This window comes from Tenrec ecaudatus, chromosome 11, assembly GCF_050624435.1.
Source record: "Tenrec ecaudatus isolate mTenEca1 chromosome 11, mTenEca1.hap1, whole genome shotgun sequence".
NCBI lineage: Eukaryota > Metazoa > Chordata > Mammalia > Afrosoricida > Tenrecidae > Tenrec > Tenrec ecaudatus.
The window spans coordinates 12,632,844-12,693,791 of NC_134540.1; the positions used below are offsets into that span (position 1 = coordinate 12,632,844).

The 60,948-nt window shown below is 44.1% G+C and overlaps 1 protein-coding gene across 1 annotated transcript; it reads left to right on the forward strand.

Moving 5' to 3' along the window:
* The first annotated feature begins 21,666 nt into the window (after nucleotides 1–21,666).
* On the forward strand, nucleotides 21,667–54,667 carry LOC142461591 (potassium-transporting ATPase alpha chain 2). Its single transcript, XM_075563562.1, has 21 exons — nucleotides 21,667–21,831; nucleotides 23,895–23,954; nucleotides 27,679–27,882; nucleotides 28,877–28,990; nucleotides 30,224–30,358; nucleotides 30,483–30,600; nucleotides 30,838–31,106; nucleotides 32,970–33,168; nucleotides 33,352–33,461; nucleotides 35,578–35,712; nucleotides 41,232–41,424; nucleotides 43,720–43,895; nucleotides 44,556–44,692; nucleotides 49,708–49,858; nucleotides 50,437–50,605; nucleotides 50,697–50,851; nucleotides 52,789–52,912; nucleotides 53,115–53,260; nucleotides 53,721–53,854; nucleotides 54,051–54,152; nucleotides 54,571–54,667. Exons 2-21 carry the CDS (start codon nucleotides 23,949–23,951, stop codon nucleotides 54,665–54,667), a joined length of 2,874 nt encoding a protein of 957 aa, XP_075419677.1. The 5' UTR covers nucleotides 21,667–21,831; nucleotides 23,895–23,948.
* Nucleotides 54,668–60,948: the final 6,281 nt, after the last annotated feature.

Sequence of the window (60,948 nt, forward strand, 5' to 3'; positions counted from 1 at the left end):
GCAAAAAAGATCTGTTTTGTGGCAGACTGGGGACTGGTTTTGCCACCATGACAATGTGCCTGCTCACACAGCCATCTGAGTGTGCCAGTTTTTTGGCAAAACACAGCATGCCTGTCTTGCCCCCCACACCTTACTCACTGGACCTCACTCCATGTGACTTCTTTTTGTTTCTTCAGATGAAGAGGGACATGAAAGGACAGCAATTTGACGACATAGAGAGGTGAAGAAAATAGCAAGGGAGGTGCTGTCAGCCATCCAGACAGATGAGTTTGAAAAATGTTTCCAAGATGGAATCTGTTTTTACAAATGTGTGAAGTGTAATAGAGAGTACTTTGAAGGTGATAAAGTTGGGGGTATTTTTGTTTTTGATAAGGTGGTTTAGTAAAATAATTTAAATACATAGATTTGGGGGGGGGATCCATTTTTCAGGGAGGTGGGATACCCCCCTCATATTCATCTCACATAGTACTCTGTCCTTGTTGGTTCTTGGCTCAAAAGTCTACCTTTTTTTCCCAATAATTTTATTGGGGTCTCATCCAACTCTCATCACAATCCATACATACATCAATTGTATAAAGCACATTTGCACATTTGTTACCCTCATCATTCTCAAAACATTTGCTCTCCACTTAAGCCCCTGGCATCAGCTCCTCATTCCCCCCTCCCTCCCTCCCAGCTCTCCCCTCCCTCATGAACCCTTGATAATTTATAAATTATTATTTTGTCCTCCCTTCACCCACTTTTCTGTTGTCCATCTCCCAGTGAGGAGGTTACATATGGATCCTTATAATTGGTTCCCCCTCTCTACCCCACCCTCCCTCCACCCTCCAGGTATAGCCACTCTCACCACTGGTCCTGAAGGGATCATCTGCCCTGGATTCCCTGTGTTTCCGGTTCCTATCTGTACCAGTGTACGTCCTCTGGTCTAGCCAGATTTGTAAGGTAGAATTGGGATCATGATAGTGGGGTAGGGGGTGGGGATGAAGCATTTAGGAACTAGAGGAAAGTTGTATGTTTCATCGTTGCTACATCACACCCTGACTGGCTGGTCTCCTCCTTGTGTAACCGTTTATGCTCTTTAACTCTCTTTATCCCAAAAGAAAAATAAACTTTTCATCTCGTTCAGACAGGAGGCAGATTGTGTCACTTGGATCAGAGTACCCTGGCTTCCTTCTTCCCACCGACAACGGGACAGAGAAGTGCTGACCGTGCAGTTCACAGGGATGGCATCCTAGGCACTTGGCCCCTGTTGCTGAGTAAGCTCTGACTATGTGTCAGAGTAGGCCCCTGTGTGTCAGAGCAGATCTGTGGTCCCTGGAGTTTTCAGAAACTGTGGAATAATGGTTACTCGTTCAGCTGTGATCCACAAGGTCAGCAGTTCGAAGCCACCACTTGCTCCACAGAAGACAGATGGGGCTTTCTACTCCCATAAACAGTTACAGTTTCAGAAAGTCACAGGAACAGTCCTACCCTGCCCTATCAGGGGGGCTATGAGTCAGCATTGACTCAATGGCAGTGAGTTTGGTTTGGTGACATTTAAGTAGATCACCAGGGCTTTATTCCGAGGTACTTCTGAGCGGCTTCTAATCATCAGTCCCTTGGTTAATAGTCATGTTCCTGACCATTTGCACCACTCAAGGACATCAATAAAACTGACCAAAAACTTATATAATTTTCAAGGAATTTATATATATATATATATATATTTCAAAAGAAGCAGAGCAGGAGTTTAAAATGAAAAACTTTAGGAGAAAAAAAAACCTCTCTCCCTCTGTGCATTATAGAAAGTCATTTTAAATTTTTTCTGGAAAGTCATTTTTTTAATATCCTTCCAGATAAAAGAATTTGTATTTTTAAAGTTCCCTAGGAGATTATAATGCCCAATCAGGCTTTGGAATCATTGATCTAGTCCAGACAACAGAAAGCTTAACTATATTCCCAAGCAGATGCAGTCAGCAAACAAGAGAGCCAAACAAACTCAGCAAACAAAAAGGGCATGGCTAGAAAGTAGCATTAAATAATATAATAAATAAATAAATAATAGAATTAGCATTAAATAATAAAGAAATTATTACATCTTCCTCATACTGGAAAGAAATCTCTTTTAGGGTTCACAGAAATTACAACTATTTGATTTGTTTTGCTTCATCAGAAATACGAAGTGAAACACATCTAGAAATAAACATCTACTGCAAAATGAGTATTTAAGTCATTTAATAGGACAACATTTTAAAAAATCATTTTATTGGGGGCTCATACAACTCTCATCATAAGCCATACATCATTCCACTGTGTCAAGCACATTTGTACAACCATTGCCATCATCACTCTCAAAACACTTGCTCTCCACTTAAGCCCTTGCCATCAGCTCCTTATTTCCCACCTCCGTCTCTGCTTCCCCTTCCCTCATGAACCCTTGATAATTTATAAATTATTATTTTGTCATATCTTACACCATCAGACACCTCCCCTCACCCACTTTTCCGTTGTCCGTGCCCCAGGGAGGAGGTTATATGTAGATTCTTGTAACCAGTTCTCCCTTTCCACCCTATCCTTCCTCCACCCTCCTGGTATTGCTTCTCTCAGCACAGGTCCTGAGGTGTTCATCTGTCCTAGATTCCCTGTGTTTTCAGTTCCTATCTGTAGCAGTGTACATCCTCTGGTCTAGTCAGATTTGTAAGGTAGAATTGGGATCATGATAGTGGGTGGGGGGTTGGGGAGAGGAAGCATTTAGGGGCTAGAGGAAAGTTGTATGTTTCATCGTTGCTACACTGCACCCTGACTGGCTCATCTCCTCCCCGTGACCCTTCAGTTAGGGGATGTCCAGCTGCCTTTGGATGGGCTTTGGGTCCCACTCCACTCTCCCCCTCATTCACAATGATATGGTTTTTTGTTCTTTGATGCCTGGTACCTGATCCCTTCGACACCTTGTGATTACACAGGTTGGTGTGCTTCTTCCGTGTGGGCTTTGTTGCTTCTCAGCTAGATGGCCGCTTGTTTACCTAGGACAACTTTTTAATTGCAAGAGTCAACCCCAAAGTGAAACATGATCTAGGGAGCTAGTGTGGTCTCCTTTTAAAATGTTATCTTTAAGCCATAGCGTTCACTTTCCCCAAGAGAAGTGAGATGCGGAGGCGCCTACCCCGTGTCAGTTACTGCACAAGAGGTCTTACGAGACAGAAAAGAAATCAAAGACAGCGCCCTGGGCCTCCAGGAACCTAGGGCCTTGCTGTGGAGACAAGCACATGTCAATAAAGCACCGGCAGAAATGGAAGATCAAAACTCCAGCTACTTTGGCCCTAGGAGAAAGTCGGGTAGGAGGTAAGTGATGTTTTCCAGAGAATGTGTCATGGCTGAAGCAAGTCTTGAAAGAGTCGCATGAGGTTGAGGGTGATGTCTCTGAACACTCTCTCTACCCTAGCCTTAGGAGAAGAGAGCATCCAGTCATTTGTGTTTTGTTACTTAGTGCTGATTCTTGTTAGAATTTTGTTGGTTGTCTGTTTGTTTTCTTTTTTTTTAATATTCTGGTTTGTTTGTTTTGGTTTTGTCTCTCTACACGCATTGTCTTGGGCGCTATCAGAAATGAAGTACGTGGCACATGGCTGTGCCACCTGTGGGCGTGCTATAAATTCTTGGTGCCTGAGTGATTCCAGGTGGCCTCCATGGTGGTGATCTCATAGAGCCTTCTGAGCCTGGGTTGTCATTTTAGCATGTGCTCCCTCTACTGGTTGACTCTGAAAATTGAAAATTGGGAGGACAAGGCAAGCCCTTCTCATCCTTTTCAGGTCCCAGCAGGCGAACCAAGGGGGAGCGGGGAGGGAGGAGGGAGGGGGGAAAAAGGACCTGACGCCAAGGGCTTAAGTGGAGAGCAAATGCTTTGAAAATGATGAGGGCAGTGAATGTACAGATGTGCTTTATACGATTGATGTATGTATGGATTGAAACGTTTAAAAATTTTTAAAATAAAATAATAAAATAAAAAAGGAACAATAAAAAATTCTTCTGGCTGAAAGGATCTTTGACTTCAAAAGAAAAAAGAGAAGGAACGAAGTACAGAAAGAAAGAATATCTTACTCTCAACCTCATTTAAATTAACCATCTTAGGCAAGCCTGTCTCGCGTGGGCTCCAAATTGGTTTCCACTTGAATGTTTGGCCTAGGAATGTACAGGCTAGCGATGCTGAGGCTGGGTTTCCCCCAAGGTGCCTAGAGAGAGTAGGGTTGCCAGACCTGGCAAGTAAAATTACCGGATATCCGATTAGATTTGCATTTTAGGCGATCACTGTGTAACCTTTTCATACAAGTATGCCCAATGTGATGCCTGCCTGAGACATACTGAAAATGATCCATCGTTTATCTGAAACACAACTCTAACCAGATGCCTTGTATTTTATCTGACTACTCGAAGAGGGAAGAAAGAACTGAGATGGAAGAATGGATCAGTGCAAAGTCTAGGAGGACTCGTAGATGAAAACTGATAAAGCACAGTGTTTCCTGGAAGCTGCTGACACTGAAGCCATTAGACTTAAAGAGATACCAGCCCCTCCAAGAGTCTGACAGAAGTCTCTGAGCTGCTGGTTCGTGTCACAACACTCAAAGCAGAGAAAAACCTTGAAAGCTACCTAATTTACTCTGTCATCTTCAAAGCCCTGACATCCATCCTGCCATACTACATTTTTATACCAACACTCCTTTTTAAAAAAATTATTTTAAAATCATTTTTATTGGGGGCTCTTACAGCTCTTATAATATTCCATAAATCAATTGCATCAAACATATTTGTACATATGTTGCCATTATCATTTCCAAAATATTTTCTTTTTTAAAATCATTTTATTGGGGGCTTGTACAACTCTTATCACAATCCATACATCCATCCATTGTGTGGAACACTTTTGTACATTTGTTTCCCTCAGCATTCTCAAAACATTTGCTTTCCACCTGAGCCCCTGGTATTCGCTCCTCATTTTTCCCCTCCCTCCTTGCTCCCTCCTCTCCCATGAAACCTTGATAATTCATAAATTATTATTATGTTTTCATATCTTACACCATCCAACATCTCCCTTCACCCACTTCTTACTGTCCATCCCCCAGGGAGGAGGTTATATGTAGATCCTTGTAATCTGTTCCTCCCTTTCTACCCCACCTTCCTTCCACCCTCCCAGTATCGATCACCACTCTCAGCACTGGTCCTGAGGGGTTCATCTGTCCTGGATGCCCTGTGTTTCCAGTTCCTATCTGTACCAGTGTATATCCCCCAGTACAGCCGGATTTGGAAGGTAGAATTGGGATCATGATAGTGGGGGGAAAGAAGCATTCAAGAACTAAAGGAAAGGTGTATGTTTCACCATTGCTACACTACACCCTGATTGGCTCGTCTCCTCCCCGTGACCCTGCTGCAAGGGGATGTCCAATTCCCTACAGATGGGCCCTGAGTCCCCACGCTGTATTCCCCCTCATTCACAATGCTATGAATTTTTGGTCTTTGATGCCTGATACCTGATCCCTTTGATGCCTCGTGGTCTCACAGGCTGGTGTGCTTCTTCCTTGTGGGCTTTGTTGTTTCTCAGCTAGATAGTCACTTGTTTATCTTCAGGCCTTTGAGTTCCCATACATTACATCTTTTGATAGCCAGGCACCATCAGCTTTCTCAACCACATTTGCTTATGCACCTGTTGTCTTCAGAGATCATGTCAGGAAGGTGAGCATCTTAGACTGCTGAATTGTTAGAACAAAGTGTTCTTGTGTTGAGGGAGTACTTGAGTAGGGGCCCACTGTCTGTTTCCTTAATACTAAACCTATAAATATATGTACATAGATCTATTTTCCCTCATCTTATATAAATATATTTGCATCTGTGTATGCCTGTTTTTCGATCTCTATAAATGCCCTTTGCCTCCTAGTTCTTTCCTCTGTTTCTTTTTACTTTCCTCTGGTCCCACCATCATGTTCAGCCTTCGTTTGGGTTTCAGGTATTCTTCTCATTTACATGGTCCTTGATCCAGCCCTGCCAGACCCCGTACACCCTCCTTGCCACTGATTTTGGATCACTTATTGTTCCATTGTCTCTGGGTTTATTAACACCCTCTTCCTTTTCCCTGCCTCCCCCTCTCCCATGTCCCCCTGGAACTGTCATCCTGTTGTTCTTCTCTCTTCCGGCTTGTTTATTCCACCTATCCCATCCAGATAGCCATGCAGCAACAACAATATGCACCAACACAAGACCGAGCACAATGAACCAACAATAGAAAGTAAAACAATAGCTACAACAACAACAAAACCCTATAAATAGTTCAGGGTCTATTTGTTGTCCTTTACGAGTGCTTTCCAGTTGAGTGTGATGGAGTGCCATGCTCTGATCCCACATCTATCTGTGGGGACTTCATTGCTCTGCTGCATACCCCCAGAGGCTGGCTTCTGCGTAGTGGGCTCAGGGCAGGCACAATTCCCTCTGTGTGTCTCTAGTGTTGTCCCCAATGGTGCTATGGGTCAATGAGGAACACAGTGTCCCGTGGTGGGGCCGGCCTGTGGTGGTCTCTGTGCATTGCTGCTCTGAGCAGAAACATTGTCCTCAGGGCTTGGTGAGCCAGGATGTGCTTCACTTTTTCCCCCCCTTTCCCCCTCGTTGGCTCCTGTGTGCTCTGGTCAGACAAGTCCCTCTCCTTCAGGGCTGTCCTCTGAAGGGAATTCTTCTGGGGGGAGGGTGGTGCTGTCCACTTAGTTGGTAATGGGGCCGGCCCACCAACACTCATTTAAACCCTTAGTAAGATACTTTAAGGAATACTGTTAGAATTCTTCCCGTCTGAGCAGGAGGTGGGGGGTTGATTTCCAGCCCATTTGTGCCTCAAGTGCAGCCAGCACCCTTCAGACAGCACAGTCGTCGATATCTGTATGCTGTTATCACCTTAACTACCCTAAGAGCTTTCGAACTAACACGGACTGGGTGGGGGGTCAGGGGAAAGCCTGGCAACCCACTCCTGAAAGTCAGTCAGTGACCACTCTATGAGTCTGATCTACAACTTATCGTGAGGATAGCACCTCGCCAGGCATCATTTCATTGTGCTGTTGAAGGGGACTGATGTGATGGCAGCCAGCCACCCGTATCAAATCTTGAGGATCATATAACCTTGCATGTCTTCCCTGCATGTTTAAATCTAAGTGGTGACAAGCCAATCAGGGTGCAGTATAGCACCGATGAAACATACAACTTTCCTCTAGTTCTTAATACTTCCTCTCTGCCCACTCCATCCCACTATCATGACCCCAGTTCTACCTTACAAATCTGGCTAGACCAGAGCATGTACACTGGTACAGATAAGAGCTCAAAATACAGTGAATCCAGGACAGATAAACCCCTCAGGATCAATCATGAGAGTAGCGATACCAAGAGGGTAAGGAGAAGATGGGGGGAGAAAGGGGAAATTGATCACAATGATCAATGTATAACCCCTCCCATGGAGACAAACAACAGAAAAATGAGTATAGGGAGACATTGGTCAGTGTAACACATGAAAATTAATAATAATTTTTAAAGTATCAAGGGTTCATGAGGGAGGGAGGTGGGGATAATGAGCTGATACCAAGGACTCAAGTGGAAGTGTTTTGAAAATGATGGCAGCATATGTACAAATGTGCTTGACACAATGGATGAATGGATGGATTGTGATAAGAGCTGTAAGAGCCCCCAATAAAATGACATTTAAAAAAAATCTAAGTAGTAAGGAGTCCCTCCTTTAATTTTAATTTAGTGCCATTTTAATTTAGTCTCCTTATATATCTGAGATGGGCCCTGCCTGCTCTGCTTCACCAACAAGTTAACTAAAGGCAGCTGACCTACTTTCCTCAGCCTGTCTGTTTCCCAGTTGCCTGTTAAGTAAAACATCTGACATCTCAGCAGCCAGTGACTGTGTTTCCTAATGGACACTTGGATAGCCACAGTAAAATCAACCATAAATTCCCCACTGCTTCCTCCTGCAGGCACCAGGTGTTTCAACTGTGCCTTTAATATCTCAGGTTCCCCAGGCACCTAGAGGCACTTTACAGAACAAGTCTGGCGTGTTGCTTCACCTGTTTGAATGGCAAGTACAAATGCAGAACCTCAGTTACTCAGTCTCTTCATGCTTAAACATTCTAATAGAATCTGCAAACAGATGTCAGTCCCTGGCTCCTCTCCTAGTTTTGTTTTCTTTGCTCTGCTTTAACTGTGGTGAAAATATATGGAACAAGACATATGCCATCTCCATTTATTGAGGTCTAAATAAAGGCATGTACATATGCAAATATATTTATATATAAGGATTGGAAATAGATCTATGTGCATATATGTATAGGTTTAGTATTAAGGTCGCAGATGGACATTGGGCCTCCACTCAAGTACTCCCTCAATGCAAGAGTACTTTGCTATATTAAACTGGCATTCCATGATGCTCACCTTCCCAACAGAATCGCTGAAGACAAAGCGGGTGCATAAGCATATGTGGTGAAGAAGCTGATGGTGCCGGCTATCAAAAGATAGCATCTGGGGGCTTCAAGGCTTGAAGATAAACAAGTGGCCATCTAGCTCAGAAGGAACAAAGCCCACATGGAAGAAGCACACCAGCCTGTGTGATCACAAGGTGCTGAGGGTTCAGTTATAAGGCATCAAAGAAGAAAAAGTCATATCATTGTGTGCTCACCTCCTCAATACAATCACTGAAGACAAACGTGTGCATAAGCAAATGTGGTGAAGAAAGCTAATGGTATCTGGCTATCAAAAGATATAACGTCTGGAGTATGAAAGGCTTGAAGGTAAACAAGCAGCCATCTAGCTCAGAAGCAACAAAGCCCACATGGAAGAAGCACACCAGCCTGTGTGAACATGAGGTGTCAAAGGGATCAGGTATCAGGCATCATCAGAACAAAAATTCATATCATTGTGAATAATGGGGAGTGCCGAGTGGAGACCCAAAGCCCATCTGTAGGCGATTGAACATCCCCTTATGGAAGGGTTACAGTTAGGGTGCAATGTAGCAATGATGAAACATACAACTTTCCTTTAGTTCCTAAATGCTTCCTCTCCCCGTCCCCCCACCCACTATCATGATCCCAATTCTATCTTACAAATCTGGCAAGACCAGAGGATGTACACTGGTACACACAGAAACCAGAAACACAGGGAATCCAGGACGGATCATCCCTTCAGGAGCAGTGGTGAAAATAGCAATACTGGAGGGTAGAGGGAGGATAGGTTGGAAAGGGGGAACAAATTACAAGGATCTACATGTCACCTCCTCTCTGGAGGATGGACAACAGAAAAGTGGGTGAAGGGAGACATCAGACAGGGCAAGATATGACAAAATAATAATTTATAAATTATCAAGGGTTCAGGAGGGAAGAGGGAGTGGGGAGGGAGCGGATAAATGAGAACCTGATGCCAGGGGCTTAAATGGAGAGCAAGTGTTTTGAGAATGAAGAGGGCACTGAATGTACAAATGTGCTTTACACAATTGATATATGTATGGATTGTGATAAGAGTTGTATGAGCTCCTAATGAAACGATTTAAAAAAAAGATGGTCAGAGGACATGAACAGACAGTTCACCCATGAAAACACTGGAGGAAACCACGAAACGTCAGAAGCAATGCTTGCAAGCATTAGCTACTCAAGAGATGCACGTCAACACCACCATGAGCTATCACCCCACCCAAGTATAAATGGCAACGTTCAAATAAACAGAAAACAATGAATACAGGCCAAGCTGTGCAGAGACAGAAATTCTCATGTGCTGCTGATGGGGCTGTAAAATGGTGCAGCCACTGTGGAAAGTCATGTGACCTCTCCTCAAACCGTTGGGACTATCAAGACCACACGACCCAGGAATCATTCTACTTTGCATATGCTCCAGAAATAAGAGCCATAGTACACACACTCATATTCATCATGGCACAATTCGCAATAGCTAAATGATGGAAACCACCTGAATGCTCGTCAATGAAAGAATGGGCAAGTATGGGCCAAAGCTCATCTATAGACAATGCAACATCCCCTCACAGAAGGGTCGCAAGGAAGAGATGAGTCAACTAGGGTGAAGTATAGCACCCATGAAACACATGTTATTCCTCTGGTTCCTTGAGGCTTCCTTAACCCCTCAGTATCATGATCCCAATCCTGCCTTTCACTACAGACTAGGCCAGAACATGTGCACAGTTATAGATAAGAGCTCACGACACACAGACTCCAGGTCAGATAAACTTCCCAGGAACAGAAATGGGAGTTACGATACCAAGAGGGTAGGGGGAAAGATGGAGGGAGGGGGAAAGAAACCAGGGGGGAAGGGAAACAGCAGCTGGTGTAAGATATTAAAATAATAATTTATAATGTATCAAGGGGTCTTGGGGGGGTGGTAAAAAGAAGAGCTGATACCAAGGGCTCAAATAGAATGTAAATCAGGGGTCCTCAAACTTTTTAAACAAGGGGCCAGTTCACTATCCCTCAGACCCGTTGGAGGGCCGGACTATAGTTAAATAAAAACTACGAACAAATTCCTATGCACACTGCACATATCTTATTTTGAAGTAAAAACCAAAATGGGGCATAAGTACCCGGTGGCCTGGATAAATATCCTCGGTGGGCCACATGTGGGCCCCGGGCCATAGTTTGAGGACCCCTGATGTAAATGTTCAGAAGATAATGATGGCAACATATGTAAAAATATGCTTGATACAATGGATGTATGGATTGTTGTAAGAGCTGTAAGAGCCCTCAATAAAGTGATCTTAGAGAGAGAGAGAGAGAGAGCAAGTAAACTTTCATACACACAACGAGGTATTATGCAACTTTAAAGAACACAATGAGGAATCTGCCAGGCGCCTCAGACCATGGATGGGCCTGGAAGACAGGATGCTCACTGACCTGAATTGATCTCAAAAGAACAAATATTACATGAGCTCACTACTAAGAGTTTAGAAGCAAAAAAGAGCGTTCCCACTAAAAGAAACAGCCTCTGGTGGCGCCAGACGTGGGAGGGGAAGAGAAAGAAAGACGATCATAGGCTAGAGGGTAGACAACTGTCCATTTGGGTGAAGAACAAGACAATATGCTTTAGGAGGGAGGTTGGGAAATGAGAGCAGCAGGGAAAGATTCTGGGAGGCTTGTAAGAGCTAAAGGCAAGGGAAGCAAATACTGTTAACCACATGACCCTGCAAGAACAGTGATCTACAGGGGAGATACCTGAACGGACATGCACGCTGAGCAGGTGTGGGAAGGAGAGTGAGCGTACAGCCAGAATTACATGAAGGCTTGACAGAGGTGTGAATTTACCTTTGCTGCAAATGTATCCATGAATGCGGTGGAGCATAGAGTGTCTAGAGTTGTGATAGCTGCTTAGTCATAACCAAATGCCTTAACAGAATGAGTTGCGGGAACTGAGGGAGCAGAACCCTAGTCTTGGGAGACACCAAGTTCAATTGGTATGATGTAATCTACAAAGAGATTGAATGTTCTACACTCTATTTTGGTGAGTTGCGACTGTGGTCGTAGCAGTTCATGAACACCCCCGGGGAGGGTACCGTTTCTCTCTCCACAGGAAAGGGAGAGCGAGAGTAGACCTCATTCCTGCGTGCCAATCCACTTGGGCAACGTACCTGAGCAGAGAAACTCGGTCCCAGAGATGACTGCAGGGCCAGCCTCAACTCCAGGAGTGCAGACCTCTCTAGATGACAGTGTTGCAGCAGACACCCCTGAAGAGCGACTGGTCTGACCGGCCCGGGCGAGGAGGAGAGAGTGCCACAGACCAGCGATGGGAGCAAAGCCCCTAGGAACCCGATTGTTGACTTCTGACATGGGGGACAGCGCTGGGCACCCACTTTAACTGGTTGGGGGTTACTCACAAGGGGGCCACAATGAAAGTCTAAGGCATAATGGGAGTGGGGGCACGAGACTGCCCCAACCTGAACTGCAGGAATAGCAATGTGGACCTATGGGAAACTCGTCCTTTTGGACACGAACTCGGCTCTATGTCAAGAGCCCTGTTAGTTTGGTGGTTACCTGTATGTTGTTGCTTGTTTGTTTTGTTTTATCTTTTATGTTATTATTATTATTATTTTGGTTTTTTTTTTTTGGTGTTGACTGATGCATAAAATGCAGGATGGGCGGACAGACAGACTGTTCCTGGGGCACGGGCACTGGGGTGGTAGGAGGGAGTGGAGGTGAATGGGGAGCCAACAATGACAGATACAGAGGATAATAAAACTTCTAAAATGGACCGTGAGGAGGGTGTCGCTTTTCTGGGCATGTTTGACCAATCAAATTGTATCTAAAAGATATTACAGAGATGTGAATTATACACAAACATAATAGTGGGGTAGGAAGAACAAAATTTAAACCTATATATATGAATATGTATATGTTCATTTATGTATATGTATGTATATATAAATGCGACAAGGAAGCAGATAGGCTTTGAGCCTCTACTTAAATCTTAGCTCTGCACAAGAATGGTTTGTGTGATGCAGAAAGCTGATGGTGCAAAAGCTATAGCATCTGGGGTTTTAAAGGCTTGGAAGTGGCCATCTAGCAGGGAAGCAACAAAGCCCACATGGAAGAAGCACACCAGGCTGTGTGATTATGAGGTGTCAATGGGAAGAGATATCAGAAGTTCAAAAAAAGCACATCTGAATTGATAGGAAAGGGAGTGGATGTCGTGGAGATCCGATGTCCCCCAGCGAGACAATTGGATGGTCCCTCTCAGAAGGGCCTCAGGGACTGGAGGATAAATCCAGGGTGCAGTGTGGCCCTGATGAACCCCATGACTGTCCTCTAGTTCTTCAAGATTTGCTCCCCTTACAGTACGGTCCATACGCAATATACCTCATTGGTCACGTTAGACTTGTGTATGCTCATTTGTACATTTAAGATCATTCAGTACATGGTATTCAAGATAGATGACCTCTCAGAGACAGCGGCAGGAATAAGGGTTCCCTGAGGGTATGGGGAGTGACGGGGTGAGGGAGGAAGGGGCGGGAAGAGGGGAGTTGACAGCATCAATGATTGTATCGCCCCACTCAATGGGACTGAACAATAGAACTAGATGGGAATGGAAGGGATCTATTGGAATGAGTAAGGCATGTCAATAAAAATATTATTCAGGAAAAAAACAACATGAAAGCCAACTAAAGTACAACTATTGGTCTCGCTCTCCTGGAGAAAAGAAGAATGAAGACATGTGGAATCAACTAGTCCAATGGTTAGCGGGCCGTGCAAACATCAGTCTCCTTCACTCAGACCAGCAACTAGATGATGCCTGGCTCTCAATATCAGCTGCTCTGAGAGGTATCACATGATAAGGTCCTGAGAGAGGGGGCTGGGTGGAGAGGGGAGGATAGAGAATAAAAATCAAGATCATAAAGAGACCGGGCTTTCTGGTCAGGTAGAGGCAGATGGAACCTCAAGACTATGGCCCATACTTAATCACCTTACAGGTCTGGAACTGAACTCATCCCCGGGGTTAAAATTTGACCAAAGAGGAGCGTTTACCCAAGGACAAAGTTCAGGGAGTTGGGAAGGAAAGAGAAATGGACATAAGAAACGCTGGGAGGAAGTAGGATCCGTAATGGTACATGGATCACGGGAACTGCAGTGAGTCAGTTGAGACAATGTGTATGAATTATTGAATGTAAAACTGATGATCGGTTCTGTTAACCTTCACCCAATTCACAATTAAAAAAATCATAAATTAAGCCTGAAGTCTCTTCTTTGTTTCTAACTCCTGGTTGGGTTACAACCATGCACTTTGGGGACCAGCATGTACTGACCATGTTTCTGAGGAGACCAGGCATGTAGCCTTTCCCTCTTCGCGTCTTCTGTTTGCTTAGAGAGTGGATTTTCAATCTGTTGAAATTCTGATCCCAGGGTAGAAACATATATTCATAGAGCTAGACCATCTGATCTCACCCTCCTCAAGATGTTGGGCTATCGCAGGCAACACTGGGGTGAAAGAGAACACCATCATAATGAAGTGCTCATCATGTGAACGTAGTTTATACGCAACATGTGGACAAGGCTGCTCTTCCAGTGCACCCCAAACCCTCAGCAGGCATATCACAAGGGCAAGAACAAGGATGGCAATTTGGGAGGATTCGCTAAACAACTCTATTAACATCACTGAAGGAAGGATGGAAATCTCAAATTCTACTTTCTTAGTGAACTTCCTTTGCAGTGTGGGGGCCCCAGCACAACACAGTCATTTGGGTTAAAGCTGATATTTGTGGGGGAGGCATTGTTTCATTCTATAGCTGCCCTCTCCCCACACAGCTTTTAGAATACCCCATGTCAGTTTGTAAACACTAAATAAATAAGCATTTATGGAAGTGATGGTAAGGGAGTAAATTAAAATAAATTGCTCAGCCTTAGATTAGACGGCGACTGTTCACCTTTTTCCTCATCTCATTTCAAAGGCTCTTGACAGAACAGGAAATTTACCTGTAAATGAGGAAACCAGGAAATGGTGTATAATGGTATTTAGTTGAAGTTTTGTTTTGTTATGGTTGTTTTGTGTTTGTGTGTGTGGTTTGTGTTGTTTGGTTTTGTTTTTTCATTTTCAATCCACCTCCAGGAAGCCCTCTGACGCTAGGGAACTTCTGGCCTAGTCAAAGTCCGACAAGATGAATGGACACAGGAGTGTGGGGAGGCACCTGGGTGGGGCACCGTCAAGTGTATGTAGGAAAGGAATTCAGAGGATGAAGAGGGGTGGGCAGTGGAGGCACCAGGCAGCCCAGATGTGAAGCAGGAAGTGAATCTTCCTCTTCCCACTGTCACCTTGATACTCTTCCCTGTACTTTAAATCCTCAAATTCACACCCCATGACTCAGCTGAGTGACATCCCTTTCCACTGGACTCGACTGTACAAGGTGTGCCTTTAAGGCACCAGGAGCAACCAGCAAACAAAAGACTCTAACTCAGCCAGTCTTTCTCTCTCTCTCCCCACCTTGCACAATTGAAATAATTCTAAGAAATAGATATCTTGCCATCTCCCCCAAAGGACTCTCTCATGTACCGGCTAGTCTCCAAATTGTGTTCCCTCTTGGATCATTTAGCATTGTTTAGTTATTCATTTTTTCCCTTCAGATTTATGTGTAACTTCTGTGACATCATTTTTGTGCCATTTCTTCCCACCACGCCTACGTCTAGTACAGTTTCATATACATGAAGAGTATTCATGAAAACTTATCTAAAACTATGTAATATTGGCCGATTGCAACAATCCTAGGCTTCTGTTGAAAGACAGGAAAACTCAACTCTAAGCAGAAGCTGCTATTTATGGACATGGACAGACGTGTTCACGTTGTAAGCTAGCTTGACAGTCAAACCAAGGAAGAGCATTAGAAGCAGGAAGGCCCCGGGTCTATTGGCCAGAACAATCTGGATGAGAGTCCTGTGGGCCAAAAGAGTGGACCATGTTTCTGAGGGGAATTGTTTTACAGAGTTCCACCAGGTGTGGCGACCACTCGTCTGTCAGTTTGTTGTACTGTAGTTCGTGGTTTTCATATTGCCGTGTTGCTGACCGGAGGCCACTGGTATTTCAAATACCAGCATGATATTTCAAATCCCACCCATGGGGGACAGGTTTCAGTTGACCTTCCAGCCTAAGAATAGGAAGAAGGAAGAGGTAAACCACTTCTGAAAAATGAAGCCACTGGAAATCTTATAACCGGCAATGAAACATTGTCTGATCGAGTCCTCAAAGAGAAGCCCCTCGGGTTGGAAAGCCTTCAACTACAACTGGGGAAGTGCCATCGTCTCCTCAAAGTAGAGTTGACCTTAATGATGTGGGTGGAGCAAAACTTTCCAGACCTGCATTTGCTGATGGAGCATGATTCAATGTGAGAAGAAACAGCTACAGACATAAACTAATAAGCAGAATGTGGAAAGTACACACTATGGATCTAGGAAAATGGGAAATAATCAGAAACACAATGCATAAAGAGGGCTATCGGAGGCTTTATCAAGCTGAAATAGATTAGTACTGCTATTCTAAAGCATACTGTCTTCTGTCCTGAGAACAATAGATTTAAGATAAATGGTGGAGCATTCATAGTTTAAAAACATTTTAAAATCTATCTTGAAATACAGTGTTTCCAAGGGATAAGATACTATCCATGCCCTAAAAGAAAGACCAGTAATCTGACTATAATTCAAATTTACAACAATTAACACAAAGGATAAAGAACTTTACCAACTACTACAGTTTGATATTAACAAGACTCCATGCTATCAAGATGCATTGTTAACTACTAGTAATTAGCATTCAAAATCTGGAAACAAAAAGAAAGATCAGCAGTTGTAAAATATGACCTTGGTGATAGAAATTATGCCAGAGAGCATATGATAAAAATTTTTGAGGTCAGTGATTTCTTGAAAAGCTCTTCTTTTTTTTTTTTTTCAAAAACAAACACAACAATTATACATGTAGATAGAACGCAGAGGAATCAAACTGACCACATCTCTGGAAAGAAATGATGGAGACGCTCCACACCATCCATCAGAACAACACCACCTCTAGAATAGACCCTCAATTGCTCCATATTCAAGTTCAAATTGAAGCTAAAGAAAATTAAACCAAGACTGGAAAAGCCAAAGTTTAACCTTGAGTATATCCCATTTGAATTTAGAGACCTTTTCAAGAATACATTTGACACATTGAATACTAATGACCAAAGACCTGACAAGTTGTAAGATGACATCCAAGACCCCATACATGAAGAAAGCAAAAAGTCATTAAAAGTACAGGAAAGAAAGAAAAGACCAAAGTGGATGTGTTAGAAGAGACTCTGAAATTGCTCTTTAATATAGAATAGCTAAAATGAAAGGAAGAAATGAAATAAAAGATTAACAGATTTCAAAGGGTCACTTAAGAAGACAAAATATTATAATAAAACCAAAGGCCAATATTTGGAAAACTTAGAAGAAAGGATATAATTGGCATTTCTCAAACTGAAAGAACTAAAGAAAAATCTCAAGCCTCGAGTAGCAATGTTGAAGGATTCTGTGGTGGGTAATAGAAAACCACAGGAAGCATCAGAGGAAGATGGAAGGAATACACAGAACTGGTCAACATGCAACCGTTTCAGGAGGTAGAATACGATCAAGGACTGATGATATTGAAGAAAGACATCCAAGCTGCACTTAAGGTATTGGTGAAAAATAAGGTTCAAGGAACTGATTGGCCATCAAGTGAGATGTTTCAACAAATGGATGCAGCTTTGAAGGCACTCACTCATGGGTGCCCAGAAATTTGGCATCTGGCTGAAAGACATCCAAATCCATGCCTGTTCTAAAGAGAAGAACCAACAGGATGTGGACATTATCCAAAAATATCATTAAAATCACACCCAAGTAAAATTTTGCTGAAGACAATTCCAATGTAGTTGCAGCCATAGATTGACAGGGAATTGAACAAGGGATATCATTGCTGATGCTATTTGCGTCTTGACTCAAAAGAAAGAATACCAGAAATAGGTTAACTATTCCATTAACTGGGAAAAGGCATTAGACAGTGTGGATCATAGTAAATTATAGACAGCATTGCAAAAACAGGAATTCCAGTATATTTCATTGTGCTCATGTAGAGCCTATACATAAACCAAGCGGTAGTTATCGGAATAGAGCAAGGAAAAACTGCAGGTTTTCAATTTTTTTAAGTGCTTGTCCAGGGTGTATCCTTTCATCATACATATTCAATCTGTGTGCTGAATAAAAAATCTGAGACGCTGGATGAACTATATGAAGAAATCATAGCATCAAAATGGGAAGAAGACTCATAAGAAAGATATGCAGATGACACAACCTTGCTTGCTGAAAGCAAAAAGGATTTGAAGTATCTCCCAATGGTTCTCTAAGACTACAGCCTTCAAAATGGATTCCATCTCAAAAAATTAAAAAAAAAGACATTCAGTCCTCAGAGTTGAACCAATAGATAACATCATGATAAGTGGAGAGAAGAATGAAGCCGTCAAGGATTTCATTTTACTTGGATCGGCAATCAATGCCCATGGAAGCAGCAATCAGGAAATCAAACAATCAAATGACATGTTTATTGGGCAAATATGCTACTACAGAGGGCACATGGGACCACACCTCCATGACCTTTTTAACCTTAGAGCCCTTCCTTTGCCGCTATTAGTCATTCTGATCATACATCTCACTCAGCCTTGAAGGCAGGGAATCCTCCTCACTTCATTGTGCCCACCAGTGTCTATGATCCTGTCCCCTGGCACAGTCTCCATAGGATGCTATTGTCCAGTCAGTTGGGACTCTTGGTGATACAATGTCAACAGAGCAGAACACGGTGCCATTCTCATTGTTCTGTTTGAGCTCATGGTTTGATCTATCGTGTGAATCTATCTCATGCTACAAAAGATCTCTTTAAAGTGTTAAAAAGCTAAGGTGAATCTGACCTAGCCCATGGTATTTCCCTAGGCCTCCTGATGGCATCAGAGGCTTCCAGATGAGCTACAGTAGAAGTGGAACAGTGGTTGGGCCTGAGCCCTTACAGAAGCCCAGCCAGGAAGTCTGCAGAAACAGAGTACCTAACAATTGAAACATGTTTGTCCCGTTCAGTAGTAACACTTCTCCAAACATGTCCCCAAGAAGAATAAATTGTAATCTTTTCCAAGTGGCTGGGAGTTGTAACTTATGAGTTTGTAAATCTACCAGGTCAAATTTCCCTTAGGCCACCCCTCATCCTACCTCCCATTCTCCTATCCCTCAATCAAATCCACATGAACCTGGGTTTTCTGCTCCTGGAGCTTCACTTGAACTTGAGCTCAAGGACATCTTTGTGTGCCTTCCCTCCGTATTCCATATCTCTTCAACGAGCTTAAGTGGAAGCCCAATTCTTACTCATAATGACCTTATACAGCAGCATAGACCTATTGCCAAAGTTGGTAGCATAGTGGTTGCACGTTGAACTGGGATCCCCATGATTGGCAGTTTGAAACCAGCAGCCTCTCTGTGGGAGAAAGACTGGGCTTTCTACTCCTGTAAACAATTACAGCCTTGGAAACCCACAAAGGGGGCAGGGTGTCACTATGAGTTGGTATCGACTCACTAGCAGTGAGTTTGGGTTTGGGGGCATCTTTTCTGGGAGCAGAAAATCTCATCTTTCTCCCTTGAAGCAGCTGTTGGGTTCAAACTGCTGATCTTGAAGATAGCAGTCTAACACATAACCAACTGCATCACCAGGACTTGAGGCCCCAAATGCCACCACCCACAGCCACCCAACTCACAGTTGGATATACTGTCATTTCAGGGGGCAGCATCTGCGCAAGAGCCTGTGGTGCTGAAGGAAGAAGTTCAAGCTTCACTGAAAGCATTAGCCAAAGCCAAGACTCCAGGAATTGATGGACTACCCATCAAAGTGTTTCCACAAGCCAATGAAGCGCTGGAGGGATGTCTTCGTTTATGCAGGGAAATCTGGAAGATAGCTACTTGACCAACTGACTGGAGATCGTATTTTTACCCATTCTACAGCAAGGTGACCTAACACAATGGTCAAATTAGAGAGCAATATCTTTGATATCATATGCGAATAAAATTTTGTTGAAGATCCTCCAACAGTGGTTGCAGCTGTCCATTATCAGGGACCTGACAGAGGTGGAAGTTCCACCCTGACAGCCCTGCAGGCTCCTCCATATCTGCCTGTCTCTCTGCACACACACACACACACACACACACACACACACTTCCATCTCTCCAAAATCGTTTCATAATTCTACAAACTTTATCTCAAAACCCATGGCCGTGTGGTCGATTTCAACTCCTAGTGACCCCGCAGGACAGAAGAGAACTGTCCCTGTGAGTTTCCAAGACCATACCTCTTCACAGGAATAGAAAGCCTGATCTCAACTTCTCCAGAGCGACGGGTGGTTTTGAACGTGCTGACCTTGCAGTGACCAGCCCAACGCGAAACCCACTAGGCCACTAGCGTTCCTTCACCGAATCCTGCAAAGTAATACGGCGCCTCCTGGTCTCTGTTTCTCCCAAATTCACTCTGCTGCCCACAGCGGCCTAAAGATCACCATTCTCCAGTAACCAAGCTTGCCTGTTACCAGAACACGTTGTTTGTGTTTGGGACGAACGTTTACACAGCGAATTAGGTTCCCCTTGAATCATTTTCATGCAAATTGTTTGGTTACAATGTTTACAATCAGCATTCTCTCCTTAGATCCATTCGGTCTGCTCTGTTTGCATTGTCCATCCAGCTTTTCCTGCCTCCTCTCTCTCTCCTCTTCGCTTCTGAGTCAAGGTTGGCCTTTTGGGCGCCTACCGTTGGTCGCTATGGTTATTTTATCGGCCAATCTATTACTTGGCAGGAAAGGGTCCTGCAGAGGCAGCGTCAAATCCAAGTTTAAAGGTTAGTTGAGGGCACTAGGCTTGGAAGTTCCTCCAGCCTCGATCAGTCCTGGAGCTTCATCCTGGGGCCGGGTCCTGATAAGTCCCGCAGGAAACCGCATTCGTTCTCTCTGATTACAGAAGTTTACACATCCATTTATTTGGAAAGCTGGGTGAGTTGTGTTGGGGTTTTTTGTTTGTTTAAAAAAAAATCCAGGATGAGCTTTCTCGGGAGCCTGGTCCAGGACGTGAGTCCCCCGCGCGCAGGTTGCGCTCCCCTCCGGGTCTCCAGTCCCGGCCGGCGGGCGTCCTGCTCCTCCCGGGGCCCTGGCTTCTCCAGGCCCGCCCGCCCGCCTTCCAGCGCGGGCAGCTCGCGGGCGCTCCCGCCGCCCACAGCCTTGGGCGGAGCCGCGCGCGTTTAAAAGGTGAGCGGGTGCGGAGGCCGGGCTCGCCTGGTCCGCGGGGCCGCGTGCACCTGACTTCCCTCGGGACAGCTCTGCGAGCCGCCCGGACCCCGCCGACCTCGCGCACCTCGGTATCATGGCCAAGGTGCGTGCGCCCCAGGAGCGCTGCTGGAGGGGCCCCGGGCACGAGGGGGGTATGGTGGGGGTTCAGCCACAGCCAGAAAGAAAAGCCAGGGTCCTGGGGCAGGAGCGGGGAATGGAAGCTGCTCAGCCGTCTGGTCTCACCTCCGTGGTCCCACTCCCCGACACTGGAGAACGCCAGGGGTGGGATCCCAGGGCCAGCTGGGGTGAAGAATTCAATCCCGAGGTGCTGGAAGGGGCCATGGGGGTCCTAGGGCAGCTCCAGGGGCACCTGGGAGGAGGGAGGGGGTGGAATGGGATCTGAGAGGGATTGCATCCGTAGGCGTGCCCAGTCCCCCTTGGGGAGGTTCACGAGCTCGGTGAACACGCCCCTATTTAGAAAGGGGACACACATCTGGTGGGGCCTAGGAAAATGTGCCTCCTTGGAAGGGTCTTGTGTAGAGTTGAGGGAAATAATCTTCACCTGCCCTACCCCAAGAAGACTGGGTCCACCCAACTTCCCCCTAAGTGGGGGCTGAAAGGGGAGACAAAAAAGGGATGAGAACTCATTGCTTGAAGGTGAGAGAGAGGCGGTCCGGTCCTTTCTCCTCCTCCTCCCCTCCCCTCTTTACCAAGGGAGAGGGAGGGGGGAAAGGGCGTCGCGCCCCACCCTAACCCATATGTCCTTGTATGTGCCGGACCCACAGAGGGCCATCATTGGAGGAGGTACTTCCAAAAATCCGTTTTAGGTCAAAATTACACCGGGGTTTCTCTTCCAGAGGACACCAGAAATTTACTCCGTGGAGCTCAATGGAACGAAAGACTTCCAGAACAGCGGCAAGGAGGACGGCCAGGAGAAGTCCAGCAGGGACCTGAAGGACACGTGCTGGAACCGCAAAAAGAATCGCCAGAAACAAGAGATTAAAGAAGAACCTGATCTGGTCAGTAGCCTTAGGTCCAACGGGGTTCCCCTGATGGCCACCCTTCTGAGAGCTTGGTCTTATTACAAAAGAAGAACCGGGTCAAGCAACTGAAAAGTCTCTTAAGATTTGTTTCCTTGTTAAAACAAACAAAAACACTCCGTGATAGCATCTAGCAGAGTCAGGCTCGGTGCGGGATTCCTGCATGTGCTTGGAGCCTGTCCCAGGTACAACTCAGAAGGGGAAACCCCTAACTCTCTCTCTCTTCCCTGCTGGTTTAAGTGAGATGTCTATAGCAGATTACCAGTTTTAATAACATCAGACTAAATGAACCAGAGCCTATTGAGATAGGCAACCAAAGACACTAGACTGTAGACATGCAATGCCCTATGCGAAAGAAGATAGGCGGACAGATGTTTAAGAATAAGCCCAGAAACAGCACTAACCGAATTTAAAACCTACTTTGATTCATTCTTCAGTTTACGCCTTCGTAAAATAAGAATTAAAACCGATGCCACGGCTGAATGAGATAAGGCAGGGCAGGGCATATCGTTGTTCAGTAAGTAGTGCTTGCTTCCTGTGTGTTTGCAGCAGTTCAGATGGAACGTATGCCTACTCTCCCTTGGACCTGTTATTTCAACAGAAATATGTGGGTAGGAATATATGTCTGTGTGCTGATGGCAATGAACACCTCTTTTTATTTTCGCTTTGTGGAGATTCAGGTTGGGGTGAAAAATGATTCGTTCTATATTATTGGTGAGAGTATTTTTACTGTTTCCCTGCTGAGAAAGGCGCGTCTCTCTTTCATCCTCTCATCTTCACCAAGCTTCTCACAACCAAATCCACTATCATCAAATTGATTCCAACTCAGCGTGGGTCCTGTGGGACAGAACCACCCGACAGGGTTCCAATGGCTATCTCAGTCTTTACAGAAGCAGACCGCCTCACCTCTCTTCCGCAGAGCATGCAGTGGGTTCCAACTGCAGATAGTGCCTTTTAGTTTGTGAAGGAGTGCGTGGATATTTTTGCATTCCATTCTTCCACACGTAGAACCTTGACAACAACTAGTAAACCTTCCTGCCTTTGAGTAAATATCAAGAGGTTGAGAATGGCCTGTGCCTGGCTGTGTCTATGTCAGCCAGCAGAGGGCGAGCAGACACCCCACAGTCCTCTCTGATCAGGCAGAGAGGAAGGACTGTATTTGGAATGTATTTTCAAGTGTTCCGTCCCTGCAAACGCTGGCTCTAAGCATCTCTTAGTGGTATCTGTCCAGAGCTTAGCCTGCTGTGGGGTACTCTGTGCTGCTTGTTTACCTGTGAGCCTCAAGAAAGTAAAAAAAAAAAAAAGACTATGCCTTAATCTTTTGCGTTCCATTCAAAACATTATTTGAATGAATGAGCAGGCAAAGCAGAAGCTAGGTAGCAGAGGGCAGGAAGTGAAAGAATGATCTTTTACTGGGACTCTCCGTCTCTCTGATCAGTTGAGTACTTGAGTTCCATTTCTCAAGTATGGGAAAGCATGCTTCTTCGTTCCAGAGACACTCAGCTGGGGCTGCATGGATGAGGGGTCGTGGTGGTTGGTGAAGCAAATCCCTGGAGAAGATGCAGTGACTCTGGCTTAATGTTGCCTGTTATCTTCACCTCATCTCAGAATTCAGGTCTGGATTAAGCATCCGCATCCTAAGCCCTGGAAGACGAGTGTCTCAGGACTTAAACCTGCCCTGGGGAGCAATGGTGAAGTCACATGACTTACTTTGTGGATTAAATCAAACCACAGCTACCATGTGGCAAGTGGCAAGTGATAAGTTCAGGCTGACCCCTTCAGGAATGGCCAGAAAATCCCCTAGCCCTTGGATTCAGACAAAACTCTTGAAGACCCCTCCCTTACTGCTCTAGTTAGCTGACAAAAGAGGTGGGTTGTTTTTGGGGGTTTGGGTTGTTTTTTTTTTTTTCTCTTCCTACACTTCCTGGCCTCCTTTCCATTCCCAGTGCTATACCCAGCTCTCATGGACCAGTCACCGCTCCGGATCCGGATGTGTGGGAGGATCTAACCCCCTCTCTTCTTTTTCCTTTCCCGGATTTCAGGATGACCACAAACTCAGCAATGAAGACCTGGAAAAGAAATATGGAACCAACATCATGGCGGTAAGTCCTCGGGAACCAGGGCTCAGGAGGAGAAGGGCCCTGGCCATGCACCTGAGCAGGCTGTGGGAAAAGCAGATGTCACGCTAGAGAGAATGACCTATAGACAGGACTTTGAGAGTAGCAGGACTTTTCGATGTGGCAGAAGAGCTGGCCAACCTCAAGGAGCCAAGGTGTCTGAGACAAGGTCTTTTCTCTGATTGTTGGCCATACAACACGATCCATTTTTTGTTTTTGGCTATGACTGCAGAAAAGTGGGCTATCCTCACACCGCTACTTATACTTTCCTCGCTGTCGCAATCCGAGGTAGCTTTTAAGCCTTGTGCTCACAGAACAGTATGGGACATGGTACTCTTCTTATCAGAGAATGGGGGTCGGCCCTCAAAGCTCACACTTTCCTGCTCATTCCAACCTCTCCACTAAGATGGGAGGATCTCCCCGGGAGCGCAGTCAATGACAGCACCAGCAGAAATGCTGTGAGTTCAAAGTCAAACGAAAAGTCAAATCTTGGTGTCTGGGTATCTTGGTACCATGTGCTTTGGATACAGAAAGCACACCAGACATCCCCTCTGTGTGCAGACCGCCGGACTGAAAATGGAGAGCTAACAAAAGGAAATGAGGTCGTGTCTGGTCTTGAGGTGTCAATAGTTCTGTGGGGGAGGCAGATGTGTGTGAGGATAACAGGACATAGTTCTCAGGTTGAAGCCATCAGCTGAGAGAACGGTGAGCCTCCTTCTTAGGCGACCCAGTGTTGGCACTGGGATTTAAGAGAATGGTTCTACTTCATGTTAGCAGAGTACCACGGGGAGCCCAAAAGAACAGAGTGTGAGCGGAAACTGGGGCCACTGGGAGAGAAGGGAAGAGATGCGGTGGAACGGGTTAAATGGGATGAAAACAGGCAAGCTATGAAGCTCAGGCAGCGAGGCCATAGAAGTGTCTGACAAGCGCAATTTCTACACAGCGGAGTGATTTGCTCAGCAGTTTGGTAGATCAAGTGTAAAGGTTTTTTCTAAGTGGGAGATGGAAGGGGGCGTGTCTAGATTTTGAAGATCGAGACAAGAGTCCAGGCAGGGCAGTGGGAACGAAGTCTGAAGCAGGGCAGCCGCAGTCCGAGTGGAAAGAAAGGGGCAGATTTGAGAGATGTTTCCGAGAGAAGCAATAGGGCTGGAGGAGGAGGAGACTGCCCGGGCGTTTTCGTGATTCACTGATGGAATGCATCAGGTCGAGGAGGCAGCCGGGAGAGATTGGGCCAAGTGGGAGAGTGAGAGGTAAAGCCATCAAATGATGTGAAACAGCTCTGGGATGCCCACATGTAAACTTCCCATCGTCATTTAGAACTGTGAGTCCTGTTCTGAAAATGAACAATACGTGGAAGGCGATGGCATTAAGTTGGTTACTCTGAATCCAGTGGATCAGCCGATGTTTGTGTTTTCAATACAGAAGAACACATGAGGCCTCACTCTCACTGGCGATGGCTGGGCTTTATCGAAGTAGACTCTAGGCGACCTCAAACCACAAACCTTTGGGTTCGCAACCAAGGACAGCATTGTTGGCACTACCCAGGGACTCCAAAAACCCAGTCAGTTACCATCAGATCCATTCCTACTCACGACCCTCCTGTGTGCTCCGGAGTAGAATCGTGCTCTCATGAAAACATGAGCGTGTCCTTATTCGTGACACAAAGGGCCAGGTTGGTACCTGCTGCTAAAGATATATGCACTCTAAGAAATAATCGCTTTGCTCTGTTATAAACTAACCTTAAAAGTAGCTGGAGCCACGGAAACCAGAAATGCTGGTTTCATTATTCATTAACCTCCCCTTTAAATTATTCCTCCAGAAAACAATCCAAATTAATAGACACATCCTGTTTCCAAGACGCATGAAAACATGCCGTTTTCAAAACTCCAGGGATCTTGTAACCAAGACTCTGTGAGCTTGTGAGTATTTTATAACGTTCACCAAATTCCATGAATGTCAAACAATCAGAAATTTTGGTCAAAGGTCCTCCATAATGACAGTTGGAGCCCAAGAGTCATTTGTGGAACTACTCAAGAAACGAGCCTCTAGAGACCTCCCCCCATCTAAACTTGAGGGACGGGAGGAAAGTGGTCACTAAACAGAGCGCTTGGGAGAGGTGTCTAGATCAAAGGCATAAATCTGACCTGAACCATTAAAACGTTGCCAGTGGATCCCTCCTATGATGTTGGCTGGACCTGATCTGGTTTCCAAAATTGTCTGTATTTGGGGTTTGTATTGTTGTGTTTGGTTTTTATTTGTTCATATTAGAGTGGATCTCAGAGGTGTTATGTCAATGGAGGTCACCCTCTTGAAACTGTGTTATTGGCTTTCCCGTTTTTCGGTTTATGAAAACTAGGATCGATGAACCAAGAGGGGCAACAAGTAGAAGGAGGGGTTCAGAGGGAGGTGGGGTAAAAGGGAGGCAAAGTCAAGGAGCCCATGTAGAAAAAGAATGTTTGGAAACTGATTGTGGTAACAACTGTACATTCCACTTGACACGATTGAAATTTGGAATGATATGATACATATTTTAAATCCCAACTAGTAATAACAATACTAGTAAGTTCTCCATAGGGTTTCTTATCCCTGTGATCTTTCAGAGGCAATCCGCCTGACCTTTTTTCCGAGCCACCTTGGGGGGGTTCCAAACACCAACCTTTCAACGTGTAGCCAAGCACTTGGGACACCCAGGAGCCCCATCGCCCCTATCGAGGGCCCCAAATGAACAGGACTTGGTCCTTACAGAGTTGCTCATCCTAAAGAAGAAGGTTTCTGCAGAGCTTTCTAATCAGAAAACAGTTTGGGGGAGGGGGACAAAAGTCCCATGATTTACATGCAAGATGCACCTGTAGACAGCACGCAGCATCAGGGAAGACTCTGGCAAGAAGGGACCTTGTGAGGAGCTCAAAGGTTGGGTAGGACTTATCACTGGTAAGATGAGCAAGCACTCAGGGCGGGTGTGCAGAAAAGTAGAAAAGCATCGTGCATTGCTCTGCAGGAAAGGAGCCCTGGTGGGGCAGTGGCTAAGAGCCAGCCCCATAACCGAAAGGTCAGTGGTTCAAACCCACCAGGCCCTCCATGGGAAGGAAATGTGGCAGACCGCACCTTGGTAACCCTGTGGGATTCTACTCGATCCTTTAGAGTTGCCGGGAGTCAGAATCCGCTCAGTGGCAACAAGTGTACCAAAGTCGCAGAATCAATAGGACATCTTTTCTGGACTGACTTTGCCTGTGGATCTGGTGATAAGCTTGCACATTTCAAACCCATCTTAGCAAAGATCCATCTATTTCTAAAGAAATCTGTAGGAAAAAATAACATTCCTTCGCAGAGCTTAGTGCTGAGGAGCTTGGACTCTGGAGCCAGGTTTTCCGGGTTGAAGGCTGGCCCTGCCATTTTCCACCTGAGTGACCGTGAGCGGGTTCTTTATCCTCTGTGTGCCTCAGTTTGCACATCTGTACACGAAGGATTACAATAACACCTTCCTCAGAGGATCATTCTGGACAGCAAAGGAATTAATATGTGTAGGGCACTTAAAATCCTGCCTGGGTGGTATTCAGCATTCAACAATCCTCAAACATGGGGAAGGGGAGGACTGAGGCGATTGTCCACTTGTCCCTTTGGTCTGGCACATTAACTCCTACCTCAACCGGCAGAACGCTGATCCGGAGGGAGAACTAATCCCTGTCTTGGTTTTCCTTATCCTTCCCAGGGTCTTTCCAGCACCAAGGCTGCAGAACTCTTGGTTCGCGATGGACCCAACTCCCTCAGCCCTCCCAAGGAGACCCCAGAGATTATCAAGTTCCTCAAGCAGATGGTGGGGGGCTTTTCTATCCTCCTGTGGTTCGGAGCCATCCTGTGCTGGATCGCATACGGGATTCAATACTCCCATGACCCATCCTCATCTCTCGATAACGTAAGGGCCAGCTGTTCTCCATCATGCTTTGCTAACTTGCCAAGAGAGAACAGAACCATGAATCCAGGCTTATAGGACAGAGCACAGAATTGGAGTCAGGGCATAGGTTTTAGAAAATCAATAATTTCCCATCCATAAAATAGAAATTACATCTGGCTGCATAGACTTGAGATGGTGTAAACCTGGATCTAAGTATGTATTTATATATGATATGACACATATGAATATACAACACATATTTTTGCATAAATATATTTTTATTATATATATGAGAAAACATGATGTGTTCCAAAAATGCTAAGTCAATGTAGACTGTTTTCTAGATATTTTCCTTCAAAGCTGTCTCTTTTTTAATCTTGGAGAGCATTTATTGACAGTAGGGAGCTGGCCACCAAAACGACAGAACTAAATTAGCTAACAACATGCTAACAGATAGAAGTGGGGCACAAAAGACTAGAAGAACCTAGAAGAGAAAAATCAGAAAGCATAATCAACACATTAGTGGCTGCCTGGAGCTGGAGGTGGGGTTGAGAGTTGACTGCAAACAAGCACAATTGAGTGAGCTTTCTAGAGTAAGGGAAATGTCTTAAAGCATTATGGTAGTGTTGATTGCGCAACGCTGTGCATTTGCTTAATTAAAAAACCTCTTAATTATTGAATTGTACACTTATTGTTGTAGAAATGGGAAACACAGGGAGGAAGTGGGATAAATGATATTATACTGTGCAATCAATGGCATGAAACAAAATATATGACATGTTGATTGGAAAACTGGTCTGCTCTATAAGGTTTCACCCAAATCACAAACAAAAGTTATATATATATATATATATATATATATATATATATATATATATATATATGAGGGCCTGTAAATGATATGGAACCAACTGCCACATTATCCATCTGTCCATGGTGAGATCAAACCATAGGATCTGGCTCCTTACTTGTTTTCTTTTTTCTTTTATTTTTCTGATTTTCTGTCATCACTCAGGTGTATTTGGGTGTTGTGCTGGCTGTGGTGGTTGTGTTGACGGGCATGTTTGCGTACTACCAAGAGGCCAAAAGCACCAACATCATGGCCGGCTTCAGTAAAATGATTCCTCGGGTGAGTAGACCAGCCATCTCTCGTCTAATGTCTGCGTTATCTTCATAGGAAGAAGCAACGACTACTGACCAAAAAAAAGTGGAGAGTTGGTAGCTCAGGCTCTGGACCCATCATTTTCTATCTGAGAAATTTTGAGCGAGTTACCTATCTCCTCACAGGGATTTGAGATGATCAAATGAAATAAGATGCAGGAAAATGGTTGGTCAAGAACCAAATAGGACAGAAATACTCATCCTTGCACAACATCTTCTGCTATTGCTTGGAAGGATGAGTGAACCATTTAGACAACTTCATTATTCAGGAACACCTGGAATTATTCCAAAATACCTCTCCCCCTGCCTCTGGTTCAGAGCTAGGAGGTGAGCGACTTCATTCCAATTCCTATAGTAAGCTGTAGAAGTTTAATGAGTGATCACTGACAGCCAAGGAAATTGGCCTAAGATTCTTTCTCTGGGACAGGTTAGTTCCCAGTCCTGAACTCAGTTCATGCTGTCCCAGATACTGTCATTGTGAGTCACTAGGATGTCAGCTGTGTGTCCTCTGGGGAGCCCATGTCCGCTGTTGGCACAGACCATCGGAGTTGGGTTCTAGAAGGAAAGCTGGTGGATGCAAAGGGTGCCTCCTTCGTTGCTAAAAAGCAGGAGATCCACATCTTTAGTTTTCCCTCCTTTGGGAAGATCGCTGAATCCTTTAGCTTCACCGTCCATGTCCTCCCTGAACTTCACAGCCACGGTCACTCACCCCAAACTGTCCCTCCCTTTGCAGTCTCTGCCTACAGCAGCATTTTCTGGCTCCAGGAACATCTCTGTGTGTGCTTTCTCAAGAAAAATGAGTTCTGGGGTCTGTAGACACCCCCTCCCCAAGTGGAACACTCTTTCGTTTTACACCTTTTTGCTATTTGCAACTACACCTGTGTATTCTCATTCATCCATTTCTGACATTCGGCAAGGTATAAAAAGAATGACGAGGACCTGATGCAGAGGGCTTAAGTGGAGAGCAAATGCTTTGAAAATGATGAGGGCAAAGAATGTGCGGGTGTGCTTTACACAACTGATGTATGTATATGTATGGACTGTGATAAGAGTTGTACGAGCCCCTAATAAAATGTAAATAAGATTAAATAAATAAATAAGCTAAAAAGAAGAAACCTTAAAACAAAACAAAAGAAAAAAGATAAAATGGCACTAGCATCGTTCCAGGATCTGCGACATCTTTCATGTGTTTCTCTCCCAGCAAGCTCTCGTCATCCGAGATGCAGAGAAGAAGACAATCCCCGCGGAGCAGCTGGTGGTGGGGGACATAGTGGAGATTAAAGGAGGAGACCAGATTCCCGCAGACCTCAGACTGCTGTCTTCTCAGGGGTGCAAGGTAAGCATCGTGTGGCACCTCTAAGGATCAGCTTGTTACCCGTTGGTATTCTATTGGTTTTACCAATTTCAGTGTAACTCAGCCAAGGAGCCCAATTTTGAGCATTTTTCAAAATTTCCTCCAGGTGGATAACTCATCGCTCACTGGGGAATCTGAGCCCCAGGGCCGGTCCTGTGAATGCACCCATGACAACCCCCTGGAAACAAAGAACATTGGCTTCTATTCTACAACCTGTCTGGAAGGTCAGTCCGGCTGGTTCTTAGGGCCAGGTGTACTTTGTCCTCCTTAGGCTTTATGTTTTCTCTTTTACCATTTCTGGCTTGAAAGCTTTTCCCAGAGAAAGCATGAGATCGAAGAGTCTAGAGAAGTGTTTTTTAGCCTGTGATGTCATGTAAGCCGCCAGAGAGAGGGCTGCAAAGTAGATTGTGTTCCTCTCATAGCCAAGGACCCCTGGAATAAATTGTCTACTTCCCCTATAGGCACGGCAACTGGCATGGTCATCAACACGGGTGACCGCACCGTCATCGGACAGATTGCCTCCCTGGCTTCAGGAGTTGGAAATGAGAAGACCCCCATTGCCATTGAGATCGAGCATTTTGTTCATATTGTGGCAGGAGTGGCTGTCTCCCTGGGCATAACTTTCTTCATCATCGCAGTGTCCATGAAGTATCCTGTCTTGGACTCCATCATCTTCCTCATCGGCATCATTGTAGCCAATGTGCCTGAGGGTCTTCTGGCCACTGTCACTGTGAGTCCATGCTGTTAGGTAGTCACTAACTCTTCCTGTCCCTTGACATTGTTAACCTCTGTGCTAGGGAAGCTCCTGTTAACAAACTGCAAGTCTCCTCTCTGTCTATCAAGGAACTCTTGTCCCATCACAAACAGCAATGGAGCATTCTGAATAGACCTTTACTTAGAGGGACAAAAGGAATTGTGACAAAAGGAATTTTTTAATATTAGAAGGCATTGTCCTCAAAACACAGTTTCGTTTTTAGGAGTTCATCTGTACTCATGCAATTTTCTCTTAAGATCTATAAGATAGGCTTGACTTATCATTGAGTTTTTTGTTTCAGTTAATCCCTTTCCCATAATTCATATATATATACATACATACATATATATCGATCCTTGGAAATTTCATCCTAAGAGTTTAGGCCCAATCCTCAGCCACATTGTTTGGCTCAATTCTCTTTTGTTTCTCAGAACTGAAAAACTGAACTTCCTCCCATTTTCTTCTGCAAAGCAATTTGTTTCTTCCCTGCCCCTCTTACCCAAATTCAACTATGGATCTTCCTTTGTAAAAACCAAAAAGAAAAATGCACTGCCATCAAGTCAACGCTGACTCATAGTAAACCCCTGTGGGTTTCTGAGACATAACTGATTACAAGAGCAGCTGGTGGTTTTGAACTACCAATCATTCAGATCACAGCCCAACATGTAACCACACTACCATGAGGGCTCCTTCCCTGTGCAATAACTAGTTCCCTTAAATCCTAGGTCAAACCCAGTCTCCTCCTTAGTCTCTGCTGTGGAGGTCCTGTGGGTGGGGGAAGGTGATTCACATTTAGAGTTATATGTGAAGGTGGCCAACATTATCATGGGCCTGGGACTGTCCTGCTCAAAGACTGAAAGAAGAAACTTTTGAACCCCTGATCTCTTCTGACTCCATAAGATTGTATTTGAAGAAATTTGAGCCAAGAGAACCCTTTGATATCAGGGAGTTTAAAAGAGAGAGCTAAGAGTCTTTAAAATATGGAAGTCTGAAAATTAAGCTTCTTGGTTTCCCATGGCAACAGATGAATTCTTTGAAACAGCCTCCTTGGCATATACCAACCAACTCTCTTCGGACACATTCGTCCCTGCAGGGACGACACAGGCCAATGGATAGTTGACAACACAGGCCACAGCGGCCTTGCCCTCTCCGTAATCTGAGTCCCTCAGAGTCATTTTCTTCACAAGATGATGGGACAAGAAATTTAAAAGAAAATCATTTTCCAGATAAGGCTTATCAACATCGGTCCTGGAATTAGTCTATTTCTCTCATAAAATTCAGTCCTAGCTAAACTTAGTTATTTATATATTGAGACTGAAGTCAGAGTAGCTACTTTTGTACTTATACTTTTAAAAATTATTTTGTTTCTACTTGTACGATTCAGGGGTAGCTTCCAGTTGTACAGTCATTCTCTTTCCCCTTTTCTGATTTGTTCTTCTTCCATTAAAATAAATTCCATGACCCTTAGGGTTCCTATCAAATCATTCAGCTCTAGGATACCACGTAGGTAGATAGATCTTCAAAGGGCATAATGTTGAAGGTAGACATTCTTTACTAGATAAAGTAAACTGTTGTTTGATTTTCAGAAAACTTCAGGGCATATTTCAAATATAAGCCCTCAAGATGATCTCAGGGCAATAGTTTCAAGGGTTTATCCAGCCCCCAGGCCTCCCAAAAGTCTGTAGTTCAAGAGACTATTAAATTGCGTTCTGCATTCACTCTTGTGATCAGCATTTTTCTGTGGAATCGCTGATCAAAATATTCAGTAATATCTACCTATGCTTTTCTTTTAAAGCTTCTTTCTCTCTATCTCTCCTCCCCCACCCCACCCCCATCTAGGTGGCCCTATCACTGACGGCAAAACGGATGGCCAAGAAGAACTGCCTGGTGAAGAACCTGGAGGCGGTGGAGACCCTCGGCTCCACCTCCATCATCTGCTCTGACAAGACAGGGACTCTGACTCAGAACAGGATGACGGTGGCCCATCTGTGGTTTGACAATCACATCTTCATGACCGATACAAGTGAAGATCATTCGAGTGAGTTGGGTGGAATATTCTGCACGTTCCAAAACTGTGGACCTGAGCAGGGGAGGTGGGGGGTGGGGATGGTGGAATAAACTCACCACGACCATGTTGGTATGCAGTCTCTGAGAGTTATTTAAGCAGAAGGACTAATTCATAGCATGCTCTAACATCCACTTTCTACTCTTTATTTTCCAGACCAAATGTTTGACCAAAGCTCTGGGACCTGGGCCTCCTTAGCCAAGATAATAACTCTCTGTAACCGAGCTGAATTCAAGACAGGACAGGAAAATGTTCCCATCATGAAGGTACAGCTTCTACTTTATCTTTTTTCCCTTAATTTGGCTTTAAGTCACAACCAGTTTGAAGCAACGTCTTCCATCTTGTTTTGAGGCTTGATTTAATCTCTCCAGTGGAGACATGAAGAAAATCCCCGCCCTTATAACAAGCTTTGAGACTGTACCAACACTTAAAGGTTCTCAAAATATTGATTGAGGAAATTTGAAAAACATGTTTTACTCCAATAAATGAATGTTTGTTTCTTTAATGGATATTTTCCCTCTGCAACGTCTTTACCAATGAAATGGGTATAATCGAGGGTCTTAAGAATAGATAAATGCTTTTTCACTGAAGTTGAAAATGCAGTTGGATGTGAATTAGGAAAGAGGTCTTTGGGCATCTTCGTATTGGCAGGTTAAGCTACCAAGGCGTCAAGAATTAAGAAAATAAACAATAAATTTCCCCTCCCTCCCATCCTTCCACTTCCTTCCTCCTTTCCCCTCTTTCTCCTCTTCTTCCTCTCAGCGAGTCTCGCCTACTCTAGGATGTCTCCCCTTTTCTATTGATTTCTTTCATGTTCATATAGGTTTTAGTTTGTCCTTTTTCTACAAGACAGCTTATCAATTCCCCCTTTGGACCTGTCTCTTCTCTATTAATATCTCTCCAACTTTTCTCTCTAGGTCTAAATTCTCACTACAACTCCAACCTGAATCCCCACCTCACTGCTTGGGCATTTCCACTGTGAAATCCTGCTATGATCTTAGACTCCCCCCAAATTACACAGCTCATCTCCCACTGGATCCACCCAACCTGGATCCAAGCCAATATTTCATCCCCTAAGTTTGTCTTTTTCTATGGCAGCCAGTCTACTTGTCATCCAGGCTAAAACTTTTAGACATTATCTTCAACTCTCACCTTTCCTTATGCCTCATGAGTCACCAAATTCTACTGTTTCTGCTTCAAAATGTATCTAATTCTAGTTTATCCCTCTCCTAGTCTTTCTTATTTATTTTTTCAAAATACAAGCTTTTTTTTTCAAAATACAAGCTTTTATCCTCTTCTAATTTTAATACTTCCCTGTTTTCAACCTCACGGTTTAGGAGATCAGCCTACCTTTCATGGCCCTCCATAATCTTGCCAGCCCTCCAGACCCATCTTTATCTCCAGCATTCACACTAGAATCCATCCACTTTTGTATCTTAATTCATCTTTTATATCTGAATCCATGTGTCTTAGTTATGCAGTGCTGGTGCAACAGACATGCTTCAAGTGAATGAACGGCTTTAACAAGCAAATGCATTGTCGTGCCGTTTAGGAGGCGAGAAGCATTCGGGGTGCCAGCTCTAGGGGAACGCTTTCTCTCTCTGTCAGCTCTGAGGGAAAGTTCTTATGTCTTTTCAACGTATGTGGCCTGGACCTTCCTTGGAGAGCTCCGTGTGTTTTGGCATCAACCTTGCCCCTAAGGATAGGAGCTGAGCAACACAGCGACCCTGCGTCCAGTGGATACACTGCATTCCGTCCTCTTCTTTCTTGGTGGTCCTCAGAGCCCTCTCTCTGCTTCCTAGTTTAATCTCTTTTACATCTAAAAAGAGATTGGCTCAAGATACAACTGAATTCCATAGATGGCAACCTGCCCCATAACATAATTGCCTCTAACTTTGCTTTATTAACACTATAAAGATGCGTATTTACAACACCTGGGGTAATTACATCTGACCACAAAATTACAGATAATTATGCAACACTGAGGATCCTGGCCCAGCCACACTAACATGTAGTTCAGGTTGGGGGTGGGGGGACACAGAGTTTAATCCGTAATAACATGGCATCCTGGTTTTTGAAAATGCTTTCTCAGTTTTCCCGTTCTAGCCCAATCATTTCCCAACATCTAATTCAATAGCTGATTCTTCCGTGAATCCACTCAGTCCTCATTGAGCTCCGGTTTCTCTAAACTTCTGTAATCCCAATAGTTGGCACCACCATTCTTTGATCACTTACTAAATGTCAAGAAATCATGTTGTCTGTCTTGCTAGATTGTTAAACGCTAATAAAACATGCTGGTTCACAAGGAAGGTCAGTTTATTGAAAACAATCACAAAAGAACCAAGTAGTGCGCTGGAAATATTTACTTTGTTCAATTCCCAGAAAATTGTGGTTGGAGATGCCTCCGAAACGGCTCTCTTGAAATTCTCAGAGGTCATTGTGGGCGATGTGATGGAAATTAGGAAAAGAAACCGCAAAGTAGCTGAAATCCCCTTCAACTCCACCAACAAATTCCAGGTGAGTTTTCCCTCACCACTGGCATTTTTAGTCACCACTGGGGTAATATTTCTAACTGCTCCTATCTTTCGGATCACACATAGTTAGAATGATGCCTCAGTTTAAAAATAATCCTCAGGGCTGTGGGGCCTGGCCATCTGGTAAACTCAGATCATGTTTTTCTCGCTAGTCTGCTGTCTTTCCCTGAAGTAGGATAGAGAAAAAAAGACAAAGAAAAGTGAAGAGTTTATGAAGGTCGTGCTGCTCCGATGTATGATCCTTCTGAAACACACACACAGTAGCGCCCCCACCCCCTTATGCAAAGTTTTTTCTTCTGAGGTTTCATTTATACATCTGGAAGTGTTTAATGAGTAGTACGATAAAATCTCTTGCTGACCCTTTGTCTAGCATATCCACACTGTGTCTAAACTACCCACCCATTAGTTATTATTTTTAGTCTCCTTCTGTGTCTAATTTATGAATTAAACTTCGTAAGTGTGTAAACGGAGGACAAAACCTGGTACATCTAATATGAGGTACTACGTGAGATGTCAGGCATCCACTGAGGGTCTTGGGACACAAAGGTGCTACTGACTACTGTACCTGTCTTTATACACATGGGGAAAGCAAACCACTGCCATGGGGTTGGCTCGAACTCATGGCAACTCCATTTGGGTTAGAGTAGAACTTGCTAAACAGGGCTTTCAAAGGGTGATTTTCCAGGAGACCCCGGCTTATTTCTGAGGGGACTCTCGGTAGACTGGAGTCTCTGGCCTGTAGGTTAGCAGCCAAACACACTAACCTTTTGTACCTCCCACAGACTCTTAGGCAGGCATTGACATCAACTATCCACATACACCATCGCCTCATACGAGGAGACAGATTTTTAATAAATTAAATACATCCATTAAAGTGAGTTTTGTGAAAGTGGCAGGCAGCAGCATGAAGGAAAGGGAGAAAGGAGAACTAACCCTATTGCACAACCAGTGTGTGTCCGACAGCCATTCTCTCCTCACAATAGGTCTGGAGGAAATACAAGGTAATCTCCATTTATGAAGAAGGAAACAGGCCCTTAAAAAAATGGTTGACGTGCATCTCTTAAGTGGCACAATCAATTTCCACAATTAGTTTGCTCAACTTCCAAATCCACGCTTTTCTACCCCAACACAAAGGCAGGCCAATTTCCTCTCGGTTCCTGTCAGCAAGCCTTGGCTTTTGCGAAAACAAAGGAGTAGCTCTCAGATGGCCATTCTCGTTACTTACTTCTCTGTCCGGTGAGCAGCCAAGAGGGACCTCCTCTCACCCCTGTGCAGGAAGAGAAGAGTCAGCCCTGTTGAGTGGCCTCCGCCCCCTCCAGGGAGTGGGACAACCACCTCCATCTTCCTCTTCTGAAATGGCAAAGCAACTGTTGGTAGCCCAAGAAGCTGTGTCAGGCAGGCCTTCCCATAGAGTCCAAGCCCAAGAGGAGAAGATCAAGATGGCATGGCTTGGCAGAGCAGTAAGGCCTGTGCCTAGCATACCCTTGCTTTTGTAAACTTTCTGGCGATTACCCATCTGTCTTCGCTTGCACGGACGACAGGGGTGTCAAAGAACTGTTGGAAACATCTTCCTGGAGTGTTGTTGCGATATTGCGTTAGGTGCCTTCAAGCTGATGTCTACTCTTAAAGGCCCCATGTGACAGAGTAGAACTACCCCCATAGCGGTCTCCAGAATGTTATCTTCTCAAGAGCAGATCGCCCCTCTTCCTTTCATGGAGCCTCGGGATGAGTTCACATTGCCAGCTTTTGGTTGGCAGTTGAGTGATTAGTCATTGTTTTAGCAGGGCGCTCTTCCTCGTGGGGCATGGGCCAATAAAGGAGAAGATTTAGGTAAGTCAGCAACAAATTCAAGTTTATGGTGTGAAAATACTAGAGTCAGGAAGTCTCTCATTCAAAGCAAAAGTGAAAGACACGAGTAGGAGTCCTAAGACAGGGGCGCTGGTGGCCTCGTGGTTGAGCATGGGACTGCTAATGGCAAGGTCAGAGGCTCTGTCTGAGAAACTCCCGGGGCAGTTCTACTCTGTCCTATAGGGTTGCTATGCATCGGCATGGACTCGATGGCAGTTGAGTTTATTTGTTTTGTGTGGGACTTGGGGTTCATAGTCCTAAAAGAGCAATTGTTAGTCATAACTACTGCATGCAAAGCATTCTACATGGACTAACTCATTAGTTCTCACAACTCTGTGTTGTGGGTGCTATGATTCTGCCCTCTTGCAGATGAGGAAATGGAAGTACCAAGTCTGTCACACACCTAGGAAGGGGCAGAGCAAGGTAGTCCAGTGGAAGATGGCGTGAGATTATCTTCTAAGATTCAGAATCATTTTACCACCGTGGAGACATTCTTTGTCTCCAAGAAATGAAGTAAAATGCAGATTCCATGAGGCCTGTTCTATTTCAACCATACAAAGTTAGAGGAGAAAGTGACCACGCAGAGTTGAAACTGAAAAGGAGAAAGGGCCCCTGTGTGGACTTCCACTGAAGAAGTCAAATCCTGTAGATGCTATTGGGGTCCTTCAAAGGCATTACAAAACAAAACTCCACCCTAAACAAAGAGCTGTAGAGACTGTTCTTTGGTGTGACGAAAGGAGCCCTGGCAGTGTAGTGGTATTGGGCTGCAATCCGTATGGTTAGCAGTTTGAAACCACCAGTAGCTCTGAGGAAGAAAGACTGGGCTTTTTTTCTCCTGAAAACAGTCTCAATCTTGGAAACACACAGGAGGTCACTATGAGTCAGCATTGACTCTATGGCAGTGAGTTCAACTGAAGGAATAACGATGAAAAGTCCATATCTTACTTAGTAAAATTTCTCAAACCCGACACTCAAAAGCTCACTGCCATCGAATCGATTCCAACTCACAGTGACCCTAGAGAACATATTAGAACCGCCTTTTGGAAGTTCTGAGGTTATAAATCTTTACAGGAGCAAAGCGTCCATCTTTCTTTAGTGAAGCAGCTAGTGAATTTGAACTACTGGCCATCTGGCTAGCAGCCTACCTTCTATGCCACGAGGGTAGCCTATGGCAAATTGGGAACGTCAGACAATGTAATGTCTTAACCAAGGCTGAATTTATTTTATTTAAAGGCTTGTCTTTTATATCATTGATGATTAAGGGCAGAGACTCTAGCACGTGAGAGCCTGGGTTCAAATCCAAGTTCAATACCTACTAGTGTATGATCTTGAGCAAGTCAATTAATTTCTCTGTACCTCAGCTTCCTCATCAGCAAACAGGTAATAATAGTACCTGTTACCTCAAGCTTTTTTGGAGTATTAAATGAGTACACGTGGGAATCACTTAAAACACAGCCGGGCACATGGTATACACTGTAAATGTATCTATTATTATAATTCCTACTTTTTACATTTAAAAATTCAGTCATTTTTAGGAAACGATGGTGATGACAAAATGACAGATGCTTTTTGTTTGTTCAGTACTTTTGCTTCTTTATACAACAAATCTGGCAACACCTAGTCAACACTCACCCTCACGAAGAGATCATTGAATATATGGGTGCTATAGTAAAGAACAGTAAAGAAACTAGATGGTGCCTGGCTAGAATAGAAAGAGCATCAGAAAGAACAGCGTCTCTGGTCTTAAAGGCCTATCTTCAAACAAGCAGCCATCTAAGTGGCACGTCAACTAAGTCCACATTGAAGAAGCACACCAGCCTATGTGATGCAAGGATGGTAAAGAATATAACCAAAGAAGGGAATGGTATCAGATCTTAGATTGTGAACACCTGCTTTGCAGAAGGCTGTGGATGTCACTGGAAGTCCAGCATCCATTTGCAGGGCCCCCACGTGGATTCAACCTCTGTTGAATCCCTCTGACCTAGTCAAGAGGTTGAATAGCCTCGCTACCAGACAGAGAGCCATCGAAAGCCAATTGTGGCAGATACATTTAGGTTAAAATGTAATGTCTTATCATTTGAACTGCCTTTGGACCCATTTTAAAGTTTCGGTTTTTAATATTTTCTGCTTTCTTTTCAAATGGAGGTTTGTCTGTTTTCTCTAGTCCCTGTTGGTTTTTATTGTTGTTTGCTTCCTGTTTGTGTTTTGTATCATTTTCTGTGTATGAAATCCAGGATAGGTAAATCTATAGAGACAGTAACTGGATTAATAATTGCCTAGGGGCGCAGCAGGCAGGTTTAGAGGGAATGGGGAGCTAACAACACTGAGTATGAGAAGAAAATGTTCTGAAATCGATCGTGGTGATTGCACAATGATTGCACAACTCTTCTTAATATGTTAATATTCAGTGCTATGGTCTATGAAGTATATGCCAATAAAAGTGTTTTTTAAAGAAAGAAAAGTTAAATTTAACCTAGAGATAAATATAGCCTATTAAAATGTAAATATATAAAAAAGTAAATATAATCTAGACTAGTCTAGACTTTATATTTGTCAAGAAGACTTACATGCAAATCATGATTTAGGAATTGAAAAAGAAAAGTTTAGATGGATAAATGAACGTTCTTTCTCATTCGTTTATAAAAATCTAGCTTACTTATGTAGTCTAGTGTTTCTAATTTTCCTTCAAAAACTTTAATAACATTGGTGGTATATCTTACCCCCACTACCACACCCCCCCTGGAAAAAAAAGCTCTCAACACTATGTTGGTCCTGTACTCTTGTAGTTTTCCTTATTTAATTTCACTGAACTATGATATCCAACAAGGAACCCATGGAACATGATGGGCTGCAAACTGCAAGGCCAGCATTTTCAAACTACCAGCTGCTCCATGGAGAAAGATGGGCTTTCTGTTCCCATAAGCATTAGTCTCCGAAGCTCACAGGAGCAGTTCTACACGGTCCTATGGAGTTACTATGAGGTGGCAGTAACTCAATGGCAGTGAGTTCGATTTGAAGTGATATTCAACAGTCTGACAGTGACTGATCTGTTAGCAAGAGACCCAAAATGGTTTTTTGTTTTTCCTTTATAATTGACTTATTTTCTTCCATATATTCCAGCTTCCTAGAACTCCTGCTGAGTACATGGAAGATAGTGGGATTAGCCATTTTTTTCCAAAAAAATTTATTATCTTATTAGGATAAGCTAGAAATAGAATTTCTAGGTCAAATCAGATTCATGTTAAAATTGTGATATCTAATACTTAAGTGTCCTCCAGAAATTTGCACGAGTGTCTACTTCCTTAGACAACTGTTATTTTCCCTGACACCCAGGCAGTGAGACCACATCAGTCCTTAGACGAGGAGGCACAGGAGATTCCTGCCTACCTCACGCCTGCCTGAGCTCAGAGTAGTTGTGTCTGAAGGAGAGCTTCTCACAAGTTCTTTGGGAGGTAAAGGTCAAAGGGGAGATGCAAAGACACACAGTCCCTGTCCCTCTCTTGGGCACCCCAGAAGCTATGTAGGGTCACTATGAGTCAGAATTGATTAAATGGCAATGAGGTGACTTGAGACAAGTCACACCCCTAGTAATGAAAATGGAACCAATAGCAGACAACATGCTGTGTCTGAAAGGCTCAATTCTCTCTCCTCCAGCTCTCCATCCATGAGACCGACGACCCCAATGACAACCGCTTCCTCGTGGTGATGAAAGGGGCCCCCGAGAGGATCTTAGAGAAGTGCAGCACCATAATGATCAACGGCCAAGAGCAGCCCCTGGACCAGAGCTCAGCTGAGGCCTTCCACACAGCCTACATGGAGCTCGGAGGCCTGGGCGAGCGAGTGCTGGGTGAGCTCTTTGGAGCAGAATTCTTTTTTAATCATTTTGGGGGCTCTTACAGCTCTTAAAACATTCCATACATCGATTGTATCAAGCACATTTGTACATATATTGCCATCATCATTTCCAAAATATTTTCTATTTGAACCCTTGATATAAGCTCCTCTATTTTCCCCTCCCTCCCCAACGCTCCCACCCTCGTGAACCCTTGATCAATTATTTATTGTCATTATTATTTCATACCTTACACTGTCCATTGTCTCTCTTCGCCCACATGTTGGTTATTCATCTCCTTTTGGGGGGATTATTTATCCAACCTTGTAATGGTTCCCCTTTTCTCCCCCTCCCAACCATTCCCCTTCCCTCATGATATGCTTCTCCCACTACTGGGAGCAGAAATCTTATCCATCACCCAATAGCTGCAAGGTTCCAACCCTGTGTCAGAGCAAAAGACAAGGCAGGCAACGTTGAGTCATGTCTTATTTAGTAGAGTCATGTGGCACCCACACGAGAAACATTAGGAAGAATAAGATAAACATCGTGGAAACCCATAACACAATGTGCATGGCAGTTTAAAGAAAGACGACATCAATTCCAGTGAGAAAATCAGGGACGATTTTACGAAAGGAATTATGTGTGAACGCGAGCCCTGAATGACAGACAGCATTTTGGAGGAAGGTTGGGAAAAGTCTTCAAGGAAGAGCAAACCCTCCGAGCCCGAGCCCGAGCACAGGGGCAGGGCTGATAAGGAAGGGAAGCTGGCCTTGCGCAGCCTGTCTGCTGGTGCAGAATACAGCCCTAAGAAACAGGTGAAACCTTAGACTGAATGGGTGGGTGAGGAATCGGGGTTTCGTTCTGCAAGTAGCGGATTGCCGCTGACAGCTTTGCATCCGCAGCGACTGCTCACTGATTTGGTGTGCTTTTTAGTATAAAATTTGGCAGCCGCATGGAAGATGGGTTATCTGGGAGAAGAGAGACATGGTTCTAAGTAGAAGGTGGCTACATTCATTATTCACATGAAAGAACATGGGAATTTGCTCCAAGGCATTGGGAATGAGAAGAAGGAGTCAGATGAAGAGACTTCATGGATACAGACTAGTAAGATTTAGTTTATCTGAAAAGCACATTTGGGGGGGGGGAGTTTACATGATTAGGGGGAGGAAAATGTCTGTCCTTGAGGTAGGGATGGTTGGAAAGAACCTTAGAAACACTCTTAGTGTGGAGGAGCCTAGTCACGGTGACTTAAGCTGTCGGAGGACCGTGCGGTACAGTGTGCGAATGGTGGGATGAGCAAAGAATGTCTTCTCAGAAAAACAGAATGATAAAGTCAAGGTAAGAGAAATTAATTCCTGAAGAGAAAGGGTCATCACAGTTCTTGCCAACGGAGATGTTGGAATCTGTGGAATGAGTGTTACTAAACGATGCGTGAGTCTGTAAAGTAAATGAAATACATGCATGAGAGAATGATGCTTTGGCAGGCAATCAATATGCCACAGACTGGATCACCTTTTCAACACCGGCCTGATAGCCATCTGATGACAGTAGTTCTAGAAGCTTCACGTTTGACCCCTCAATGTCTATACTTTATTGAAATGTGTGTAGTGGTAATCCAAGCTGGAATAAATTAAAAGGAAATGCTAATGAGAAGATTACAAGATGTTAGCATCTCACCAGACACAGAATTCCCTGCTAGCTCAACTTGTGAGAGGCTTCAGAGAAATAAATGGTTCCACACATTCCCCATAGCCTTTCTCTCATGATGACCCTGATGAAAGAAAACGTGATACAACTTCCTTGATATGCCAACTTCCTTCCCAACTTTGGCCAATAGCAAGTGCTGCTTTCTCTCCCATCAACAGCCTACCTACTTCCAGACCTTCCTTCTTTCCCTGAAAAACATCTACTTCTCCCGTAGGACCTAGCTCCAATGTTACCCCCTTGGTACAAGTCTTTCCTGATCCCAGGAAGGCAGAGGAGAGCTCTACGCTGGAGCGCTGACTGTGTTTTAATATATTTTATCTCTTTATCTTTCTGTCTTCCCCACTGGGACATCTTCAGAAGTAAAGGTTTGGTGTTTGTATCCCTAGAATGTACCTCGGACCCTAACCACAGTAAGTGGTTAGGGATTAAATATGTCTTTTCTAAAACAATGCATTGTGGAGTCGAAGGAAGTAATTCCAAATAATAGCTCCACGACCATAATGGTGGAATATTAAAGCTGTGAGGGTATCAAAAGGTTCCCCCATTTTGTTCTGTCAGGTCTTCTCCAAGTTTCATTAATTCTCAAATTCATACCCATTCCAGGTTTCTGTCATCTCTACCTGCCAGCAGATGAGTTTCCGGAAACCTATTCATTTGACATCGACGCCATGAACTTCCCCACCTCCAACCTCTGCTTCGTGGGGCTCTTGTCCCTGATCGATCCTCCCCGGTCCACTGTGCCTGATGCAGTTGCCAAATGCCGGAGTGCTGGGATCAAGGTGGGAGTTCTCTTCCTGACTCCAGAGGTCCCCCACTATATGTTGTATCTCTGAGAACCTGTGTCATCGAAGGTGGTCAGTTTTTAGAATTGTGTAAATATCATATTTACCTTATTTTATCTCTGCTTTCAATTAATAAAGGATTTGGTAACTGTCCCCCTAAACACAAAATGATATGGCAGGCGGAACAAACCGCTATAGTAATGACAGCGAGAAGAAAGCTATCTCCCTCGGGCGTGGACAGCTGTTCACCACAGTAAAGGTTTTATTGCATAAGCTTGAGGTTAAGCTTCCAAACTCTCTTCATCTTCCTGATATTGAAGCCAACATGGAGTTCCGTCACCATGCTACTATCCAGAAACGTGGGACAGCTCCAAATAGACATCTCTCAGCCCTTCCACCAATCATGTGGGAGCAATTACTTCCTCCTCTGACACCCTAACATCAGAGGAAGGTACTTAAGAAGCTGGGGAGCAAGGGTTGATTCAATGTGATCAGTGTGTCCAAGAGAGAGGGGGGTGTCTTAAGAATTTCCCTCGAGGACAAACCACAAGAATCGCAAACCACATTCTTGCAAGTCATGCCAAGTATGTGATCGTGAATTCCTTCTGTCACTGGCCTAGTTCCTCACTGTCCACCTGTCTTCTCGTTGTCCTCTAGGTGATCATGGTGACGGGTGACCATCCCATCACAGCCAAAGCTATCGCCAGGAGTGTGGGTATCATTTCATCCAACAGTGAGACAGTGGAAGACATCGCAAAACGCCTCAACATTGCCGTGGAGCAAGTGAACAAGCGGTGAGCACCGAGCCAATAAAGCAAAAACGAGTTCTTCCACCAGGGCTCTGTTGGCTTTGAAAAGGGCTGTGTGCTCTTTGGCACAAATCACATTTTGGCAAAATCCTCTGTCGGGATAACACTAGAATGATTTGATTTGTAATTCTCCTATCCATTAATTCACTCAAACTGTTAAGCACCTACCATATGCCAGACACACTATTGACACTGGGGAATATTATCTTACGTCTACATTTCAAAATTCAATGAAGTAAATCTGAAAATTCGTGCCCAATTCAGAGTGAGAAAAACAGGAATAAAGAGTGTATATGTAATTACTTGACACTGATGTAGTTTTAGAGTCAGGACTATTAAGACCTCAATGGATTCCATGCATCCCCAGTGGGCATCTTGGGTATAATCTGTATATGTAAATATATTCTTCATCTCTTTTCTATTGGACTGTACATGGAATGAAAGCGGCCTAAGGAGAGACTTGATTTGTCCTTGTTTCTTCTAATTATGTTTCCCCCAACAGTTCTCTTGGCATATAATTCACACAGCACACAATTCAGTCGTTCAGTCCCATCAAGAAGAATTGCACAATCATCCCCACAACCAGTTTTAGAAGATTTTGTTCATTCTTGGACTCGTGACTAGCTAATCTTGTCCATCCTTTTATTTCTCCATCTATCCATTCGTTGACTTATTGAAACCTGTGTGTCGCAAAAAAATCCAGGTCGGGTTCCGTTTCACTTTTTCTTTCTTAGCCCCTCAGACCTGCGATTGGCCTGATGGTAATGAGTCGGGGGGGGGGGAGTGGGAGGGGGCTTACGGCTGTGATTTCTCTCTTTTCCTCCTCTCTCTCTCAACTTTAACTGTATTGTTTTTTGTTTTTATTTACTTCCATATATTTCTCTTGTTTGTGGAATCACTACAAAGAAAATATGTCAGCCCACCTCACCCAGTCACATTAGTGACAGCACCCCATTAAACCCAGGGGTGGGTCTGGTACGGGGTTCTTTTCTTTTCTCCCCGCCCTCCAGAGTGTCTTGTCCCTTTCCTCGCTTCCCCTTTCCCCGCAGCCCTGACCAAGTTCTAGTCTTCACAGTCTGATCCTTCAGTCTGAAACCCATTTTCTTTGTCTTTATAAGATGGACTAACTTTGCTGAGCATAATTTCATACACATCTTAAGGTACTTGACAGACTTGTCATTGATTTTTAAGGGTGCATAATATTCCATATATGAATGTACAGAATTTGTTTATCCATTTCTCTATAGCCGTTTTTTTTTAGTTGTTTCCATCCTTGTGCTATTACAGAAATTGCTGCAATATACGCGGGTATGCATGTATACATTGGTGTTTCATTCTTTATTTCTTTAGGGTAGATACCAAGTAGAGAGATTGCAAGATCATATTTGTATTTGCATTTGTTTAAGGAAGCACCATACTGATTTCTATAGTGCCTGTAAATTCTGCAATTTTACCAGCAATAATAAGCATCCCAATCTCTTCACATCCTCTTCAGCATTTATTATTTTCTGTAGTTGTAGTTGCTGCTTAATTTTGTTCAGAGTGTCAGTATGCAGTGGTATCTCATTGTTGTTTTTATTTGTATTCCTCTTAGGCTAATGAATCTGAACATTTCTTCATGCGACTGTTGAACACCTAGATGTCATTTTTAGTAAATTGTCTATTCATGTCTTATGCCCATTTTAGATTGGGTTATTTGTATTTTTCTTATTAGGTGGTGTCATTTTCTATAGATTTTTGAAATTAGCCTTTTATCTGATATATTATTGCTAAATATTTTTATCCGATCTGTGGGCTCTGTATTTACTCTTCTAATGAAGTCTTTTGATGAGCACGAATGTCGTATTTTTAGAAGGTCCCAGTTCTCTGTTTTGTCTTCTGTAGTGTGAGTAGTTTTCATAGTGGTCAGTAGTATTTCTGTGTCTTTTATCAGACCTTTAAGTTTGATCCTATTTTTTCATTGATGATCCGTATGGTTCTAAGGTTTATATTTAGGTCTTTAATATATTTTTGGTTCACCTGTTTCATTCTTTTGCAGGTGGTGATTCAATTTTCCCAGCACTATTTACTGAAAAGTTTGTCTTCCCCCACTTAATGTGGTTTAGTCTCTTATCAAAGAGTAGGTGTCTGTAGGTCTGTAGATTGTATTTCTGGGGTCTCAGTTATAATCCATTCATCTACATGCCGATCGTTGGACAATACCAAGTTGGTTTTTATTACTGAGGCTTTATTTATGAATTTTTCTAGCAATTATTTGAATGTCAACTATATATCAGAGCCTGTGTTAAACACTGAAGAATTTCAGTAGTAAACAGGACTGATATTATTTCTGCCCCTGGGGAACATTCAGTGTACCCAAGGAGACAAAACAAATAAACAACTGATTATGGTGTGATAAGTACAAGGAAGGAGCCATGCAGGGGGAGTCGAACCGAAAGTGGGAGGAGACTAACCTGGAGTGGAGTGTTCAGAGGGAGCTTCTAAGATATGGTTTTGATTATTTAATTTTTTGAAGACCCTGAAGTCTCAAGTTAGAAATAAGCATTCGCTTTATTATAATTTCATGCCTGGGGTGTGGGGTGGGGGTGGGGCTGAGACCAACAAACCTCTTCTGGTGTACTCAAGCATTATGTTTGTTTGTTTGTTTAATCTTCTTTCAACACTTTTATAAAATTTGTTATGGTGGTTTAGATAAAAATGCATAGAGCAAAATGGTTTTCCATTCAATGATTTATATACATTTTGACTCAGGACGTTAATTGCAGCCTTCACAATGTAAAGAACTCTTCCCACTTCCTCCCTGTTTACTGCTGGCATGTCTTATCGCTTTATTAGCCCGAGCTTTCTGATGGTGTAACCGTGCATCTCTGATGCTCTGGAGTAGTGTTTCCTAAAGTGGCCGATCTGCCCCCTGGGGTGCTGGGGAGACCCAGGGAGGCTGCAAAAGCAGATCCCTACACTTCATTCAGGAGGATGGAACATCATTCAAAAGGTTTTCATTGCCAGCGGGGCGCTGAGTGATTTGTTGTTGTTGTTGTTGTTGTTGTTTTTAAGGACACAGAAGGCCAAATAAGTTTGGGAACCTATGCAGAGGGAAAGGAAGCACCCTTTCCTTTTTATCCTGCATACAGATGTACAAATATATTTACCAAATGTTGGAAGGTCTGTCATTTCAAATTCAAGTGCTAGAATCCAAATATTGAGAACCAAGAAGAAAAGCAGACTTGGAATGCTCAAAATTTACCAAGCATAAAGAAAGAGGTTTGTAACAGTTAGCTCCTGCACTGTGTAAGCTGAGTTTAGAAAAACCTGGAGTGTTAGCCAAGGTGAGCTGAAGAGATGGCCCACTCGTTGCAAAGGGAGAAAGACCTTGGAAGACCATCACTTCTGAAGGTCTCAGTGTCAGGGTGCCTGCCCTAACACATCATCACAGGTCTGGTAGGTGCACCTGTACAGCGATAATAAGTAAAGATTCTAGTAAAGTCATAAAGAGCATGAGAGATGGAAGAGAGATTGAAATAACGGAGTCAGACACAATTCATGGTAGCAATGTTTACCTCAGCCTCACTTGGTGAGAGAGCTATTTAATGTTAACCAAGGCTTTTATATTTTCGAGGGACATGCAAGCTCCCTAATTACAGGTGAAGACCTACGTCACAGGACGGGGTTGCACTATAGGTTATACAGCAATGAGAGGCGGACAATCTAGGGATATACACACAATAGGAAGAGGAGTGATTGGGGGTATACATGTGACAAAATTGGTGGATCCTAGATTCAGGATGGCAGCTTAATTTTGGATGTCACTGAGCTGGTTTGACCTGTTCCCTGGCTCAGCTATAGAAACCATTATCAGTAGGGTGTGAACTCCACCTACAGGGACCAAGCTAATGGTCGCAAGCCTCAGGTAGAAGTAACCCATTGTCCTTAACAGCAGGGAGCGGGGCCTACCTTCCTCTGGAGACTGATTGCCTTTAGGGAGGATGTCTGTAAGCATCTGACCTCCCCCCATATGCTGGCAAAATGCCCCTAATGTTTGGCATGTCTTTCGGGGAGACAAAGTTGGGGGAAAGTCTCTTTATAATCCCACAGTCTCAGGACTGAGAGCTCAGGGGAGACAAAGGTCACAGCATACATGTCATTTGGCCTGGGCTGCTGGCTATGGTTTTAGTGAGCAAGCTGGGGGTTCTTGTTCCAAGCACCTGTGAATCCTCGGAAGAGTTTTCGCAGGGAAGTGACATCGAACTGTGCCATCAGTTGTCCTTGGAACTGTAAATTCCTATTTCAGCAGACAAAATGTTTGCTCACAAAACAGCTTTTCTCCCATTGTAACACATTGCAAGTAGTAGAAATTCTGGGAAGGCCAAATAAATAACAAAACCAACAGAGAATTATTGCCTTTGCGTCTGACATAAACAAATGAGCGAGCATGCTTCTTCCAACGGTTTATTCTTTAACATTTTCTACCATACAGCAAAGTTTAAAATAAATTACACAGGATGCTCAGTCACCCATTACTATAATATTTTTCCAAAGGCAGTGTTACTTCCTTTTTACCTTGCTAGGAGCCCTGGTGGCACAGTGGGTTATGTGCTGAGCTGCCAACCAGAAGATCCGCAGTTGTAAATCGCTAACCACCCTGAGGGGAAAAGATGGGGCATTCAACTCCCTGTAAGCTCACTATGAGTCAGAATCAACTCTGAGGGCAGTAAGTTTGGCTTTCACTTGCTAAGTAAAGCCCCACCCCAGGAAGTACCGGGTCCTCACCCATTCCTGTGGATCAGAAACCTGCTTGGCTTTTTAGTCCTCTGGTTACATGAGTCTAACACCAAGAAGAAACTAAACTTTCTCCAATACTTAAAAATCATTGCTCTCTCACTTACTATTAGGAGCTGAAGAAAGTTGGTTTCACTCAGTATCACAGGGGTTTCAACCCATGAACTACTCAGAACTGTGTTTCAACTTCAGACCTGCTCTGTGGTCTCTCCCGGCCCCTCTAGGGATGCGAGAGCCGCCGTGGTGACTGGCACGGACCTGAAGGACATGAGCTCAGAACAGCTGGATGAGATCCTGGCCAACCACTCCGAAATCGTCTTTGCCCGGACGTCCCCCCAGCAGAAGCTGATTATCGTGGAGGGCTGTCAGAGACAGGTGAGTGGGTGGCACTGAAGCCAGAGGGTGCACATCCACTGGAGAATCCTCCAAGCAGAGTCGCATCTCAGGCCTGGGCAGTGGGATCCTTTGAAAGCTTTCCCAAGGAAGCTCTGTGCCAGCCATGGTCATTTCACCTCTGTGCCCTCTCTCTGGTTTATGCGCCACTCTGCTCTCGTGGGTCACATCTGAGGGGAATGGTCCCAGAATGTTCCACACTATATGTTGAAGGAAAAACTCAACTGGATCTCTGCATTCAACCACTAGAGCTAGGGACTCCTGACAGCTAAACAGAGTGTTGTGGGCCTTCAAGGATTTGGGGTGGGTCTATAAGGATTTAAAAACACACAACTCCTGTGCACCCCCACACACTAGTTTTTCTTATTTGAAAATATAGCTGCTTTCAGCTCACTCTTGCTTCTTGTATTTCCTGCTTTTATATTTTCTCCTAAATAAGTCTTTGGTTTCCACTCCAATAGTCGTCCTAGCCTTAAGATGAGATTGAGTCTGTGATGCTCTGGCCAAGCCTGTGGTCCCTCCTATCTGCTCAGTGCCCTCTCTCACCGTGTCCCCCACAGGGCGCAGTGGTTGCTGTGACCGGGGATGGTGTTAACGACTCTCCAGCTCTCAAGAAGGCCGATATTGGCATCGCCATGGGCATAGCGGGTTCTGATGCAGCCAAAAATGCAGCCGACATGGTCTTACTGGATGACAACTTTGCGTCCATAGTCACAGGGGTGGAGGAAGGTAAATGAAGTCTCTGGTGAGCTTACAGAGGGCTGGGGTCTGCTGGGGGACTAGAAGCAAGTCCTATAAGAAGAAACATTTTTCCCCCCAGGTCGCCTGATCTTTGACAACCTAAAGAAGACTATTGCTTACACCTTGACCAAGAACATTGCTGAACTTTGCCCCTTTTTGATCTACATTGTTCTTGGGCTCCCTCTTCCCATTGGCACCATTACTATCTTGTTCATCGACTTGGGCACAGACATTGTAAGTAAAGCTCAAAACAGTGGTCTGTGTGTTAGAGCGGGTTGACTAGAGATACAAATTCATTGACCCTCATATTATATGTAACAGAGAACTTTATACCAAGAAGTAATTATGCATCAATAAAACAGCCCAGCCCAGTCCAGATCAAGTCCATAAGTTGGGTATTGGCCCATATGTCCAATATTAGCCCCTGAATTCCTTTAGACTCACGCAGCACATGCAATGATGCCGAATGCAGAATGATCACAAGCCGCTGGGTAGAAAGGCCTGTGGATCCAATGGCAGTGGACATCTCTCCAGGGCGTTGGCTGCCATCAGCGTGGCACCATGTGGCTTGTCAACAAACAGAGAGTGGCCCCTCTTCTGATGGCAGAATCAAGAGAGTTTTCCCAGAATCCTCATGAGAAGGCCACGCCCATAGGAAGGGATCATCAGACTATAACCTGATTGACAGGCTAGACTCCACCCCTTCATTCTTTTATCAAGTTGACGTGAAATTGTGTAATTCTCACAGTCTGTAAATGTTTAAGAATAAGAAGATGAATCAAAGCAAGAGGTTTCTCCGACGTCAACACCATGAGGCCCCTGCGTGGCTCTGCTGGTCTGCCAACCACTTCCCTCCACGTAGGAGTTTTTCAAGACATCAGCTCTTTACCCACCAAAAAGGCTGTGCCCCTATATTGAGCAATAGCTATAGTGAGCAATAGCTAGAGTGAGCAATAGCTAGAGTGAGCAATAGCTAGAGTGAGCAATAGCTAGAGTGAGCAATAGCAGTTATTGAACTGATAAAACGAAAGCTTAAGCTTCCTTTCTTACATGCATCTGTAGCACTTTCAAAAGTACTCATCTGGCTCTAGTTTACAGGATCAAACGCATAGAGGATAAGCTAAATTCACACCACCCAAAAAGAAAACCCCACTGCCATCAAGTTGCCAAGACTGGAACCCACAGGAGTAGAATGCCCTGTCTTTCTCCTGCAATGTGGCTGGTGGTTTTCAAATTTAGGATTTTGCAATTAATAGCCCAGCGAGTGAGTAACCATTATACCACTAGGGCTCCTAAATCCACAAGTTGCCTTATTTTTCTCCTCTGTTTTAAGTAGCAATCAGGTAATCCCTGCACTGCAGGATACCTAGAGACAGCTTTACCTCTGAGAGGAATTAAGGGCCAGTACTTTCTAGTAAAATTATTTTCTGAGCTCTGTAAACTTGTTCATTGTTCTCCACTGCAGAGGTTCTCCAAGTGGGCTCCCCAATCTGAAAGCAATAGGCAGTGCCTGGGAATTTGTTCTCTCTATCTGCCATGAGTCAATTCTGGCTGATAGCAACCCCGTAGGACAGGATTTCCAAGACTATAACTTGTTAGAAAAGCAAATTCTCTGTCCCCACCTCAGACCCTCAGAATCATGAACTCTGGAGGTGGGGCTTAGAGATCTGTCTTTCACAGATCCTCCAGGTGATTCTAATGCCAGGTAAAGTTTAGGAACCACTGTTCTAGTGCAGCGGGAGAAAGATGAACTTTCTACACCTGTAAAGAGTTACAGTCTTGGAAACCCACAGGGGACGTTCTACCGTGTCCTTCAGGGTCACTATGAGTCGGAATTAACTTGCTGGCAGTGAATAAGTTCTAGTTCATTGTAATATGTACAGTCCGGGAGCATGCTAAGGGGATAATAGAAGAAATCCACCCCTGCGGGAGTGTTTTATTATAACTAGTATGCTTAGGACTACTTGTCCATGAAAGTAATAAAAAGCAGATTGATTTCTTTAAACTGGCTGCTTTAAAATTCTGTACCATGAACGCTGCACACATAGATAGACACCCCATGTCCCCACCACCGTGACCACCCCTCCACCAATCCTTCCACCTAACACTGTTGCCACTGCTGTTATCAATATTCTATCAAGACTAGAATTCAGTGTCTCCCCTCTCTCTAGATTCCTTCTGTAGCCTTGGCTTATGAGAAAGCTGAAAGTGACATCATGAACCAGAAGCCTCGCCACAAGAAGGAGGACAGACTGGTGAACAGGCCCCTAGCCATCTACTCTTACCTGCACATTGGTATGCTACAGGCATCTCCCACCTGCACCAAGGTCCACCGCAGAGAATTCATTTGAGACAGCAACTGTTGTGTCTTAGGGTGGGACTGGGAAAGGAAGAGGGAGTTCGAGGAAAACTATAGAACTCTTACCTCAAAAACAAACAAACAAACAAATAAATAAATAAAAGGAAGTCTTACCACTTCTCTCTCTTGTTATTTTAGGCCTCATGCAGTCCCTGGGAGCTTTTGTTGTGTATTTCACCGTTTACGCACAACAAGGGTTTAGGCCCAGCTTTCTCATTGGCCTCCGGGTAGATTGGGAAAACGATGACATGAATGACTTGGAAGACAGCTATGGACAACAATGGGTAAGCGAGGGGAGCGTCCTAGCCTAGCAGCCTGCTCGTGGTCCTCTCTGATCGTGGTCTTGCTCTGAGTAATACTGAAGCTTAGTTTTTCTGGTCTGCCTTCCTCTGACAGGGTGAAACTTTTCTCAGTCGCTAGGGGCTTGTGGACACATGGTTCAGTCTTTGCCAGGACTCTAGCTCATTTCTCAGATTAGATCCCTGGAGCTACCTTTTTGACATGAGTTTAGTCATTGGTCGGGGACAGTAGCCCCCAACACCAGCAGGTGAACAAAATACATGTATTAGAATTCTTCTCCCAGTGCTCCTGGTTAAAGGGAAAGAATAAGGGCCCTTTCTGAAGACAATGTGGGAACCCTTTATCATTCTTGATGAGGGGAGAAGGGAACAAAGCTTTACCAAACAGCCTCCAAATGTCACTAAGTTTCCCCTCGTGAATCCCTCCATCTCTGCTCCCTGACAGACACGGTACCAGCGGCAGTACCAGGAATGGACAGGCTACACGGCCTTCTTCGTTGCCATTATGGTCCAGCAAATAGCAGATCTGATCATCAGGAAAACCCGGAGGAACTCCATCTTCCAGCAGGGTCTCTTCAGGTATTGACAACGTCGAATCTCGGGGCTTCACTCTGCACCTGTCACTCCGAGGGTTAAGAGTTCTGTTGACTCAAAGGGCACGGCTATGGCTTTGCTTGTACTGCACAAGGTCTTAACTCTACTGGGTGGCCTGGGATTGGGTCGTAGCATCATGGTGAGTTCAGATTCCGCTTACTTTCATGGGTCTGTCTTACAGAAATAAAGTCATCTGGGTAGGGATCGCCTCACAGGTCATCATCGCGCTCATTCTCTCCTATGGCCTTGGGAGCGTCACCGCCCTAAACCTCACGATGCTCAGGTGAGTTCACCATGCACTGGCTGCAGAAAGAACTCACCACTCCCCCGCCCTGCCCCCCGCCCCCTGCCAACCTGAAGAAGCTTCCCTTCTCCCCTAACTCTTTGCAAAAACAGAGAGAAATATGAGTCAGTTCCATCTTCCTCATACTTTTCTCTAAAGAGACAGTGCGTTTTCCCACTGTTATTATCACACCTCTCATCCAGTATATCGTTTCAAAGGCAAATGTTGCTTCTTGTCATCACAATTCCTGTTCAATGAAAAGTTGTTTGTATTTATGTTGTACTGACCCAAAGAAGATTCTTTGTTGTTGTGTGTCCAGTATGGCAGGGAAAATGAACAAGAAGCCCTCTGCCAAAGGTTGGGGCTGGGCCTTTTCCTGATGTGCTCTGGGACTCACCTTCCTCCCTTCCATTTCCAGGCCCCAGTATTGGTTTGTAGCTGTGCCTTTCGCTTTTCTGATTTGGGTATATGACGAGGTGCGGAAATTTTACATCAGGCGTTACCCTGGAGGTTAGTAGTAATAGGATTTGTGGAGTTTTGCTTGCCAACTTCAACAGACCTGATTCCTAATGGACTTTTTCCTACCTCTCCAGGCTGGTGGGATATGAACATGTATTATTAAGACCATCTTATTTGCCAAGTCTCCCAGTCAGACATTGATGACGTTCTCCATCTTTTGGCCACAAGCTAGAAGATCTCTTGGGCATTGGAAACACCATCAAAAAGAGCAGGTGGAAGATTATGAAAGATGTTCAACTGATATTTTGTACTTGAAAGCTGAGATCCAACGATTTCTATATGACTTTCATCTGTCTCTACTTGTTTTAAAATATGTGAATTTCAAGGTAATGATGTAAGGAACAGGACATGTATATATGTACATAAATTTCAAGTCTACTGTAACCCAAACATCTGCTAGCATCTCCCTGCTCCTTAAACTCCCATTCTGCTCAAATCTCCATTCTATACTCTGTAAAAGTCCAACAAAAATCCTAGAATTTCTGTAACTTCCTGCGGAACTTATATTTGCACTGCCACCTTATTCAAAAAGGCTTGTTCCACTGGCAGCTTGCAGGAGATGGAGGTGGCAGCTGGTTTACATCATAACAACTTGAACGACCTCAAGCTTGACTCTAGGCATCCGTAAAAGTCCTCAGCCATATTGTCATGACCCAGGTTACCTGGCCTCATCAGCCCTCCTCCCAACCTCCTCCCGGGGCTCTACTTCTCATCTTACCTTCCCTGCCCCAACACCATTCAAATGGCCTCTTTTCCACTTCGAGACCTTGAATTAACTTTCTCCAACTCCTCCAAGGAGCCCTGGTGGCTACTAGCCTCGTTGGGCTACTAACCTCAAAGTTAGCAGTTCAAAACCACCAACTACTCTGCTGGAGAAAGATGAGGCTTTCTACTCCCATAAAGAGTTACGGTCTTGGAAACCCTCAAAGGTAGTTCTATCCTGCCCTACAGGAGTCAGGATCAACTGGGTGATCAGCAGTGAGCAGCTCCTCCAAAACTAAGCTCCGTTTCGCATATCCAAACTCAAAAAGCTCAACTGATCCAAAGGACCGTTCATTTACCAAGATTCCATCTCAGTTGAAAAGCACTATGGTTTTAAAAGTCATACTTACTTCTTGTAAAGCTGTTACAGAGCACTGCCCAGCCCTAATGTTCTGTCAATCATGTTTCTTCATTTAGGTTCATTCATTTGTAACATGCGCATCGATGTTGACAGGCCAAGAAAGGCCTCATTTCTAAGTAAAAGTTGTTTTAGAAAAACCAAGTCTCCTTGTGGCGTTCTGATTAACCTGAGGTTTTCGAGACTGCAGAGTACAGGACACACACACATGTGATTTGAATTGGTTTTTTAACCTTTCCTCCTTATTTACAGAAGGTCAGAAAACGTGGGATTGGTTGTTTGAGCTCTCCTCTCACTAGTCTTCCTGCGCAGTATGCTGTGCCTTCTGATGTCCCCTCATTTCTGAATTAGGGCTTCTGTGGGAAGAAGAGATCTTCAATAAGCCAAGTGGGGGCGGTCATTTTCACCATCTCCCCATCTACTACACACCCAGTACAAATCTGATGTTGACAGAACCTGAAAATTATATTTGGTTAATTTTTTTCTCACTCACCTAGCCTGCTCCCACCATCTTTCCTACAGCCTATCCTTAAGTCAGATGTTCTGCTTATGGCTCTCTGTTGATCATCTCTGGAACAACAGAGGGGATTAGAGCCATGGTCACCTACCAAGATGTTCTCAGGGGTCACGTTTAACAGTACGGCATAGGTAAAGGGGCCATTATTAGATCTTCATGTGAATAGCTTGTAATGTAAAATGGGTAGTGTGTTTGCGTGTGTTTAAATTAAATAATATAGTTATCCTCAGGGTTTTTAACCTTGATTTTTCAGCCACAATTAGCAATGGACTAATCTCCTATCGGTAGTTTCAGTGAACTGGAAACCTTTTCTGGGCTATAGTTGAAGAGCATGGGAATAGCCTTCTTGGTCCAATCCTGACAAGCACCTGTGCTTTCTACTTTTCCAGCGTGCTCTTGGCTGTAATAGGCTGCAGCTCTTTGTCCTGGGGGAGCTGGGGAGGAGATGTCTATAAATAGAACATACTGCTGTTAGATCTAACCTACTCCTGAAAAAAAAATGACATTCAAGTAGTTGTAAAATGAATAAATAACCAAGGAATCAAAAAAATGAGACTGGCTAATCAAATTACTTTAAATTGTAGAGAGGAAAATTCCATAAAGGCCCTTTTCAGGGTTTTGTGGGATTGGTTTGTTTTTCTGTTTTTTGAGGGATCTGCTCAATTGAATTCTAAGACATACTTTTTTAGGGGAAAAAATTGGCAAGTGTAATTTAAACCAAATTTGTGGACAGAAGAATGGAGATATAGTACAGTATACTGTGAGATACGGCTCTTCTAGCCATAGTCTTTCTAACTCCCACCGAACCACTTTTTCCCGATGAGACTGAGTAGGAGACTGTGGGAGAAGATGCTAATAGATCATAGGATTTAGTTGTGGTAATTGGTTACAGCATTAGTTGTGATTGTACAGTCTCCCTTGGAACTCTCAAGATGCCCTTTATCATACCCGTATGCAATATTGTACTGGAAGTCTTAGAGCTGTTAGACAACAATAAGACTGGCACACAAATCGACCCACCTACAATCATGATACCTTTTGAACGTTAAAGCAAGAAAATATTAGCAACTTGGAGTCATTAAAAAAATAGCCCCTCCCCCCATAAGAATTTGTTTCAGAGGACAGCACTGAAGCTGCAGCTCAGGGAGAGGGACATATCTGATCAGAGCACATGGGAGCAAATGAAGGGGGAGGAAGAGAGAGTGGAGTACAACCTGGCCCATCAAGCCATGAGGACGATATTCCCACTCAGAGCAGCCAATCCACAGAGAAGACCATATGGCTGGCCCCACTATGAGACACGACACCCCTCACTGACCCATAGCCCAACAGGGGACAACACTGGGGACACAGTGTGGGAATTGTGCCCGATCTGATCCCACCACACTGAGGCAAAACACTAAGGGCGTGCAACAGAACAGCAAGGGGAACAGAGCAATGAAGTTCCCCAGGGAATACCAAAAACGGACTTTGGGGCCAGGGCTTGGCACCCCATCAGACTCGACCAGAAAACACTCCTAAAGGGCAACAAACAGTCCTTGAACTAACTATAAGCTTTCCTTTTTGGTTGTTGTTGGGGGTTTTTTTGTGTGTCATTGACTTTTTGTTGTTGTTTTGTTTTCTTTTGTTCCTTTGTTATGCTCTGTATTGTTTTTGTGCATGTTATTATCTCTGCAAGTCTGTCTAAATAAAATAGGCTGGATGAACAATCTGGAGGAGAAAACAACAGAACCAATGGTTCTGGAGCTCATGGAAGCTGGGGAGGTGGGGGGAAAGGAAGTGTTGTTAACAAACCCAGGGACAAGGTAACAACAAGTGATCCAAATCAGTGGTGAGAAGGGAGTAGGAGGACTGGTAGGGCATGATCAAGGGTAATGTAACCGAGAGGAATTACTGAAACCCAAATGAAGGCCGAGCATGATAGTGGGACAAGAGGAAAGTCAAAGGAAATAGAGGAAAGAACTGGGAGGAAAAGGGCAATGATAGTGGTCTAAATAAAGGCATATACATATGTAAATATATTTATATATGATGATGGGGAAATAGATCTATGTGCATATCTTTATAGGTTTAATAGTAAGGTAGCTGAGTTAGTTAGTTAATTATGCCAACCTGGCCGATAAATACATGTGGGATTAATTGAAGGGTGGAGGGATAAATGGCTCGGTGAGCCTCACCTTTATAGTTCTCGGGTCTCTTGCTTTGTGATAGTCGCACCAGGGTGCAGCTGCCTTAGCAGTTCCCTGCTTCAGCTGGCAAGGCTCACTTCCTGCAAGACATCCCCAAGGAGAAGCCACATGAATGTACCCTGATGCAGCCCTGGGTGCTGGAGCAGCCGTGTAGAGACCCTTGCCAGCACTGAGATGCTCACATGCTCACTGACTCGGCTTTCCTCCTGCAGTCGGCATCATTGTGTCTGCTTTGTGAGAAGGAGGACTTTGTGGACTGGTGTTGGACACAAGGGTTAATGGGTGAATGTTGGACTTGTGGGCTTGGGCAGCACTGGGTTGGGATGTTTTCTTGATGCACAGTTAACCTTTATATAAAACTCTCTCTTTTACATGAGTTTCTGTGGATTTGCTTCTCTAAAGTACCTAGACTAATAGAGTAGCAGATGGACTTTAGGCCTCCAAGCAAGTACTCCCTCAATGCAAGATCACTTTGTTCTATTAAACTGGCATTCCATGATGTTCACCTTCCTGAAACGATCGCTGAAGAAAAATGGGTGCATAAGCAAATGTGGTGAAGAAAGGTGATGGTGCCCAGCTATCAAAAGATATAGCTTAACGGCTTGAAGATAAACAAACGGCCATCTAGCTCAGAAGCAACAAAGCCCACATGGAAGTTGCACACCAGCCTGTGTGATCACGAGGTGTCGAAGGGATCAGGTATCAGGTATCAAAGAACAAAAAATCAAATCATTGTGAATGAGGAGGAGTACATATTGGGTACCCAAAGCCTATCTGTAGACAAATGGACATCCCCTTACAGAAGGGTTGCAGGGAGAAGACAAGCCAGTTAGGGTACAGTGTAGCAATGATGAAACATACAACTTTCCTCTAGTTCCTAAATGCTTCCTCCCCCAACTATCATGATTCCAATTTTACCTTGCAAATCTGGCTAGACCAGAGGAAGTACACTGGTACACATAGCAACTGGGAACATAGGGAATCCAAGGCAGATGATCCCTTTGGGACCAATGTCGAGAGTGGCAATAGTTGAGGTGGAAAGGGGGAACTGATTGCAAGGATCTACATATAACCTTCTCCCTGGGGGATGGACAACAGGAAAGTGGATGAAGGGAGATCTCGAAAAGTGTAAGATATGACAAAATAATAATTTATACATTATCAAGGATTCATGAAGGAGGGGGAACAGGAAGGGAGGGGGAAATGAGGAGCTGATACCAAGGGCTTAAGTGAAGAGCAAATGTTTTGAGAGTGTTGAGGGTAACAAATGTACAAATGTGCTTGACACAATGGATGGTTGTATGGATTGTGATAAGAGTTGTATGCACCCCCAATAAAATGATTTTTTTAAAGCCTCTGCCATGATGGATTTTGTATGTCGGTTTGGTGGATAAGGAAAAAAACAAACTTATAATCAAAGTAAAATGTCTATGGTTTATGTCTGTCTCTCTTTTACAAGTCTTTCAAGAGGATTTCTCCAAAAGAAAAAAAAATAGCAAAATGGGGTGGGGCTGGGGATTTCTTAAGTAAATACTGCCCAAAAGGGGAAGGTGTTTTTCACTTTGTATACGAGGGACAATTATATGAGTATAATTTGTATGTATCTTACACTTAATAAATTATGATGCAAGGTGTTATCTGGAAAAGTCTGTTTTAAGAAAGTAAATGAGAAGGAGCATAGAAGAAAACCAGGAATTGGGGCCAGATGCATAAATCTGAGAGTAAAGAGTCAGCATGGCATGAACATGGAGAGCAGTAGAAAGACTGGTTCAATATGTACTTGAAAAAAATAGTCAAGAATCCTTTCATGCTGTTGATAGGGTATCAAATAGTTTGTAGGTGCCAGAAACTCACAAACGTAGTACAGAGTGACACTGTACAACATAAGGAAAGCTGGTCCTGTACCACCTTCACAATCCTTGCTATGCCAGAGTCCATTACTGCAGCCACTGTGTCAATCTATCTTTTCAAGAGTCCTCTTTTTCACCCACCCAAGCATGGTAGGTGTTCTAACCCAGAGACCGATCCATCCTGAGGGCACAAGCAATGATGTGAGATGAAGTCTTACATGCCTTGCTTCTAGAGCATTCTGGCTGTACTTCCTCCAATATGGATTTGTTCATTCTTCTGACAGTCCTTGGCACTCACCAACACTGTAATTCAAAGGCATCAATTCTTATTATTATTCATTGTCCAACTTTCTCATGCATGAGAAAATTTTTAAAAGGCTATGAGTTAGATCAGGTACATCTTGTTCCTCAAAGTGACAACTCTTGCTTTTTAGCAATTTAAAATAGCAGAACCTAATTCGGGATTTTATCTTCTAGGCACAAAGGTTGTATAAGACAAAGCTGAAAGGAATTGAACATAGAAATTGGGTGAATCTTAAAGGATAGAAGCTTCTGTTTGTGTGAAGATAAATTGGAATATTGTAGAGAAACAAAAATATTG

Coding starts and splice junctions, on each gene's coding strand:
- LOC142461591 (XM_075563562.1), top strand. Junction 30,359..30,482: donor TGTCTTCTCAGGGGTGCAAG/GTAAGCATCGTG, acceptor AATTTCCTCCAG/GTGGATAACTCATCGCTCAC. Junction 33,169..33,351: donor TACAAGTGAAGATCATTCGA/GTGAGTTGGGTG, acceptor TTTATTTTCCAG/ACCAAATGTTTGACCAAAGC.